General features: G+C 65.3%; 5 protein-coding genes across 9 annotated transcripts in view; 4 read left to right on the top strand and 1 right to left on the bottom strand.

Moving 5' to 3' along the window:
* Positions 1-6,794: 6,794 nt before the first annotated feature.
* SEMA6B (semaphorin 6B) lies at positions 6,795-32,336 on the top strand. Of its 2 annotated transcripts, none has more exons than XM_058282052.2 (17): positions 6,795-7,075; positions 19,833-19,982; positions 20,165-20,288; positions 21,589-21,649; positions 21,799-21,861; positions 22,267-22,368; positions 22,725-22,815; positions 23,075-23,194; positions 23,685-23,773; positions 25,750-25,967; positions 26,702-26,833; positions 27,028-27,177; positions 29,102-29,284; positions 29,354-29,500; positions 30,202-30,279; positions 30,728-30,786; positions 31,307-32,336. In XM_058282052.2, exons 2-17 carry the CDS (start codon positions 19,862-19,864, stop codon positions 32,200-32,202), a joined length of 2,634 nt encoding a protein of 877 aa, XP_058138035.1. In that variant the 5' UTR covers positions 6,795-7,075; positions 19,833-19,861; the 3' UTR covers positions 32,203-32,336. The 2 variants fall into 2 exon arrangements, with proteins under 2 accessions (XP_058138035.1, XP_058138034.1); XM_058282051.2 differs by lacking the exon at positions 6,795-7,075 and adding an exon at positions 18,928-19,234.
* A 5,162-nt stretch (positions 32,337-37,498) lies between these two features.
* LRG1 (leucine rich alpha-2-glycoprotein 1) lies at positions 37,499-40,031 on the top strand. The gene is made up of 2 exons (XM_004464218.4): positions 37,499-37,597; positions 38,441-40,031. Exons 1-2 carry the CDS (start codon positions 37,566-37,568, stop codon positions 39,450-39,452), a joined length of 1,044 nt encoding a protein of 347 aa, XP_004464275.2. The 5' UTR covers positions 37,499-37,565; the 3' UTR covers positions 39,453-40,031.
* A 659-nt stretch (positions 40,032-40,690) lies between these two features.
* PLIN5 (perilipin 5) lies at positions 40,691-48,541 on the top strand. The gene is made up of 9 exons (XM_058282054.2): positions 40,691-40,770; positions 41,118-41,253; positions 41,544-41,616; positions 42,296-42,491; positions 43,375-43,457; positions 43,799-43,979; positions 44,855-45,054; positions 46,523-46,642; positions 47,581-48,541. The coding sequence occupies exons 3-9, from the start codon at positions 41,566-41,568 to the stop codon at positions 48,106-48,108; spliced, it is 1,359 nt and encodes a 452-aa protein (XP_058138037.1). The 5' UTR covers positions 40,691-40,770; positions 41,118-41,253; positions 41,544-41,565; the 3' UTR covers positions 48,109-48,541.
* Positions 48,542-51,778: 3,237 nt separating this feature from the next.
* On the top strand, positions 51,779-63,000 carry PLIN4 (perilipin 4). 3 transcript variants are annotated; one of them, XM_058282057.1, is made up of 8 exons: positions 51,779-51,849; positions 51,954-52,015; positions 52,448-52,550; positions 53,369-53,430; positions 55,663-59,656; positions 59,749-59,936; positions 61,245-61,331; positions 61,402-63,000. In XM_058282057.1, exons 2-8 carry the CDS (start codon positions 51,965-51,967, stop codon positions 61,723-61,725), a joined length of 4,809 nt encoding a protein of 1,602 aa, XP_058138040.1. In that variant the 5' UTR covers positions 51,779-51,849; positions 51,954-51,964; the 3' UTR covers positions 61,726-63,000. The 3 variants fall into 3 exon arrangements, with proteins under 3 accessions (XP_058138040.1, XP_058138041.1, XP_058138039.1); XM_058282058.1 differs by lacking the exon at positions 51,779-51,849 and having other exon boundaries at positions 51,856-52,015; positions 55,663-56,848; positions 56,948-59,656; XM_058282056.1 differs by lacking the exon at positions 51,779-51,849 and having other exon boundaries at positions 51,856-52,015.
* Positions 62,974-65,523, bottom strand: part of HDGFL2 (HDGF like 2) — a 24,259-nt gene continuing 21,709 nt past the window's right edge. The window contains exons 11-16 of one of the 2 annotated variants that reach the window (XM_058282060.2): positions 65,101-65,174; positions 64,876-64,946; positions 64,649-64,750; positions 64,333-64,540; positions 63,698-63,809; positions 62,974-63,259 (exon numbers count right to left, since the gene is read on the bottom strand). In XM_058282060.2, coding sequence (XP_058138043.1) covers positions 63,163-63,259; positions 63,698-63,809; positions 64,333-64,540; positions 64,649-64,750; positions 64,876-64,946; positions 65,101-65,174 — 664 coding nt within the window. In that variant the 3' untranslated portion in view covers positions 62,974-63,162. Of the gene's footprint in view, positions 63,263-63,697; positions 63,810-64,332; positions 64,541-64,648; positions 64,751-64,875; positions 64,947-65,100; positions 65,175-65,523 lie in introns of both variants that reach the window. The other variant, XM_058282059.2, reaches the window with a different exon arrangement.

Consider the following 65,523-nt stretch of genomic DNA (forward strand, 5'->3'; position numbering starts at 1 on the left):
CATTAAAGTGACTCTTGTCCTTTGCCAACCACTTGCCAGGTAATCGATATGCTAACAGATGGAGATTATATGGAAATGACCGCCCCCCCCCCCCCCCCCCGCCCCGACACACACACGGGGGTCATTCCCTCACTGTCCTGCCAGATGAGAAAGCGGGGAAGCAGGCAGCGCTGTTGGGGACCCTCTCTTGGGGACTCTCACATAAGGGGATGAGGCCGGGGGCCACCTGGAGCCTCCTCGCTTCCCCCTCTCCTCCCAAGACCACCCACTCAGCCCAGGAGCCAGAGCCTCTGGATTCTGGGGGCAAGAAGCAGGGTGGGGCAGGCAGGAAGGAGGAGAGGGTGGAGGCGGGATAGAAATCTGGGGAAATGGAGACCCAGGTTTGGGGGGGGCAGACAGGGATCCCCAGCAGCCCCCTGGGCGGTTGAGGTGGGGGCCGCACCCCAATGCCACAGTCGGAATGTTCTGGAAGGGGAAACTGAGTCAAAGGAAGCCACGGCAATGCCAGGGCAGGGCTGGGATGAGAGGGAGGCACGTGCAAAGGCCCTGAGGCAGAGAAGCACTTGGCCCTCTGAGCACTGGCTGTCCTCCCTGTGGCCCCACTGGGCCCCGCATGCCCTGCCCCTCCCGGCCCTCCCCTCCTCCCGCTGTCCCCCTTGCTCCCTCTGCTCCAGCCTCACTGGCCCGCCCGCATGCCAGGCCAGGCTGCCTCAGGGCCTTTGCACAGCCGTGCCCTCTGCCTGGAACACTTTCCCTTCACCTGCCTGCTTTGCTCCCTCACCTGGGGACCTCCGCTCCTCCTGGGACCACCTGTTTACAATCCCCCTCCCCACCCCTGCCCTCCCATCTTCCATCCTCGCTGAACTTTCCTCCTGAGCATTTAACATCCTCTGCCCCGGACGGATTCCACTCAGCAGGTTGTGTCCTGCCATCGCCCCTCTTAGAACAGCACCCGCCTGAGGCCAGAGGTTTTCATCTCTCTCATTTCCCGCTGTGTCCCCCATGACGAGATTAAACCCGGGGTACACAGTAGGCGCTCAATAAATGCTTGTTAAATAAATGAATCCCTTTCTTGTGGTTGTCTGTGAGCTGCCTCTTGGCCACCCAGCTCTGTCTTGGTCCCCGCGGCATCCCCAGCCCTGCGCAGTAAGTCCTGGCATACAAGAGGTGCCCAATAAGTGCTCCTTAAATCAACGAATACTCTCCTGCCCTCGTCTGTGAGCTCTAGCCTGGCCACCTAGTTCTGTCTTGGTCACCGCTGTGTCCCCAGCCCAGCCCAGTAGGTGCTGGCATACAGTAGGTGCTCAATAAAGGTAGCTGAAGAAATAGGCCGGTGAGGGACAAAGCTACAGGGCTCAGCTTCCCTCCCCGGCGAGGTTCTTTCCAGGTGGGACGGGCAGGGTGTGAGTGAGCTCAGCGCTGGCCGAGGGCCGCACGCGCCGACGTCATTGTCACCTGTGTCACCGGCCCAGGTGGCGATGACTGAGCCGCCGCGGCTGAGGTCATTCGCACATCCGCACACCCTCCGTCTAAGACGTTTGTTTTCGCCCTCGGTTGACAGTGGCTCCTTCTCGCAAGTTCCAAGGAAGGGTGCTCTCCGGGAGAGGCGGGCTTTGAACCCAGGTTTGCGGAGCCTCCCAGACAGCGCGTCCGTTCCACCGCCCGCTTGCTTGCTTCTGACGACGGGCAGCTCACCCCTCAATCTCTGGTTCAAAAAAAGGAGTAGCCAAGCAGGGGAGTGGAAAGAGCTGCCTGGGATGGACGGATGGTCGGAGGGGACTCTGGCCAGAGGCGTGAGGGGACAGCTTTCCAGGCAGCCAGGAGAGCAAGCGCAAAGGCCCTGGGGCCGAAAGGAGCTGGCGCACGAGGCTGGGGCGAGCAGCTCGGGGGAGAGTGGGCTTGAACAGGGAGAACGGGCTGCCTTCTACCTCCCACCCCCTCTGTGCCTCAGTTTCCCATCCATTCCCAAGGCCACACCCCAGGGGGCTGACAGGTCCCTGGCTCCCTTCGCGTGAGCAGGAGGCCACTTGCCTCATCCGGGCCTGGGACAGCCCAGGACACCCCGGAGCCCTGCCGGGGGGAGTCCCCTCCTCGGAGCCGGTGGCCGCAGCTGGAATTGCTCCCATTTCCACTCACAAGTCCGCGGCCCGTTCCTCTAGTTCACAGCTTCCTGGGTGGCCGTGGGGGGCTCCCATTTCAGCCACACCCCCGGCTCCGAGGGGCTGGACGAGGGGAGGTCTCAGGCTGGGGAGCCCCCAGCGACTCCCCACTGGCTGCTGGCTGAGAGTGCGCCCAGCGGGGTGCGGGGAGACTCTGGGTGTCCCGGGTTCGAATCCCCGTGCCGGCACTGAGTGCCCACGGTTAAGTCCTGTAGCCCTGGCAGCCTCTGCTACGACCGGGCCGTGTGAGGAGGAGCTACTCAGTGTGTGCCAAGTGCCCAGAGCTCAGCTGCCTACACAGTAGGTGTTTAATAAGTGCTTGGAGTTATTATCTTACTGAGCAGCCCTCCCTCCAGCTCCAACCAGGGGCCTGACCCCAGGCTCGCCCCTGCCCCACTGGGCCTCTCAGGCGCTCCCGCCCATTCGTTCATTCATTCATTAAGAATTTGTTGAGCACCTGCTGTTTACCAGGCCCTGTTCCAGGTGGAGTCCAAGGCCCCGCCCTCCCAGAACTGACAGGGAAGAATCGGAAGAGAGACAAAAGTACGTGGACAGGGAAGCGGATGCGGCTCAAGCAGCTGGGCGCCTGCCTACCACATGGGAGGTCCCGGGTTCGGTTTCCGGTGCCTCCTAAAGAAAATGAGCAAGACAGCAAGCTGACGCAATGGACTTGCACTGGCGAGCAGACGCAACAAGATGATGCAACAAGAGACACAAGGAGGAAAACATACTGAGAGTCACAACAAAGCAGGGAACAGAGGTGGCGCCAGCGATTGGGCGCCTCCCTCCCGCAAGGGCGGTCCCGGGATCGGTTCTCAGTGCCTCCAAAAAGGAAGACAAGCAACAACGAACAGACACAGAGAGCAGACAGTGAGTGCAAACAATGAGGGGGGAAGAGAAATAAAGAAATAAAATAAATTTCTGAAAAAAAATAAACAGATCAAGAAATCTCGATGGTGAAAAGTATATCAAAGCAACAGACTGGGAGGAGTTTTAGGTTGGGGGAGGGTTGGGGGAGGGTTGGGGGAGGGAAAGGAGCCACTCAGAATTCTGGGAGACCGTCAGGCCGAGGGAAGGGGCCAGCCAGTGCAAAGGTCCTGAGGCAGGACCGTGCTTGCCTGTGCTTGCCTCGGAGGCCGAGGGTGGCGGAGCAGAGGGAGTGTGGGGGAGAGCGGGAGGAGGGGGAGGGGAGTGGGTTCTGGGGGGGAGGGGGCTCAGGGAAAGGTCACACAACGACAGGACGCGCATGTGGGCCGCCCGCTTGGCCACCTTCTGCCCCCAACCCCCGCCCTTGCCCCTGCCCCTGAGATTTCTGGATAACAAAATGTTGATCCCGCTGTCCCGGGCACTGGGAGTGCCACAGGGGGACAGAAGTGTCCCGCGGGGGAGAGAAATGCCGATGTCCAGCTGTGAAAAACCAAATGCAGAAACACAAAGCAGGTCAGAGGCCGAAATGGGGCGCAGGAGCGAGCCTGGGGGCCCGGCGGAGGGCACCTGGGCGCCGAGGCTGCAGGAGGTGTGGGGAGATGCGCCCTGCGGCCGGGCAGAGGGAATGCCTGTGCAAAGGCCCTGAGGCAGGTCTCCTCCATACAAAATCACACACAGGCAAAGGCTCCCCGGGGAGACACCGCCTCCAGGAAGCCCCTGCCCCCATCCTCCCGGCTCCCACATGAGAAGGTGGCACCCAGGCCAGGGTGAAGCAAGGAGGTTCCATGCCAGCCCAGGTATGTGTGGGGGGGGCCGCTGAGGAGAACCCCTTGGGAAGGGCCAGCGAGAAGCCTGGGGTTCAAATCCCGCCTCGGCCCCTTCCTGCCTGGGTGATCAGCTCCAGCAGCCCTGGCTCCTCTCGGGATCTGTTTCCCCTCACTGAAAATGGGGCAAAGATAGTAGGGACAGTCTAGGAGTAAACAGTAGGTGCTAAAGCAGGGTGCGCTTATGGCTGTATGCACAGCCTGGGACGGTTCCTGGAGTGCTGTGCGTCCTCAGGGAAGAGCCATGCCTCTCTGGACCATGACCTCTCTGGTCATCAGCTACCCACTCCCATGCTGTCAGGCGCTCCGGGAGGGAACTTGAGCGCCAGGAGGGGACCCCAACCACCCTGCCAAGAGGTCGGGGTGCAAGGGCGGGGATGGGGGGCATCAGGGCCGCGCCCGGGGCTCCCTCTCCTCCCCAGCCCCCCAGCGCTCGGGCTGAGCGGTTAGCTCCGCGGAGGGACCAGCTGGGCGGATTTAGCCGCGCGCATCTGCCGCCGCGAGCAGCTGCCGAGCTGGGGGGGCCGGGGGCCGAGGGGGAAATCTGTGCGAGGAGAATCGCGTCTGCGCCGCCCAGCTGCCAGCCCGGGCTGGGGAGGGGGGGACACCCCGAATCCGCCGGGACCCCGAGCCCCTCCCGGGCCGCGGCCGCCCGCACGTGCCTCTAGGGGAGGGGGCGTCCGGGCGGTCCTGACGTCACTGGCGGCCTCAGCCAATCGGAGCTGCCCCTTCGGAGCCCCCCCCCCGGGGGGATTCCCTGGTCCCAGAGGGGCGCGACCCCCCCCCCCCCCAACCTGGGCGAAAGGAAGGCCCCGCGCTTGGCCGAGGAAACTGAGGCTGGAGCCCGCGGGGGAGGGGCGGGGCCCGGGAGGGTCCAGAGAGGGCCAGCGACGCGCGGGAGTCACACAGCGGCCGGGCGAGGCGAGGGGGGCGCAGGCCGCGGGCCTGGCCTCACCGCCTCCCCAGGGGGCCCCGCAGGCCGCCCGGCCCCCTCCGGAGCCCCCGGACCCCCTCGGACCCGGGGCCGCAGCCTGGGCCGCGCCTGGGAAGAAGGTGTCAGTGGCCGCAGGCGCCCGCAAAACCCGCAACGGAGGCCCGGAGCGGGATTGGAGAGTGTGCGCCGCGCCGGCCGGGGAAACTGAGGCCCGGAGGGGGCGGGGCTTCCCTGGGAGGCCGCTGCGGGCGGCGGGGACCCCAGGCCAGGCCAGACCCCTCCCTGGGCCTCCCGGAATCTCCCGCAGGCAGAGCCGTGAACTTCCTGCCGCCTCCAGGTCAAGGTTCCGACTGTCTGTCGGGAGCCCCCGGGCAGCCCGGCCTGACCTTGACCCGGGTCCAGACCCCGAAATACTCGTTCATGGCCTCGGGTGCCTGGGTGGCCGCGGAGCCTGCTTGCAGGCCTTTTGTCTGCAGAGAAGGCCCTCCCCGCCCCCACGTGCTTTACCAAATCTCTCTCTGGCTGGCCCCTCCTCCGGGAAGTCCTCCCCGACTCCCACCGGGCTCACCAGCTAGTTTCCGGTGACCCCGGTAAGGCCCGTCTCCCTGGCTACGCTGAAGGCAGGTTTGTCTTGTTCACTGCTCAGCCCAGGGGGGGGGTACACCCAGTAGGTGCTCCATAAATGCCCGAGGAACAAATGTGCTGCAGGAGAGCTGAGTCGGGGCCCGGGCCCGGGGTGGGGGCCGGGAGGGCGTGCCAGGGGGTGGGGAGAGGGAGCAGAGCTGGGGCCTAACTGGGGCTCTGGGATCCGACCCCCTCCCTTGTCGGGCCTCAGTTTCCCCTCCAGGGGCCTGCACGCTGACAGGTGCTGATTTGCCTGGGACTCTGGGGCAGCCGGAAAGCTGGCCTGGGCACACTCACAAGCAGGAAGGGCTGGCTGCCCGCGGAGTTTTGTGGTCACCGGGGCAGGTGGCCCACGCCCTTGGCCCTGGGGCTTTTGGGAGCCAGTTGTCTGGACGAGGTGGATAAGGCACACACAGTAGGCGCCCAATAAATGACTCTTTCCCTCGGTCTGTGACCTCAGACAAGCTCCGTGGCGCCTCTGGGCCTCAGTTTCCCCTCTCGTGGGGTTGCTCTGAGGTGGACTCAGCGCCCTATAGGTGTGCTGGAAAAGTCTCTGGATAAGTAGATAACAGTGAAGTGTTTACTGAGCGCCCACTGTATACTGGAGAGGTGGAAGCGGCCCACGGGGTCACATCCCCCATCCCGGGCTGTGGGACAGGCAGCCAAACAGGGACATGGGGGCACAGAGTGGGGACCCTGCTATCTGAAGGTCAGTGAGGTTACAGGGGGGGTCTTCAGAGAGGATCAAAGCCCCCGCCCCCCTGGAACCCCTTTTCTGGACCGGGTCCCCAAAGAGCCTTCTCTGGACCGTGGCTGCTAAAAGAGTTGGGTCTCTGAAGCAAGCTTGCCGGGGTTCAGATCCTGGCTCCACCTGGGTGACCCGTAAACGATATCTTGCTGGGCCTCAGTTTCCCCATGAGGGTTGTTCAACGTAGTGCTTGTTTATTGAATTGAACTCGGAAAGGAAGGGGTCCACCTAGACCGCGGGGTCCCTGAGGGCCCCTGGCCCCTATGGGTCTAATGGAGGATAGAGGTTGGCGGGGGGAGGCTGCGGGTGTGGCCAGAGGGAGCCGGGGCTGGGGTTGCGGGAGTCCAACGAGGCCCGTCCGCGGGCGAAAAGCAGGGCGCGCCCCCCCCATTCCCCGCGCCCCCGCCTCGCGCCTCCGGCCGCCCACCCGGCTCCGCCCTCCGCTCCGCGCCGCCGCCGCTCCGGCCCGGGTTTTGCGCGGCTCCGGCCCGGCTTTGCTGGGGGGGGGGTGGATCGCGGAGCTGGGGGGGGGGCGGAGGTGGCGGAGCCGCGAGTGGCAGCGGCGGCCGCGGCGGGCGGAGGAGATGCGGCCGCGACGCGCCCCGGGTCCGGCCGCCGCGCAGCGTCCCCCCCGCAGCCGACGCCAGCGTGCGGGGGCCCGGGGCTGAGCCCCCTCCCCCAGCGCGGCGGGCCCGGGGGCGGGGAGAGCGAGGCCCCCAGCCCCCCCTCCGCGGCCCGGGATGCCCGGCTGAGCCGGCCCGGCCGGGACAGGTGCGCGCACGGCCCCCCACCCCCCCCAGCCCGCACCTCCCGCCCTCGCGCCTCCCTCCCGCGCACTCGCGGCGCCCGCGGCTCCGAGGTAAGCGCCCCGGGGCGGCGGGGAGAGGGGGCTGGGGGGGGAGCGCTGGAGGAGGGGGTCCGTCGGCTCGCAGCCCGGGGGGGCCCCAATTGTCAGCTGGGCTGCCGGGGTCGGGCGTAATAACGGGGGGCCCCGGCCCTGGGAGGTGGGGAATGTTTGGGGGGGGCGCGCATTGTGGACCGCTGGGCTGATGGATCAGCACGGCAGCTGGGGGGGGATTTTGTGGGGGTGGGTCGCAGTATGGGGAGGTATGGCTGGGCTCCGGCCTGCTGAGGTTTCATAATAGGGGTGCCAGGGCCCGGCAGCTGGGGGGCCCGCGTGTGCAGCCCGAGCGGGGCTGTCTAATGGCACCGCAGCGGGTGGAGATTTGGTCCGGGTGGGGGGGGAGCGCCTGAGGGACAATGTAGGGGCTTGCGGCTGCGCCGCTGGGGAGCTGGATTTGGGCCCAGTTTGGGGGTTCAGGGCCTGCAGGGGGCCTGCCGGCGGAGCCCTGGGGGCCTGGGGGGGAGGCGGGGCGCTGAGAACTGGGGCGAGGGCGAGCCCGCGCGGATGGGGTGGTCCCGGCGCGGGGGAGGCCCCTTCGCCCCACTCCGGGCTCCGGCCGCCCGCACCCCGGGCGCCCCTGTGCCTTCTGCGGTCGCCCGCCGGGCCCCGATCGCGTCCCGGGCCCTGGCGGCTGCGGGGAGGGGAGAGGGGCGGCCGGTGCGGGGTCCCTCGCTGCGGCGGGGCCCCGGGGGTTCGGGCCCCCACCCCCCAAGGGCTGACAAAGGGACAAAGAAAGCCTCTCCCCGAGCGCGCCGGGTGGCGGTGGTGGTGACAGGGGCACACGTTGGTCCCCTCCCCGGGCCGAGGGTCACGTGCACCCCCGGTCCCCCCTCTTCGCCTGTGAGTTTGGGGCGCCTCCCGGAGGGGGGGTAGGTGTTGGAAGTGGGAGTTTGCACAGCCGGGGGCTGATGGGGAGAGGGGGGCGGGCGCTCTGGGACCTCCGCCCCTGATTTTGCCCGTCGCTGCCTGAGGTCTTTGTCATCCGCCGCCTGAGGTCGCCGACTTTGAACCTCCCACTGGAGTGGAACCTGCGGCTTGGAGTTAGCCAGGGGACCCTCAGGCTTGGGAAGTCTGGGTTTGGGTTTAGGGGGGACGGAGCTGATTGTCCCCGCGGCTGAACTGGGCCTGTGCCCCATTTGCAGAAAAATGCATTTTTCCCCCTAATTTTTCGGGGTTCCCTTAACTTCTCAGGGAGTCCGGATGCCCTCTCCAGAAACAAAGTTCAGGCCGTCTGGGGTCCCCCCCTCGCTGACACCCCCAGCCCCTTTCCCACATACTGTAGCAATTTAGGGTTTCTCAAGGGGACAGAGTTTGGGGGGGTATCGGGACAGTCATTTTACATCTATTTCGGAAGAGAACAGGCCGTGGGAAGCTGGCCGAGGGCTGCGGGGAGAGCCAGGGCCCACCTCGAGGGGTCCATCCGCTCCCCGAGAAGTTGTCTGGGGGAGACATCCGACTTTGAGGCAGTGCTGGACAGACTCCGGTTTCGTTAAACTGCAGCGTGTCTGCCCTGGCCCGTCCCCTTCCCAGGGGAAACTGAGGCACCGACAGGGGGCAGAGCAGGTGGGGAGGGGAGGCAGTCCTCCCCAGCCCCGGGAACCCCATCACTGACACCCAAATGCATCCCAGCCCCTAGCCAAATGTGACCCCAGAACCCTCGGTCCATTCTGGGCTGGCGGGGAATGGGGTTTGGGGTCCCCAAATTCACCGAGAGGAGGGGCACAGCTGTGTGACCTCGGGCAGGTCCCTGGCCCTCTCTGGACGGCAATCTCTGGTTGCAGGTCTCGAGCAATGGCAGAGAGAGGTGACACCGCTGTACTGCCGCCTGCCAGAGCTCAGTGCCCAGGGCTCCACGCCTTGGGGACCCTGTCGTGCTGCTCTGGGGCGAGTCATCTCCAAGTGGAGGAGCTGAGGGGCCTGGAGGGGGCCTCGTGCCCCCTCCCCAGCCCGGCCCCCCGGGCCTCACCTCCGTGCAATGGGCTGAGAAGGTGCTGGCAGGGCTGGGCGCCCACCTCGGGGGCTGCAGGCGGGAGGCTGGGGCCTGCGCCGGGAGACAGAAATCAAGCTGTCCCCGCAAAGGTGACCCTGACGTCAGCCGACGGGACAGGGGAGCTGGGTCCCCGGGGGACGGAGGACGCGCGCCAGTGGCCACCCGCCTCCTGGGACGGGGGCATCTCCAGCCGACTCGAGGGCGTGGCCCTGCCTCGTGGACCCAGTCTTTCCCTGAGCAATATTGGGGGCCCGGAGGTTGAGGGGGGCGGGGGGAGATCCTCCCAGCGGTCAAGGCTGGGGTGAAGCCAGGAAGGCTGCCCGGAGGAGAGGGCGCCGGGCTGGAAGTATGGGAAGGATTTTGCCGGGAGGAGAGGGGTCAGGAGGGTGGGGGGAATGGTGAGGGTATCCGCAGCAGGGTGTGTTTTGGGGGGACCCCCCCTTGGGGAGGGGTTGAGCCATTTCAAAGGACCCCGCAATGAGCAGTGGAAGCCCAAGAGGGAGGAGGCGTCCTTGAACGCCCCGCCGAGGAGCCCGGCTTTCTCCCGAGGGCGACGGGGAGCCACAGAGGGCGTTAGAGCAGGGACATTCGTCAAGGCGTCGGACCTTGAGCAGCCGCGAGCGAGGGCAGCTCCCGGGAGACAGGCTTTGGGACCCCAAGTCGGCCGCTGCGAGAGGGGGTGAGCCGCCCGTGCTGGGAGGCAGGCAAGAGGCGTGGGGCGGCCCGGGACCTGGCCGGGGCCGGTTTCTTCCTGAGCCGCTGTGCTGTCGACAGGCCTCCGGGTGCCTTCCTCTTGGCCCCCATGACCCTCTCTAAGCTTTCTGGGCTCAGTTAGCCGCGATCGGGGAAACTGAGGCCCAGGGAAGTCCAGCGGTGGGAGGCCTCGGGGGAAGACCCAAACCCTGTCATTTTCTCTCGTCTCTGGGGACACCAGATGCAATGGCAGGTGCCCAGGAGGCAGCTGGGAGGCTGAGGGCGCCCCTTGGGTGGCTCTGGGCAGGGCCAGGGGGGCCCCACCGGCGGGAGGGCCAGGCCACCCAGGACTACATCTCCCAGCATGCACTTTGGCCCCGGGCCTGGCCTGCCTTCCAAGGGCGGACCTAGGGGAGAACTTCCCTGCAGAGGCCAGAAGAGGAGCGAGGGTTGTTAGTCAATCAACAGACACTCCCAGGGAGCTCCGGGGGGCCCTGGCCCATGCTGGGTGCTGCTCCCGCAGAGGGAGGCTTTAGCCCTGGTACCTCAAGGGGCCTCCAGGCAGCGGGAGGGGACACACGGACGCCCTGAGTTATGTGGGCTAGAGTGGAGGGAGCAGCTGGGACAGGGGAAAAGCTAGGCGGATTAGGGAAGATGTGCCAAAGAGGGGCAATACGGCTAGGGCCATGCGGGAAGTGTAGGAGTTCACCAGGGAGCCCACAGGCTTTCCGACAAAAGAACCTCCTTCCCTTCCCCGGGGGGCCGAGGAGTTAGAGAGCCCCCCATGCCGGGCAGCCGCGACAGCCACTCCGAATTATTGCCCTTGGCTGCCCCTCCAGGCAGGTCATCCATTTCCTCATGCTGTCCTCTCGGAGCCTCAGTTTCCCCATCTGTAAAGTGGCAGCGCTCTTCTTCTCAGTTCAACATTTAAAACAAAAGGATGCAGGTCCCACATGAGGCAGAGTTTTGTTCTTCTCCCAGAAATGGGGATAATTTTGAAAAGCAGAAACGGGGGGCCGCCAGCCCTTCGGAATTTGGGGGGGCGGCTTTGCTCTCATTTGCTGGGGGCACAGGTATTTAAGGAGCCCTTGCTGTAGCCAGGCGTTGGGGACCTGGCAACGACAGAGGCATCGCCGGCCCGCCCTCGCCGGCCGGGTGGGGACCGGGACACTGGCTAGGCAGTGGGCAAGGTAAATGGCGTGGAATCAGCGCCCCAAGACAATACAACTGGGGCGCGGGGCTGAGAAGGGCGGGGCTGCTTTCGCTGGGGGGGGGGCGTCTCGGAGGAGGCGACACCTGAGCGGAGCCTGGAAAGAGGAGAAGGGCCTGGCGGTGGGAGGAGAGAAGCCTGTTCTCCAGGATCGGAGCTCCGGGCGCAGGCGGGGCCGTGCAAAGGCCCTGCGGCAGGGCCGCGGGTGACTGCAGGGGCCCAGGCCAGCCAGGGTGGGGGCTCGCCAGGCAGGCGGCAGGTCTGGGCGAGCTTTTGTTGGCAGGGGGGTTGGATCGTGGGGAGGGGCTGATGGCTCGGGTTCAAATCCGTCCCCGGCGCCATATCCTGGCTGTGCAACATTGGACCCACGCCTGCCCTCTCTGGGCCTCGGGTTCCGCATCTGTAAACCAGTGAGAAGAAAGCCCCCTTCCCCCCACCTACCCCACCAGGTTTAAGTGGGGTGCTTTCCCCGTCGTTGGAACTTGCTGACTGTGGTTGCCCTTTGCAGGTCGGAGCCCCAGGCCTCGGGGAGAAATGAGGCGCAGAAAAGGGGTGGGCCGATTTCCCAAGGTCACCTCGGGGATCAGGGCCGGGCCCCTGCCCCTAATGTTTTCTCCAGTGTTACAGGGTTCTCACGCCCCAGCCCCCAGTGCGACGTCACGCCGCCGGCCTCGCCGCCATTCCTGAGCCCTGACTCACCCGGACTTGTGGTCCACTCTGACCCCAGCGCCTTCCTCCCTGCCCCCCTCGGGGACCTGATTTCCCTCCTTTGTCTTCTTCAAGTTCATTCGCCAGATCTTCCTTTCCCGGCAGCCCTGGGCCCGGCCCGCCCGCCCCCCTCCCACCCTCTGTCCCCAGGTTCCCTCCTCTGGAACTCCCTGCCCTTGAGAATGAAGGGAGGGCTCCCGGCACCCCAAGTGGGAGGGGCAGGGCTCCCCATCTCCTGTCCCCCCACGGAAGAGCCCGAGGGCAGGGCCACTGCTTCTTTGTCGTTCCCCCACTAGAGCAGAAACTTCGTCCACTCTGTCCCCCCAAAACTAGGCCCCAAGATCGGAACCTTCTCTCTTGCGTTTTTTCCAGATTGGTCCCTCTGCCCCCAGATCTGCCCTGAAGCCCCCTCTTGGGAATCTGTGGGGACCGATGCCCCCAGCCCCGCCCGGGTTCCCTAGTCCCCTCAGGCGACCCCCCTCCCGGCCCCCTAATTACCCGCTGGGCATAAATGACGCTTTAATTTCCTCTGAATGGTCCCCGAGCGGTGACAAGTTGCTGCTTCCGATTTGCCTCCTGGCGGCCCAATTTCCAAACAGTGATTAGAATTAATTACCCGGGAGCCCCCCCCAGGCTGGGAGCCCTGGGGACCTGTCCGTGGTGTCCCCCACTTGAAGTCCTGCCTTGCCTCCTGGTGGTGCCCCCCTGGCTCGCTGAGCGGGCTGGCCTCATCCACAGAATATTCCAGAAGGCGCTTGAGCCTTCTAGGTAGGTGGCCCGGAGCTCCCAGTAAGTGCGAGAGGCAGGGAACAGCCCTGCAGCCCGGGTTCCAGTCCCCCTCCCCTGTGTGGCCTTGGTCAAATGGCTTCACCGCTCTGTGCCTCAGTTTCCCCTTCTGCGAAACGGGGGTGAACGGTGCTGGTCTCTGCCCCGCCGGCTGGGCGTGGGTGAGACACGGGGTCTCGGCGGGTTTTATTTCGAAAGCCCCTCCCTCCTGGGCCGCTGGGAGGGCTCCGTGGAAGGGCCGCTCAGCATTGATTGGGCACTTACTGTATGCCTGGCTCTGTGCCCAAGGCTTAGCACAAGGCTCTGGGTGGTGGGAAGTGCCCGGCTATAATTGCCCCCCCCGTAGATGCTCGTGAAAGGGCCAATGGAAACAGCCTCGCCGCCACGTCATCAGGAGGGTGCCTTCGCGGGACATTCGTTCAGGCGTCACCCCGTTCCCCTGTGGTGCCGAAGCCCTCATCCCCTTTTTGCTGAGGAGGAAACGGAGGCCCAGAGAGGGAGAGGATTTAGCCCCAGGGTGCACAGCAGCTGACGGGGTTGTTTAAGCACCCACTACGCACGGCTCATTTCCTCCCGAGAACCCAAGATGACGCTGAGTTTGCCCATGGGGAAACTGAGGCTCAGGGAGCCGAAGACACGGGGAGGGTCAAGAGCAGAGGGTGATTCGCTCACTGGCAGCCGAGAGGGCCCCGGGGTGCGAGGGGGGCCCCGGGGGCTCCCTCTGGCCTTTCCGTCGATTTCCTAGACAGCCCCGGAGGCCAGCTGGGTGGCCACGGGCCACCGAGGCAGCTGGAGGCGGCGGCTGTAAGCGGAGCCGGTAACCAGACCTGCGCGGCCCGGTCACTCGATCCCCCGCCGGGGACGGTGGGCCCCGGAGCTGGAGTCCCGGGGCGGCCGGGCCGGCAGGCAGCACCTTCCGGGGAGCGGGAGGGAGGCCGCCCGCCCCCATCCTCCACGGCAGATGGGGAAACAGAGGCTCTGAAACTGGCCCCGGCGTCCCGAGTCCCCGGCTGTGGAACACAGGGGCCTGGGAAGGAAAAGCTGCTGGCCCCGAGGTCACCCGACAAGGTCATGGAACTTCCAGTGCCTGATCTTACGGACGAGAAAATCGGGGCTCAGCGTCCCGGCTGGGAGAGGCGGAGAAGCTCAGGGGTCCTCTCTGGAATGTGCCAGGCCTTCTCCCACGGAACTTTCTGTTCCATCGGCGGTTCCAGCCTCCACTTGGAGCGCTTCTCCTGGACACTGGCACGGCCACCTCCTCCTCGGCCGTCAGGCCTGCGCTCGCAGGGTTCCCCCGACACCTGCTGACGTAGCTCTCCCCTTTCCAACAGTCTACGCATTTTCGTCGTTGTGCCGGTCATTGTCGCGAGTTACCGAGTTCCATCCTTGGGTAACGTGTGTACCCCTTCGCTCCCCGCTGGCCCAACGAGGGCAGGGCTGTGGGACTGTCTGGGTCACTGCCGTGTCTCCAGTGCCTAGGATGGCGCGTGGCATACAGGTGGCGCTCAGTCATTGCTTGAGTGACTGAATGAATCCTTTTTGGTCTAAGATACAGAGAGCCAGAGCTGGACACGTCATTCCCAGCTCAGTAAACTTGGGGTTGAGCTGCGAATGGGACTATGGCTCAGGGAAATTGACGCTTCCCCGGGGCGGTCAGGGAAAGCTTCCTGGAGGCGGGGACCAGAATGCCGAGGAGGGCCCCCTGGCCGAGCGGGCAGCCTGAGCAATGACCGGGGGCCCTGGGCTGGGAGACGGCCTGGAACATCAAGGCGCAGAATCTGGCTTTTTATTTGTGTGGTGCCAGGGAGCCACAGCAAGTCTTTGAGCAGGGGAGTGGCAAGTCTGTGCTGAGCACAGTAAGGGAGAGGGTTGGGGGCGGGCATCAGAGAGGAGGAGGCAGAAGGACGGGTATCGCCCCCCCAAAGCCACGGCTGGGAACACCCAGGCAGAGGAGCATTCAAAACCCCGGTCTACAGGCCTTTAACTGCCAGTCACCTCTGGAAGCAAGAGGGACTCCAAGTAGACTGAAAGTAGAACTTCCTTCCTAGGGTAGAGAGGGTGCGGGAGTCCTGCCTGACCGGGTTAGAGCACAGTTGGTATTTTCTGAACCCGTGCTGGATTCCAAAGCCTGAGTATGAAAAAAAGAATGTGAACTCTCTCGTGAAAATTTTTCTATTGATCGCTTGTTGAAATACTATTTCAGCTCTGTTGGCTTAATTAAAACGTACGATTACAATGAATTTCACCCCTTTCTCCTGACTGTTTCCTTTTTTTCTGAGGTACCGGGGATTGAACTTGGAACCTTGTACATAGGAAGCAGGTGCTCAACCACTGAGCTACACCCACTGGATCTTTTTTTTTTTTTGAGGTACCAGGGGTGGGGATTGAACCCAGGACGTCGGATGTGGGTAGCCCGCGCTCAGCCACTGAGCCACATCGGCTTCCCTGAGTTGGTGTTCCCTTGTTTTGCTTGTTGTTTTTTTCAGGAGGCGCCAGAAACCGAACCTGGGACCTCCCGTGTGGGAGGCAGGTGCTCAACCACTCGAGCCACATCCGCTCCCTCTTACCTTTTGAACGTCCCTTCTAGAAAGTTTCAGATGACGCACGTGGCGTGCACAGCATTTCTGTCGGATGGTGCCAGTCTAGACTACGTCCTTTATACCTGATAGCACAGCTCTAGGACTGGGCTTCTTATTCCCCGCAGTTTACAGATGGGGAAACTGAGGCCCCAAGAGGCGCAGCGACTGAGGTGGCAGGCTGAGCAGAGGCCGAGCTGGGATTGGAACTTGGGTGGTGACATTCTGGGACCTACTCTCCTAACTCGCAACTCTTCAGCTGGCAGGGTCACCCGCCCCGCCCTCATGCTGGGCCTCGGTTTCCCCAACCGGCCCGCGAGCTTGGGCCAGGCAGGGCAAAGGTGGCCGGACAACGGTGGCCGGCCCAGCGTCCACGGTTAATCGGGGTCTTTGGAAACTGTGCGGTGTCCAGAAGCCGTGCACACAGGGAGTGGCAGGGAGGATGAGGAGCTTGTGTGGGGCGAGCGCGTTCCAGGCGGGGAGCGCATGTGCAAAGGCCCCGGGGCAGCACCGTGCCTGGGTGTTGGAGCAGCCAGGAGGCCTGCGTGGCTGGGGCAGAGGGAGCGAGGGCGAGAGCGGGGGGCCGCGGGGAGGACTTGGGCTTTACCTCTGGGGAAGGTGGGAGCCAGGGAGGGCTGTGGGCAGAGCCTGGTCGGGCCAGGACTCGGGTGCTCCCGGGCGCCCTCTGGTGGTGGCAGGGGGGACAGACAGCGAGGGCTGGAGCAGGGTGGAGGCGACAGCACAGGGCCAGGGCGGAGAGGATGGGGACCCGGCAGGGGTGGGAAATCTGGATGGAATTTGAATCCAGAGCCGGCAGGAAGTGCTGGGAGTGGATGCAGGGGGGAGGTGGCTGGGGGTGGTGGCGTGGCGGCGCTTGGGGCTGACCTGGGCAGGGGGGGACTTCCCTGTCGCTCGCCCGCCGCGTGATGTTCTCGATTCAGCGCTCTTCCAGCCGAAATCCTTCCGGTTCTGGTGTGATCGTTGTCTGTTCTGAGAATTTACAAATTGGCCCTAAAACCTCTCCCGAAGCGGCGTCCCGCTGGCTGGCGGGAGGGGGGCGCCCTTCTCCTGGGGATTTGAAAGCGGCGCTGGCATAGTGTGGTTTGGGGGAAGCGGGGGCCCCCCTACCCCCCCACACACGGATCGTCGAGGGCCACCTGGGCCCCAGGTTCGGAGACGGGACATGGGCGCCACCAGGGCACAGAGGGGTGGAGCGACAGCTCCAGGGTCCGGGCCGAGAGGGTGGCGCGCGGGGGCCTGGACGCGCCTGGCCCCCCCCCGACCCCGGCTGCAGCCCCGGCCCCCACGGGGGGCGACTCGGGTGTCGAGGTGCTCCCGGCAGGTGGTGGGGCCGCTTCCGGGCAGGCGGGCGCCGGGCGGCTGCTGGCAGCGGCGCCTCAAGTTTCACGGAGAGAAGCAGATGGCCTTGGGGGACGGTGGGGGGGGGTTGCGGAGGCCTCCGGGAACCCCCAGGATGGGAGGGGGGTGAGAAGGTAAACTGAGGCCAGGTGCGGGGGTGCGGCCCCCAGAGAGCATCTGGGGGCTGGGTTTGCATTTGCATCGCCATAAACTGCTGTGGAGGGAGCGGGCTCCAGTCACTTCCTGACTTTGGGAGAGGGACTCCAACTTGGTGCCTCAGTTTCCCCATCTGTCTAAGGGGCATATCCACAGCACGCACCTCTCGGGTACGTCGCGAGGGTTAAATGAGTGCGTTTAAGCACTTACCACAATGCCCGGCACATAGCAAGGGCTGTTTGGAAGGCTGTGCTCCTTCTTTTCTGTATTAAGCACCTACTGTGTGCTGGGCGCTGGGGACATGGTGGCCAAGACAGACCTGCCCTGCCCTGTCAGGGCTCACAGTCCCCGGGGCAGGTGATTAAGGCAGCGATGGGGGCCACACCCGTGAAAACCGGCCTGGGAGCTGGTCCGGGAAGGCTCCCTGGAGGAGGTGTCTGAGAGCCAAAGGGTATGTTCACCAAGTAACCGAGAGGAGAGGGACACTATTTCAGGCAGAGGGAACGGCGTGTGCAGACGCCCAGAGCCAGGGGTGGGATGGAAGGTGACGACTGGGATTTCCTCCTGAAGGCACTAGGGAGCCACGGGCGGCTGTAGACCAGCGGTTCTCTCTTGAAGCTGGGAGATGTCTGGAGACATTTTTTGGTTGTCACACCTGGTCGGGGGTTTGCTCCTGGCATCAGGTGGGGGGAGACCAGGGAAGCTGCCCACCACCCTACAGTACTCAGGACGCCCCCCGCCCCAGAGAATGTTCCACCCCCAAATGCCCACAACGCTGAGGGTGGAGAACTCTGGGCTAGAGCAGGGAACGGACAGGTCAGGTTTGCCTTCTAGAAGCTTCCTTTGCTACCCTGAGGAGGATGGGCTGGAGGGACCAGGGCCGGGGGACCTGGCAGGAGGCAGGAGCCTGGCTTCGGGGTGCTCGGAGCAGGGGGGGCACAGATGGGAGGGGTCTCCGGAGGGAGGGCAGGACGCGGGGACCGTGGAGGGGGCAGGAGGCGAGGCTGAAGTGTGACGGGGCCGTCCCGGAGTTGAGGCGCCGGAAAGGGAAGCAGGTTGGGGGGCCCAGGGTGGACCTGGGGGGCAGAGCGGGGCAAGGGGCCCCTGCCCAGCCCCGAGGTGCTGCATCACGCACTATGAAGGAAACCAAGGGGAAGGGCAGCCACGAGACCCTGGCCCGACTTGGGGCCTCAGTCTGCCTATCTGTGAACTGGGCACTTCCTGTCTGGCGGGGGGTGGCGGACACCCCCAAATCTGACCCTCCGTTTCCCTGTCCGCCAAAGGATCTTTTTTTTTTTTTTGAAGTCTTTTAAGATTTATTTATTTATTTGCCCCCGCACCCGGTTGTCTGTTCTCTGTGTCTATTTTGCAGCGTCTTGTTTCTTTGTCCGCTTCTGTCGTTGTCAGCGGCACGGGAATCTGTATTTCTTTTTGTTGCTTCATCTTGCTCTGTCAGCTCTCTGTGTGTGCGGCGCCATTCCTGGGCAGGCTGCACTTTCTTTCGCGCTGGGCGGCTCTCCTTATGGGCGCACTCCTTGCACGTGGGGCTCCCCTACGCGGGGTTAGGGTTAGGGGCACTCCTTGCGCGCATCAGCACTGCGCATGGGCCAGCTCCACACGGGTCAAGGAGGCCCGGGGTTTGAACCGCGGACCTTCCATGTGGTAGACGGACGCCCTAACCACTGGGCCAAGTCCGTTTCCCCAAAGGATCTTAATATCACCCAACACTGCTGGAGCCCTCGAGGGGTTCTGTGAAATAATTTCCAGAAAACACCCAGCCCAGTCCTTGGTAGATAATATGTCAACAACAATGACGACAATGATGATAATAATAACGAACAGATGTTTATTGAGCATCTACTGGGCTCATCTCCACCACTGGCCCATGAGGTCTGTACTGCTGACATGCCCATTTTGCAGGGGAGGAAACGGAGAACCAGAGAGGGGGCGTGACCTATCCAGGGTCCCACAGCATGAAGTGGCGGAGTTGGGATTCGAACGCTGGCAGCCTGGCTCTCCTGCTGCCTTGCCAGCACATGGAGCTGTTGCGTTCACATTTCTCAAGTTAAATATGGTTCCAATAACGCATACGTGCAAAGGCACAGGGTGGACAGGGCGCCCCGAGAGGCTGGGATAGCCCGGGAGACTCAAAGGGGCCAGGGGCCCCGAGGATGGAGGGCACGCAGCATCGGGGACAGCGGGCAAGTTGGAGGCTTTGAGCTTGGCGGAGGCGGGGGCTGGGGCTCAGGGGTCATTGGGAGCCACAGGAGGCTGCGGAGCTGGGGAGGAGCCGGGGAAGGAAGCCCTTGAGGAAGCAGGGCCGACCCGCGCACTCATGAGATCCGAGCATCCGCTGAGTCACAAATCCTGGAAACTCGGGGCCACGGAGCGGATGCCTGTGGGGCCACGCGAGCTTCCTGTTTTCTGGCCCTGCTCGGAGGGCCCGTGTTCCCGTATCCCCTTCGCCTCCCGGGGCTCGGAACCTCGGAGCCACAGGGCCAGGGCACAGCTGGCAGATGTCCTTGCTGCTCAGACGGGGAAACCGAGGCACAGGGCTTGAGCGAGGCTGCCCGGAAGGAGGAGACGGCCGTATTTCTTTTCGGGGGCCTTCGGGACCTGGATTCCAGCCCAGTCTGGTAGGGGGTCCCTGAGCTGGGGCCTTAGGGGGCCAAGGAAGGATGAGTTCATTGAAGGGTTTATACTCCACACACCCGGAAGGTTCTCCAGAGTTTCCTTGAATGGGAGCTAGTGGGCCGCCTGGAGGCCTTCGGGCAGGGGACAAAGAGCTAGGCTGGGGAGGGAAAAGAGACCTCTGGGGGCATCTGAGGCCTCAGGCCTTCTGGAACCTTCTTTCATTCGAAAGTTATGCGATTCCCAGATTGTGGTTTCTGAAAGTCGATTTGTTTTGTGTTTAGCCTTTAAGATTTTTTCATCGTTTTCATTCTAAAATGTTTTAAATATATGTTTCGGGCTTTTGTGTCCCGTTATGATTCCTCATTTTAATGACTCACCTAATGCATTGTCGCTTGAAGCCGGTTCCCGGGCATAACGTTGTTCTGATAATGAAATAAGTGCCGGGTGTTATTATGTTATCTCTGTTGCTCTTTGCACGTTACCCCAACGCGGAAGTTTGCCGGAGAGGGGCGGGGCGGGGCCCGGGCGGCGCGCGCGCGCCCTCTGCCGGCGGAGGCCGGGCATCGCAGGCCGCGCTGCTCACCTCCGCGCCGCCCGCAGGTGTCACCTCCCGCGGCCCTGGCCTCGCCATGCGGACCCCGCGCGCGCCCCCTCCCCGCCCGGCCCTGCTGCTCCTGCTGCTGCTCCTGGGGGGCGCCCACGGCCTCTTCCCAGAGGAGCCGCCGCCGCTCAGCGTGGCCCCCAGGGACTGTGAGTTGGGGGGGGGGGTCCCGGGGAGAGGGGGAGCCCCGAGGGTGGATCTGACTTCGCAGCTGGGGGCTACTGCCCGCGCCCCCCACCCCGGGGCCAGGTCCCAGAAGGGGCGTGGCCTCGGGCCCTCGGCCTCGGCTCACAGCCCTCCCCACCGCGCCCCTCCCACCCGCCCCCCCCAGACGTGAACCACTACCCCGTGTTCGTGGGCAGCGGGCCGGCGCGCCTGGGCCCCGCCGAGGGTGCTGATGACCTCAACATCCAGCGGGTCCTGCTGGTCAACAGGACGCTGTTCATCGGCGACAGGTAGGGGGCCGGGTGGGTGGAAGGGTGGGGGGCGCGGGTGAGGCGTGGGGGGCTGCGGTGGCACATTCCAGCGTGGCCTATTGGTCAACTGGGGCGCAAACATGCGTGTCCCTGAGGTTGGTCTTTCAAGGGTGCTGAAAGCCGGGTGCAGCCGGCACCTCGAGCCTGTTGGGGTGTGTTGACAGGTGGGGGGACAGCGGTGGGGGCAGAGGTCACCGGGTGTCCACGTGTGCCAGCCCCCATTGGTGGGTGTGTGCACTCAGCAGTGGAGTAACCTAGGTAGCCCGGGGGGGCTTCTCTGAGGAGGTGACATTTGAACTAAGGCCTGCGAGAAGCCAGCTAGGGGAAAATCTGGGGCAGGGCATTCTGGGAAGAAGGGTCCGCATGTGCAAAGGCCCTGAGGCTCGGCCGAACTTGGAAGGACTGAGGCACAACGAGGAGGCTGGTGTGACGAAGCAGCTCGAGCGAGGGGAAGAGTAGAAGGAGGCGAGGGCAAGGCCTGGTGAGAGGCAAAGAGGGCGCGGGCTTTTCCCCCCCAGTGATGTGGGAGCCCTGGAGGGCTGCGGACAGAGGAGGGCCCTGACCTGGGTGCTCTCAGGCGCCCTCTGGCGGCTTCAGGGAGAACAGTGCTCAGGCCGAGAACCGGAGTCGGGGGACCCGGGCTCCAGCGGCGGGAGGCTCACGCGTGCCTTGATGGGGTGGACGCGGTGGAGGCAAAGCGGAGGGGAGTAGCGGGCGGATTGGGGGGGGGATTTGAAGGGAGGGCCGCCGGGATTGGCTGCTACGGTGGACATGGGCGGGGAGTCCAGGGCGACTCCCACGTGGGGTCGGAGCTCCCCGAAGGCTAGAGCTTCCATCAGCCGATTTGGGGGGCGGGGGAGAGCGGGGAGGGCAGGTGTGTGGGGAGGTCAGGGCGCTGCGCGCTGGGTGAGAGTGACGCGTCGGGGGGCAGCTGGACCCTGAGTCTGGAGCTGGGGGGGGGGAGGTCTGGAGACAGGGCCTTACCCAGGGCAGTTTCTGTATTGTGGGGCGGGGGTCAGGTGAACCCGCGGGGGGTCGGGGGCTGGGAGGTGCTGGGGGGGGGGTGGGCGCCGAGGCGAAGGCACGGAGCATTGGAACCGGGCGGTGAGGGGTGAGGGGTGAGGGGGGCGCGCTGGGGTGGGAGGGGGCAGGTTGGGGGGGCGGAAGCAGGTTGGGGGGCGCTGCGTGGCGGAGGCGCTCAAGGGCGGAGGCGGAGTGGGGTGGGGAGTGGGAGGGGTGTCGGAGGGCCCCCAGGCACACTGACTGCGCCCCCCGCCAGGGACAGCCTGTACCGTGTGGAGCTGGAGCCCCCCACGTCCACGGAGCTGCGGTACCAGCGGGTGAGGAGGGGGCGCGGGCGGGAGGGGAGGGGAGAGGCGGAGGGGGCTTTGCCTGGGGTTCCCACTAGGGGTCCCCGACACTGCCGGCCGGGGTCCCTGGGGGGGGTGTCGGGGACCCCGCTCCCCTCACCAGCTCCCTCTGCCCCCAGAAGCTGACGTGGCGCTCCAACCCCAGCGACATCGACGTGTGCCGCATGAAAGGCAAGCAGGAGGTGAGCGGGGCTGGCCACGCCCCTGGCCACGCCCACCCGCTGGCCACGCCCAGGGCAGCCACGCCTCCGCCTTCATCACTGGGCAGGCCCCGGGGCGGCCCCACGGCCACGCCCAGAGCCTGGCCCCGCCCCCGAAGTGGTCACCGCCACGCCCACAGTCTGGGCCTGGCCTGGAGCGCCTCCCCAAGCCCCATCTCGGCCCCGCCCCGGAGGCAGGACCACGCCCCCGTCTTCCTTCCCGCCCCGGGGGGCGGGGTCCCAGGCCCCGGCCACGCCCACAGTCCCCCTCCGCTCCCTCCTGGCTCTTCCATCCAAGCCCCTGGTTGGCCTTCGGCGCTGGCCACGCCCCATCGCTGGTCCCGCCCACGCCCCCGCCCACACGCCCCGCACGCCCCTCCCACCCAGGGCGAGTGCCGGAACTTCGTCAAGGTGCTGCTGCTGCGGGACGAGGCCACGCTCTTCGTGTGCGGCTCCAACGCCTTCAACCCCGTGTGCGCCAACTACAGCGTGAGTCTCCCCGAGGCCGTGTCGCCGCCTCCAGGAAGCCCTCCAGGGTGTGCTGGCCCTCGCCCTCCCCCAGGGCAGAGCGGGCAGTGGTCTCCAGGGGCCCCGAGCCCCTGTTGGAATGAGGTCAAAACCTTCCAGTCATGCCAGGAGGTGGCGGCGACTCTGAGGCCCATTTTACAGATGAGGCCACAGAGGCCCAGAGAGGTTTAAGTGGCTGGCCAAGGTCACAGAGCGATTCGCAGTGGAGCCGGGATCCCCACCCCCACGCCGGGAGTCCGGGTTGGGGCTGGGGGCGTTGGGGGGGGCTGCCGGGTGTGGCCAGCAGCCCTGTCACTCAGGCTTCGGCCCCTCTGCAGGTGGACACGCTGCAGCCCATTGGGGACAGCGTCAGTGGCATGGCCCGCTGCCCTTACGACCCCAAACACGCCAACGTCGCCCTTTTCTCCGGTGAGTGTGCCCCGCTGGCAGCTGACCGTCCGGGTGGGGCCCCCGCCCGGGACAAGGCCTGGCATTTCCCGCTCCCGGGGTCTGTGTCACAGGGGTCACGGCATGGGCACAGTCTCTGCTGGGGACCGGGTTTGGACGGGCTGGGGGCTCAGCCCAGGGACAGGGGCTCACCTCGGACAGAGCGCAGTCTGACCCGCCCAGCTCCTGGCCCCCCAGACCTCACCTCTCGCCCGCCTTCTCCCCCCACCGGCACCCCCAGATGGGATGCTTTTTACAGCCACCGTCACCGACTTCCTGGCCATCGACGCCGTCATCTATCGCAGCCTCGGGGACCGGCCCACTCTGCGCACCGTGAAGCACGATTCCAAGTGGTTCAAAGGTGGGGCTGGGAGGGGTAGTGAGGGTGGACTGGCAGGGCTGGCTGGCATCCAATCCCCCCACCAGAATAAGAGTCCCGGAGGAGCCGGGGAGGGGCCTCCCGTGTCATCTTTGGAGCCTACTGGCCTCTTAGAAGATAAAGCTAGAGGAAAGATCTAAATTAGATTGAAAGTAGAACTTGCTGGAAGTGGGTGGATTAGAAGCCCAATATGGGGCTACTGGAGGGGTATAACAAGCTTGAATGAGGGAGGGAGGGAATGAAAAATAGGAGATGGGGCTGTTTGTGGGGGTAGAAAACAGTGATTTTAGGTTTCTGACCCCACCACCACCAAAAAACCCCGCAAAACCCAAAACACTTTGAGTTCACTTCGTTTTGCCTGAATAATCAGCCCAGGTCCCCCCTTCGCCATAAAAGCAGCCACCCGGGCTGATGTGTTCCCGGCCCCAGAAGACTCGCTGTCGTGTCGGTTCTGACCCCCCCTCTCCCGCAGAGCCCTACTTTGTCCACGCGGTGGAGTGGGGCAGCCACGTCTACTTCTTCTTCCGAGAAATCGCGATGGAGTTCAACTACCTGGAGAAGGTAAGGCCATTTCTCCCCCAGCTGGCCCGCGCAGCGAGGCGCAGAGCTGAGCAGGTCACAGAGCCCAGTGGCTCTGACTGTGGAAATGGGGAGCAGAGGTGGGTCCTTGGAACCACCTGGGGCGAGAGGGACCCGCCCTCCACCTCTGGTCCCTCCCTTCCGGCCAGGCCAGGCCCCCAAGGCTGGAGGACCTTAATGGAGCCCCCCTGGGTGGACACGGCGCTGGGTGAGGGATGGTTCTGGAGTCGCCTGCCCCTGGGGTCCAGTCCTGGCACGGTTGCTTTTTGCCACTCCACCTACCCATCTACCATCCATTTATCCATCCTTCATCCATCCTTCCTCCACTGTCCACCCCCTGCCACCCAGCCACCCTCCCACTTACTCATGTCTGTTCCTCCGTCTACCAGACTTCCATTGATTTATTTCTCCTTCTACTTAGCTACCCATCTCTTCTCCCTCTGACCTCTCCCCACTCAACTCATCCTTCCATCCATCCACCTACCATCCATCCTTCCACCATCTAGCCATCTACCACCCATCCATCCATTCCTCCATCCACCATCCATCCACCTTCCATCCATCTGTCCATCTGTCCTACCATCCCTCTATCCATCTGCCCATCTGTCCTACTATCCATCCATCCATTCCTCCATCCTCCTTCCATCCATCCACCATCCATCCACCTTCAATCCATTCACCCATCTATCCATTGATCTATCATTATCTCTTCCCAACTTATTCATTCATCTAACTATTCATTTCTCCATCCAATCCCCTTCTAATCTACTCATTCATCCCTCCCTCTCTCCATCTATCCACCCATCTACTTATCCATTCTTCTTCATCCATTCCATCTATCCATCCATCCATCCACCCACCCCCCATCAACCCATCTATCCATCCATCCACCCATCCATCCATCCCCCCTCCCTCCATCCACCCATCCCCCCTCCCTCCATCCACCCATCCATTCCATTCCATCCATCCATCCACCCATCCATCCATCCATCCATTCATCCCTCTTTCTCCATCCACCCATCCAGTCCATCTATCCATCCATCCACCTGTCCATCTACTCATCCATTCCATCCACCCATCCACCTACCCATCCGTCCATCCATCTACCCATCCATCCATCCACCCACCCATCCATCCATCTTCCTCCATCCACCCATCCAGTCCATCTCTCCATCCATCCACCTGTCCATCCATCTACCCATCCATCCACCCATCCAGTCCATCTCTCCATCCATCCACCTGTCCATCCATCTACCCATCCATCCACCCATCCAGTCCATCTATCCATCCATCCACCTGTCCATCCACTCATCCATTCCATCCACCCATCCACCCACCCATCCATCCATCCCTCTTCCTCCATCTACCCATCCATCCACCTGTCCATCCATCCACCTGTCCATCCACTCATCCATTCCATCCACCCATCCATCCCTCTTCTTCCATCCACCCATCCATTCCATTTCTTCATCCATCCATCCATCCACCATCCATCCATCCATCCACCCACCCATCCAGTCCATCTATCCATCCATCCACCTGTCCATCCACTCATCCATTCCATCCTCCTACCCATCCATCCCTCCCTCCATCCAGGCAGTAGCTAAGAGCACAGAGTGCCATTTACTACCACTGGGCTGGTTACTTCCCTGTCCCCGTGCCTCAGTTTCCCCACCTGTACCACAGGGACACAAGTGGACCCTCCCTCGCAGCGTTTCCTCCTCTGTCGGCCCTCCCTGGTGGAGCTCTGGGGGTAGAGGCACTGGGAGTAGAGGCCCCGGACACAGTCCCCGAGCTGCACGTGCCGGGGGCGCTCACAGCTGTCATCGCCTTTATCCCCGGGGGCATTTCCGCGGGGGAAGCTGAGGACCAGGACCCCACACGAGCCAGGGGACAGCCTGGGTGGCGGGCGGCGCGGCCCCGAGGCTCAGGCCGCCGCCCGCTGCCGCCCCGCGCAGGTGCTGGTGCCCCGCGTGGCCCGGGTGTGCAAGAACGACGTGGGGGGCTCGCCGCGCGTGCTGGAGAAGCAGTGGACATCGTTCCTGAAGGCCCGGCTCAACTGCTCCGTGCCCGGCGACTCCCACTTCTACTTCAACGTGCTGCAGGCCGTCACCGGCGTGGTCAGCCTGGGCGGCCGGCCCGTGGTGCTCGCCGTCTTCTCCACCCCCAGCAACAGGTCAGCGGACGGCGCCGGGGACTGGCGGGCGGGGGCGGGCGCGGCCGCTCAGCAGATGTCCCCTAGGTCTTGGGGTCAAAGCCAGGAGGGGGGGAGGCTTGGCCCTTGGGGGAGGGGAGCTGGAGGGCTTCCTGGAGGAGGCAGGCTTGGCGCTCATCTCTGTGAGACGGAGGAAGAGGGAAGAGCGTGCTAAGCTCGGGGGAAGCGGCATGTGCAAAGGTCCTGAGGCTGGAACGAGCTTGGTGTGTTTAAGTCTTGGCTTGGAGGCCGGTGTGGCTGGAGTGGGAGGCAGCGAGGAGGAAAGTGGGGGGAGAGTTGAGGGAAGGGATTGGACAGGCTGGACCCTGCATGGCGTTGGGGGCTACGATGAGGGGCGTGGACTTTATCCCGAGAGTCCTAGGGAGACATGGCAGACTAAAGAGCAGGCGAGGGACAGGGTCGGGTTTGTGTTTCTAGAAAGTGCCTTGGGGAATGGGGGCAAGAGTGGCACCAGGACGCTGGACAGCCAGGCAGGCCCCGTTGGGGACCCGGACAAGGAGGTGGCCTCAGAGCTGCTGGCCCGTGGCCCCGCTGGAGAGCCGCCCGGGAGGTCTCTAGCGCGAGTGCCTTTGGCAGGTGGGGGGCGAGCGGGAGGCAGGTGTGGTGCAGGGGGCTGAGCGCTCCGGCGGCCCCAGAGGACAGGGCGCACCCTGGGCTCAGCGGCCCCTCTCACCGGCCCCGCCCCCCGCTCCCAGCATCCCCGGCTCGGCCGTCTGCGCTTTTGACATGACGCAGGTGGCCGCCGTGTTCGAGGGCCGCTTCCGCGAGCAGAAGTCCCCCGAGTCCATCTGGACGCCGGTGCCGGAGGATCAGGTGCCACGGCCCCGGTGAGAGCCCCCTCAGGTGCCCGGGCGGGGGTCCTGAGCCCCAGGGCCGAGGGCCACGACCCCGAGGTGGTCGTTGATGCCGTGGCCGAGCCCGGACACCCCCGAGGGACAGACCAGGGCTCCCGAGGCAACCTTGGGCGGGGCGGCGGGTCCCCCTGGGCGGCCCTGCTCACGCCCCCGCCGCCCCCCGCCAGGCCCGGGTGCTGCGCAGCCCCCGGCATGCCGTACAACGCCTCCAGCGCCTTCCCCGACGACATCCTCCACTTCGTCAAGACGCACCCGCTGATGGATGAGGCGGTGCCCTCGCTGGGCGATGGCCCCTGGATCGTGAGGACGCTGATGCGGTCAGCCCCTGCCGCGTGACCGGCGTCCTGGGGGCGGGGAGAGGGGGGCCCGGGGGTGGGGCGGCCGCCGGGGGCGCTGGTTCCTGGGGCCGCCCACAGCAGTGGGGGATGGACACAGAGGGAGAGACGGGAGAGGAGAAGAGACGGGACACAAACCAGCAGAGAGCGAGAGAGCGCTGGAGCGTGTCCACAGCAGTCAAAGGGGCGCCGATGCAAAGTTCCAGAGATCGGTTGGCTTTTGTAAAGGGTACTTATGCGGTATAGAAGCTTCCAGTCACCAGGCCGTAAAGCCTAAGTTACTGCCCTCACCCAAGTCTGTTGCCACGTGTTGGGGCAAGACGGCTGCCGACGGCTGCTGGGGCTCAGGCTTCCTCTACCTCCTGAGGCTCCGTGGTCCCGGCTTCTTCCTCGCAGCTGCAGGCTGGGCTAAGGCTCGTCTCTCTCCCGGGGCTCGTTTCTCTCCGGGCTCAGCTGCTCCGCTCCCTCCACGAGGCCAGCTGTGGACTCCCAGGCCCTCTCTCTTCCCAGGGCCTCTGCCGTGTCTAACAGCCGTCTCTTTACCTCTGTGTTCTTCTCCTGTGTGTTCACTTCCCAGGGCTCCAACTCAAATCTCAAACTCCACTGCCATGTCATTTTCTCTGTGAGTCCCCGCCCACCAAGGGGGCGGGGACTTGACGTCCTACGGCGTGGCCCCATCAAAGCCTCGATCGTTATTTTTTTAAAGATTTATTTATTTTTTATTTATTTCTATCCCCTCCCCCCTCCTGTTGTCTGCTCTCTACATCTATTTGCTGTGTGTTCTTTTGTGTCCACTTGCATTCTCAGTGGCACCGGGAATCTGTATCTCTTTTTGTTGTGTCATCTTGCTACCTCAGCTCTCTGTGTGGGCGGCGCCGTTCCTGGGCAGGCTGCGCTTTTTTCACGTGTGGCAGCTCTCCTTGTGGGGCACACTCCTTGCGTGTGGGGCTCCCCTATGTGGGGACACCCCTGCGTGGCAGGGCACTCCTTGCACACATCAGCACTGCGCGTGGGCCAGCTGCACACGGGTCAAGGAGGCCCGGGGTTTGAACCCTGGACCTCCCACATGGTAGGCGGACGCTCTATCCGTTGAGCCACATCTGCTGCCCTCAATCGTTATTTAATCAAGTAAAAGCAAAACCTCTGAATATAATCTAATATGCCCAGAGGAACAGACTGGTTCACAAACATAATCCAATATCTATTTGGGGAATTCATAAACAACATCAAACTGCAAAAGTAGTCGACAGTAGAAGAGACATAAAGAATGAAGGCAGGGAAGCAGATTTGGCTCACAGATAGGGCGTCTGCCTACCACATGGGAGGTCCGCGGTTCAAACCCCGGGCCTCCTTGACCTGTGTGGGGCTGGCCCACGTGCAGTGCTGATGCCACGCAGGGGTGTCCCCCTATGTAGGGGAGCCCCAGGCGCAAGGAGCGCACCCCGTAAGGAGAGCCGCCCAGCGCGAATGAAAGTGCAGCCTGCCCAGGAGTGGCGCCGCACACAGGGAGAGCTGACGCAGCAAGATGACACAACAAAAAGAGACACAGATTCCCCGTGCCGCTGACAGGAATGCAAGCGGACACAGAAGAACACACAGCGAATGGACACAGAGAGCCAACAACTGGGTGGGGGCGGGGAGGGGAGAGAAATAAATTTTTAAAAATTAATCTTTAAAAAAAAAAAAGAATGAAGGCAAGCAGAGCCACACACCGAAAGAGGCTCTAGAGAGAGAAACACGGCGGGAGGGCAGAGGGACAGGAACAGTCAGGGACAGCCCCCGGCCCGTGGCTCGTCTCTCTCTGGCAAGTGCCCAGAGTCGGCTGGTCCCGCCTGTGCTCGGTGACCCACGGGCCACGTGCCCAGGCGCGGCTCACGGGGGACCCCGCCCTGACCCCCGCCCCCAGGCACCAGCTGACGCGGGTGGCCGTGGACGTGGGCGCCGGGCCCTGGGCCAACCAGACGGTCGTCTTCCTGGGCTCCGAGGCGGGCACCGTCCTCAAATTCCTCGTGCGGCCCAACGCCAGCGCCACCGGGATGGCGCCGCCCGGCCTCTTCCTGGAGGAGTTCGAGACCTACCGGCCGGACAGGTGGGGCGGGCGGCTGGGTGGGCAGGGCGCGCCCCCCAGCGCGAGGCTCAGCGCCCCGCTCGCCCCCAGGTGCGGACGGCCCGGCGGCGGCGAGGCGGGGCGGCGGCTGCTGAGCCTGGAGCTGGACGCGGCCTCGGGCGGCCTGCTGGCGGCCTTCCCGCGCTGCGTGGTCCGCGTGCCCGTGGCCCGCTGCCAGCAGCACTCGGGGTGCATGAGGTGAGGGTCCCCCCCCCCGCGCCCTGGGAGCGGGGGGCCGGCTGGGGTGAGAAGGGAAGAGCTGGGGGAGCGGGCGCGCGGGCTTCGGGGCTGGAGCGCCGCATCCTGTCTTGTTGATGGATTAACCCGGCAGTGGGAGCTGCCCGTGCAAAGGCCCTGGGGCAGCCGGGGGCGGGCATGTTGGAGGCACGGGGAGGAGGCCCGTGCGGCTTGCGGCAGGGGGCGCAGGGGGCGAGCAGGAGGAGGGGATGAGGTAGGGTGTGCGGGGCCTGGTGGGCCGCGGGGAGCACGGGGGCTTTTTCCCCGAGGGAGGTGGGGGCCATGGGGGGCTGCGGGCAGAGGAGGGCTGGGCCCCGATGGGCGTTTGTAAGAGCCCTCGCAGGCCGTTTCCCACCTCTGAAAGGTCACCTGCTCGTCAGGTGCGGGGAGCCCCTCAGCGCCCCTCGCCGTTCCAGGGGCAGCCTGCTCGGGCTCCCAGCCCGGCTCCCCCGCTCGGGCACGCGAGCCTTCCTCGGCCTCGGCGCTCTTGTCTGTAAAATGGGAAGCACCCAGTCCTCCGAGGGGTGTGGCCAGGGCTCGAGGAGAAACGTAAGAGGAAGGAGCTTAGAGCAGGCTGCGGCCCGGGTGCCAGGTGGTGCCAGGTGGTGCCAGGTGGGCGCAGGTGGGGGCCCGGCTCACCTGGCCGCCGGCGTCTGCCCTAGGAACTGCATCGGCAGCCAGGACCCCTACTGCGGGTGGGTCCCCGACGGCGCCTGCGTCTTCCTCAGCCCCGGCACCAGGTAGGGTGGGGAGGGGGTGCCCGGAGGAGGGGAGGGGTGCCCCGAGGGGGGAGGGATGCCTGGAGGAGGGGAAGGGGTGCCCGGAGGAGGGGGGAAGGGGCCTGGAGATGGGGGAGGGGCCTGGAGGAGGGGGGAAGGGGCCTGGAGATGGGGGAGGGGTGCCCGGAGGAGGGGGGCGGGGCCTGGAGATGGGGGAGGGGGCCTAGAAGAGGGGGAGGGGCCCAGAGGAGGGGGGAGGGGGCCTGGAGATGGGGGAGGGGTGCCCGGAGGAGGGGAGGGCCCCAGTGGGGAGGGGTGCCCAGAAGGAGGGTGCCCGGATGAGGGGGAGGGTGCCCAGGGGAGGGGTGCCTGGAGGAGGGGAGGGATGCCTGCCCCCCCCGGGGCACCTCCCCTGGGGCCCTGCCCGCCAGCCCCGTGGGGGGAGCTCAGCTGACTGTCCCCCCCGTAGAGCCACCTTCGAGCAGGACGTCTCTGGGGCCAGCACCTCAGGCTTAGGGGAGTGCACAGGTAAGCGGGGAGGGGCGGCCCCGGGGGGAGGGGGATGGGGGGGTCCCTCCACCCTGGCCTGGGAGGATTCTCGCACCTTCTGCTGCCCACGTGTGGGGGTGGGGGCACCTCCAGGGGACACCCCGGGACCCAGTGAGGCCAAGACAGACAGACAGCCTTCGAAAGGGCCAGAGACACACAGTGAGACGGACAGACGGACAGACTTGGAGAGGCCAGACCCCAGGGGGACAGAGACACCGAGAGAGACCGATGGACAGGCAGACGGGCTTTGAAGGGGGACCGAGAGCCATCATGAGACAGACAGACAAACTGGGAGAGGACAGACAGGCCCCGGGGGGAACAGAGAGGTGCCGAGAGACAGACAGACAGGCTTGGAAAGGGACCGCGACGCACAGACGGACAAGCTGGGCGAGGACAGACGGGGCCCCAGGAGAACCAGAGCGACAGACGGCCGGCGGAGGCGGGAGGGCCGGGCCGCGGGGCGCAGGGCGGCGGCGCTCACGGCCCCCCACCCCGCCAGGCCTGCTGCGGGCCGGGCTGTCGGAGGAGCGCGCCGGGCTGGTGTCGGTGAACCTGCTGGTGACGTCGTCGGTGGCGGCCTTCGTGGTGGGCGCCGTGGTGTCGGGCTTCAGCGTGGGCTGGCTGGTGGGCCTCCGCGAGCGGCGGGAGCTGGCGCGCCGCAGGGACAAGGAGGCGGCCCTGGCGCACGGCGCGGGCGCCGCGGTGCTGAGCGTGAGCCGCCTGGGCGAGCGGCGCGCGGGCGGCGCGGGGGGCCGGGCGGGGGGCGCCGGGGGGCCCCCCGAGGCCCTGCTGGCGCCGCTGATGCACAACGGCTGGGCCGCGGCCACGCTGCTGCAGGGCGGCCCGCACGACCTGGACTCGGGGCTGCTGCCCACGCCCGAGCAGACGCCGCTGCCGCAGAAGCGCCTGCCCGCCACCCCGCACCCGCACGCGCCCGGCGCCCGCGCCTGGGACCACGGCCACCCCCTGCTCTCCGCCTCGTCCTCCCTCCTGCTGCTGGCGCGGGCCCCCGAGCCGCCCCCGGCCGGCGAGCCGGGCCCCGACGCCCGCGTCTTCGTCGCCCCGCGGCCCCGGGCCTCCCACGGCGACTTCCCGCTCACGCCCCGCGCCAGCCCGGACCGCCGGCGCGTGGTGTCGGCGCCCACGGGCCCCTTGGACCCGGCCTCGGTGGCCGACGGCCTGGCCCGGCCCTGGAGCCCCCCGCCCACGGGCAGCCTGCGCAGGCTGGGCCCGCAGCCCCCGCCGCCCGCCGCCCTGCGCCGCACGCACACGTTCAACAGCGGCGAGGCCCGGCCCGGGGACCGCCACCGCGGCCGCCACGGCCGGCCCAGCACGGACCTGACCCACCTCCTCCCCTACGGGGGCCCGGACAGGACTGCGCCCCCGGTGCCCTAGGCCCCCCGGAGATGCCTTGGCCACGCGCACCGGGAGAGACGGCGCCTCCGACGGGGCGCCCGCGACGCCCCAGCGCGCCCGCCGCGCGGAAGCACAACGAGCTGGGCCCCCCACCTCGGGGGCCCGCGGGGACAACGAGCCGGGCCGGGGGGACGGGGCGGGGGCGGCGTGCAGCAGGCCGGATTTGCGCAGGACTCCAGGTGGACCTTAGGCGTAGATTTTTGGGTATTTTTTTTTTCCAGTTTGGGTTTCTTTCGCGTTTTCTAACTAATTGCACAACTCCGGTCTCGGGGCGGCTTTGGGGGGCCGGAACCGGGGGACCCAAGCTCCTCCGCATCCCCGTGCCCCCCCCGCCAGCCTCGAAAGGCCCCTCCTGTACCCGGGCCCCTCGGCGTGTGTGTGTGTGTGTGCGCGCGTGTGTGCATGCCGTGGCCGTGTGCGAGGGGCCCGAGGGGAGGGGCGCGCGTGCCTGTGCCGCGAGGGGCCGCCGCTGGCGTGGGTGCAAGCGGGGCGGCCCCAGTGCCCCGGCATGGGCTGAGCTGGCGCCGGGGCTTCCGTCCATCACGCCGGTCGGCAGTTTGAACCCCGCCTCTGCCGAGGGCAGGGGGCACAACGAGGGGGTCTCAGGCAGGCAGCCGGAGAGGGGCCCCACCCGGGGGTGACACTGGCCTTCGGCTGTCACAAAGGGCTCGGGGGCGGGGGGTCCCGGGGGGCGGCCAAGGCGGACGGGGCCCCCCTGTAAATACAGCCCCGGGGTGGTCAGGGGGGGTCGTGCCTCTTTGTCCACTTGTGACCTCTCCCCTTTGACCTCCGGCCGGCCGTGCATGCCACGTGGTCTGCGGAGTCCCGGACCCGCTCTGGCGTTTGCCTCCCCCAGCCCCCTCCCCATCAATAAAACTCTGTTTACAACCACCGGCCCCCATGCCTCCAGCTCGGCTCTGTCTGCTGGGGGGGGGGGCCTGACCACGTGGGGGGACCTGGGGCGGGTGGGATCATCGGGGAGCCCCGTGGCTGGGTAGGAACAGAAAAGCTTGGGGGGCTGGGGGTGGAAACACCTGGGGGGGGTCATTTCTGACTGTCCCTTTGGCAAATATTTCCGGGTATCTAGTATGTGCCAGGAGCTGCCTGGGGACAAAGAAGCCTGCCCCCCTGGGGGGGCTCTCAGCCTCCGGGGGATTCTCCAAGCCAAATGAAAATGAACTTAAGGTATGATTCGTCTGATGAAGCAAGAACCAGATCATGTGGAGATCAGGGAGGGCTTCCTGAGGAGGTGACAGCTGGGTCAGGACGGGAGAAGGAGCAGCTTGGGGAGAGCTGCAGAGGAAACTGGCCGTGCAAAGGCCCCGAGGCCACAGCCAGCGTGGAGGAAGAGTGGGGGGCAGGGGCTGGCGCAGAGTGGGGGGGAGATGACAGGGGAGAGGAGGACAGGGCGTGGGCAGGCGGCCCTGGGGGAGGAGTGGGAGGTCTCAATGTGAGAGCTGTCAGAGGGTTTGAAGTGCGGGCGTGATCAGAATCCATTTCTTTTTCATTTTTTCTTTATTAGAGAATTGTGGGTTTACAGAACAATCCTGCATAAAATACAGGATTCCCGTGGTTGGAACACCGTGCCCTGACACGATACATTTGTTAAAATTGCCAAGAGCAGGGAAGTGGCTGTGGCTCAACCGATTGGGCTCCCGTCTACCATATAGGGGGGCCCTGGGTTCGCGTCCCGGGGCCTCCTTGTGAAGGGAAGCTGGCCCGCGCCTGCGGAGAGCTGACGGCCCGCGCCTGCGGAGAGCTGGCACAGCAAGATGATGCAACAAAGGGAGACAAATAGACATGGAAGAAAAGGGTATGGACACAGAGAGCAGACAGCAAGCACGTGGGAAGGGGGGGGGGGAATAAATAAAAACCAAAAAAAGAAAAGAAAAAATTGCCAAGAGCACATTTTTATAATCCTACTGTTGACTGTAGTCCCTGGTTTTAACTTAGAGTTCACTGTATAGTGTGATTCCACGTATTTTTTTTTTTTTTTTTTTTTTTTTTTTTTTTTTTTTTAAAGATTTATTTATTTTATTTAATTTCCCCCCCCTCCCCTGGTTGTCTGTTCTTGGTGTCTATTTGCTGCGTCTTGTTTCTTTGTCCGCTTCTGTTGTCGTCAGCGGCACGGGAAGTGTGGGCGGCGCCATTCCTGGGCAGGCTGCTCTTTCTTTTCACGCTGGGCGGCTCTCCTCACGGGCGCACTCCTTGCGCGTGGGGCTCCCCCACGCGGGGGACACCCTTGCGTGGCGCGGCACTCCTTGCGCGCATCAGCACTGCGCATGGCCAGCTCCACACGGGTCAAGGAGGCCCGGGGTTTGAACCGCGGACCTCCCATATGGTAGACGGACGCCCTAACCACTGGGCCAAAGTCCGTTTCCCTCCACGTATTTTTTAATGCGTTCTATCTTATATACAACCTAGTATTTTCCTTCTTAATCACATTCAGATATACCTTCCATCGCTGTTAATTGCGTTCACAAATTGCGCTACCATCACCACCTTCCGTTACCAGAACATTTCCATCATTCCAAACCGGAAGCCTGTACATTTTAAGCCTTAACTTCCCAACCCCCCTCACTACCCCATCCCCTGATAACCTATAGTCCAGCTTCTTAGCCTCTGGGTTTGCTTATTCTAATTGTTTGAAATCAGTGAGTGCATACGATATTTGTCTTTTTGTGTCTGGCTTATTTCAGCCGACAAGATGCCTTCCAGGTTCATGCGTGTTGTCACAGGCGTCAGGACTTCATTCCTGTTCACGGCTGAATAATATTCCGCTGTGTGTGTAGACCACATTTTGTTTATCCTTTCATCAGTCAGTGGGCACTTGGGAATAATGCTGCTGTGAACATCGGTGTGCAAGTATCTGCTTGAGGGAAGCAGATGTGGCTCAAGTGATTGAGCTCCCGCCTACCACCTGGGAGGTCCCGGCTTCGGTTCCCAGTGCCTCCTAAAGAAGACGAGCAAAACAGTGAGCTGACACAACAAGATGGCACAATAAAGAGACACAGGGAGGGAAATGAAACGGACTTTGGCCCAGTGGTTAGGGCGTCCGTCTACCATATAGGAGGTCCGCAGTTCAAACCCCGGGCCTCCTTGACCCGTGTGGAGCTGGCCATGTGCAGCGCTGATGCGCACAAGGAGTGCCGTGCCACGCAGGGGTGTCCCCCGCGTAAGGGAGCCCCACGCACAAGGAGTGCACCCCGTAAGGAGAGCCGCCCAGCGTGAAAAGAAAGAGCAGCCTGCCCAGGAATGGCGCCGCCCACACTTCACGTGCCGCTGACGACAACAGAAGCGGACAAAGAAACAAGACGCAGCAAATAGACACCAAGAACAGACAACCAGGGGAGGGGGGGAAAGTAAATAAATAAATAAATCTTTAAAAAAAAAAAAAAAAGAGACACAGGGAGGAAAACACGAGAGACACAATAAGCAAGTGGCTCAAGCAATTAGGCACCTCCCTCCCACATGGGAGGGCCTGGATTCAGTTCTGGTGTCTCCAAAAAAGAAGATGAGCACACAATGAACAGACACAGCAAGTGCAAACAACAGGGGGTGAAGAGGAGAAAAATAAATATATAAAAAAATCAATAAATCTTAAAACAACAACAAAAAGCAACAGATTTCAGTTCTTGGGGGAATAGACCTAATAGCGGGATTGCCAGGTTCTCTGTAGTTCTCTTTCATTTTCCGAGGCACTGCCAAACTGTCTTCCACAGCACCTGTACCATTTGACATTGCCACCAGCAATGAATGAGTGTTCCTATTTCTCCCCATCCTTACCGACACTTGTTATTTTCTGATTTCATTTTTAAAAGACCGTGTTCACTTCATCACGGAGTTTCTCAACTTGCCTTCCTTCCAGCCTATGTTGATTAAACACCTATTATGAGCTGGCCTCTGGCAACAAAGCAGTGAATCAGACCGACTCAGTCCCTTCCTTGTGGGAAACTGACATTTAAAAAATCACAAAAACACTGTGATAGCATCTAACTGCCCCTCCTGAACCTGTGTGTGTATATCTACTTTTTAATCAATTTTATTGAAACATAGTCACAAACCATACAATTCATCTGAAGTGGACAACAGATGGCATTTGCCGTAACCACAGCCTTGTGCGTTCTTCACGTCAATCTGTATCTACTTTTGTGTGTCCATCGCTGTAGTGGCTCAGTGGGTCTGTTCTCTCCTGTGTCCTCGCCTGTGTCTCTGCTTCCTTCTGTCTATGTGTTGTCGCCCGTCTTTTTGTCAGTATGTGACTGTGTATTCTCGTGTGTGTCTCTTTCATCATCTATCTGTGCTTCTCGCTGTCAGTCTGCACATTTATCTCTGAGTCTGTATGTCCACCAAGACAGAATTCTTAGTCATCCTCACAGCTGAATGAGGACAAAACCCTTCAGAGATTGGGCTGGGAGAAGGGGTCGTGACCAGGCATGACTGAAGCTGTGAGCACAGTTAAACAGAACACCTCACACCTGAGGACCTTAGACCCCAACAAGAAGGAAAGCACTACATAACCAGAGCTGTGGGGTTCGGTCAAAGCTGCTCTCAAAGGGAAATTTCTAGCCTTCAAATGCCTTCATGCAGAAATGAGAAACATCTAATATAGGTAATCATGTCAGCCTCAGATGAGGAAAAGGAAGATCAGAAGGAGCTTTTGGAGATTGAGTTCCACTTCGCAGATGGGGAAACTGAGGCAAAGAAAAGCCACTTGCCCAAGGTCACCAAGAAAAGCAAATTCATGGCAGAGCTGGGACTCAGAACCAGGTTAAGTTTCTCCCAAGCTATTTTTCAAAGATTGTGGGGGCTTTGGGCATCGCTCCGTTTTGAGTTCTTTTTATTTTTTTAAATTAATTCATTAAAAATATATATGCTGGCAATTCAAGATAAGGTTTTTTTTTCCTCTTTTGAATGAGCTTCCTGGTTGTTCAAGTTTATTGCAAATAATACATCTTGCTCAAAGAGCTGTCCCCATCCCCTAGGGATGGGATCTTGCAACTCTGGCCCTTGAATCCTAGGTGGGGGGGATTGGGGACTTGGCCCCAGAGACCTTAGGGTCCGCCCCCCTCCCCTGCCTCTGCCAAAGCAGGAAGCAAAGGAAGGAGGAGCTGGGTGGGAGCGGACTGAGCAGAGTTGCCCTCCCCCAGTTGCCCTCCCCCCCACCAGGAGGAATTTCACAATCGCGACACCTCCCCCTCCTCTCCTTGGCCTGAGCGGGAAGAGGGCAGAGGTGGGATTTCCCCATAGCTGGTTGCCCCACCCCCGGCCCAGGCAGGTATAAAGCCACTTCCCCAGGCCAAAGGAACCAGAAAAAAAAAGAGAGAGAGAGAAAGGTCGCCATGTCCTTCTGGAGCCGAGAGCGAAACCAGAGGTAGGTCCCCGCTGTTCTCTGCCTGACGAGCCAAATCCCGGGGGCAAGTGCGCAGGCTAAAACGTCCGGGGACTCGCGCAGGCCCTGACCAGGGGGACAGGCAGAGTCACTCCCACATGCACACACCTGCGGAAGTCCCCGGGGAGCCCCGGGTGGGCCGGGAGATCCCAGGGACACAGTGACCAAGGCTGAACAGGTGCCCTCTGGTGCTGCTGAACCGAGTGGGCCGCTGCTGGCAGGACCAGCCCTCCAAGGGTTACAGTGCCAACTGCAAACCACCCCATCCCGGCCCCAAGAGAGATGCACTTTTCAGAGTCCTCTGTTTGCCTCTGGAACCCTGGCTGTGTGCGCAGAGATCCTGGGGACCCATTTAGACTCCTCCCTCAAGGAGCTCCAAGGCTTGAGGGGGGAGATGGAGCCAGATGCAGGCACCTGGGCTGGACAGAAAGAGGAGGAGCCCAGAGGGGGCACTGGGGCTGGGGCTTTGCAGCATGAGTAGGAGTTTGGTGGCTCTTCCTTCAAAATGCTGAACCAGCGAGACAAAAAATGACAGAAAATAAGCCAGATGGGAAGAAAGTTTGCTGGGCTGACAAAGGGGGCAAGGGTACCAGAACTCAAGTTTCAGAGAATTAGAGTTCTCTCTGGACCAGGGACCATTTCTGGCAGGAGTTGGGGGCAAAGGTAGAAGCCAGGAGAGGAGGAGGAGAAGGTGACTGCTCTAATCTGGGGGCGGGGTGACAACGAGATGGTACAGACCAGGGTGGTGGCAGATTCTGGGTGTATTTTGACCCCTCCCCCTGTGCCCACTTTGCCTTTCTAAGCACCTTCCGTCCTTTCCTGCAGCCCTGGGGGCTTTGACCCCCTTCCTTCTAGAACCCTTCTCTTGCTGCTGCTGCTGGTGGCCTCGGCCCAGGGCGTCACCCGAAGCCCCGAGGCCTGCCTGGTATACCTGTCGAGCAACGGAAGCTCGGTCGTGTGCCGCCCGCCTGCCGAGGTCCCCCACCCCCTCGCGGCCGACACCGTCCACCTGTCACTAGAGTTCTTCAACCTCAGCCGGCTGCCCGGTGACTTCCTCCAAGGCGCCCCCAACCTCCAGGAGCTGCACCTCTCCAGCAACGGGCTGCGGAACCTCTCGGCCGACTTCCTGCTCCCCGCGCCCCGGCTGCGGGTGCTGGACCTGACCCGCAACGCCCTGGCCCGGCTGCCCCCCGGCCTCTTCCGCGCCTCGGCCGCCCTCGCCACCCTGGTGCTAAAGGAGAACGAGCTGGAGGTCCTGGAGGCCTCCTGGCTGCACGGCCTGAGGGACGTGCGGCACCTGGACCTGTCCGGAAACCGCCTCCGGGCGCTGCCCCCGGGGCTGCTGGCCAACCTCACCGACCTGCGCGTCCTCGACCTCGGCGACAACCGGCTGGAGGCCCTGCCCCCCGGCCTCCTCAGGGGCCCGCTGCAGCTGAAGCGGCTGCATCTGGAGGGCAACCGGCTGCAGGCGCTGGGAGAGGACCTGCTCGGGCCCCAGCGGGACCTGGGCTTCCTCTTCCTGCAAAAGAACAAGCTGGCTACGGTGGCCGCCGGCGCCTTCCGGGGGCTCCGGCAGCTGGACATGCTGGACCTGTCGGACAACTGGCTGAGCGGCGTGCCCGCGGGGCTCTGGGCCCCCCTGGGGCGGCCCGCCCGGGACATGAAGGACGGCTTCGACATCTCTGGGAATCCCTGGATGTGCGATGGGAAGCTGGATGACCTCCTCCGCTGGCTGCTGGCCAACAGGGACAAGATGTTCTCCGTGAACGACACACGCTGCGCTGGGCCGGCGGCGCTGCGGGGTCAGACCCTCCTGGCGGTAGCGGGGTCTCAGTGAAACTCGGGGCCGGGGGGCCGGGGCCTGGCGGAACACCGCACCTCATTTAGCCAACAATCCCAACTCCTAAGTGCGATACTCCAGGTTGCACCCCGAATTCCCAACCCTATTCTGCCCATGCACCCCAAAACAGGGCTCCCGCCACCCGCCTTCTCTCAAGCCGTGCCTTCTCCCTGGAATGCCTTGCCCCTCAATTCTTGGATCTCAGCTTCCCGTGATTGAAACCCTCGTGCCTCTGTCCCAGCCCTGGCCACACTGGAGATGTCCCCCTTACCCAGCATTGCTCAGGCCCGGAGGGTTTAAGAAATCACTGCTGAGCAGAATTGAATTAGTGTCTGTTTTGTTCCTTGCATCTCCCAAGTTGACTTCCTGGGTCTTTCCTTGATGAAGAAGGAGGAAGCAGGTGGGGTTACCCAGGGCAGCAAGCGCTGGGCATGGCCTCCTAAATCAATGCCAAAGCCTCTAGCTCCTCCTTCCCCCCAACCGGGGGCTCAACTGGAAAATAAAACTCTGACCCGGGTGTCATTTTACCGTGGCTTTCTGCCAGACTTGGTGTCCCGGGGGAAGGTTTAAATTAAACCAGCTTGCTTCAGGTCTCCCAACACTTTGGCATGCGGGCCCCTGCGAACCCTACATGCTGGGATGGGCAGAGGTTGGGCATGACAAGGGCCGGCGTCAGATTTAGGGGACCCTGGGATGTCAGGGGCATTGGGTGGCAGAATGGTGATTGCCAGCGTTTCGGCATCCGTGGAAGGAGGATGAGGGGCAGGTGGGTGCTCGTTCTAGGGCATGGCTGGAGTCGTCTGGTCGAACTGGGTTCAAATGGGACCCCACCCCTCGCTGTGGGACCTGGGGCAAGGGGTTGACGCTTTCCGAGCCTCAGTTTGCCCATCTGTGAAATGGGGGTCGGAGGGAACCGGCCAGCCTGGCTCCCCGGCTGTCGAGAAAGACCCGAGACGGAAGGCAGGCCCCGGGGACTTTGCCGAGGTCATCCCGGTGGGCGGCGGGGGCCGTCACGCCCCCTGCGCGGCCACGGCGGGCGGAGGAACAGGTGGCCCAGCGCGCCCCCGGGGCAGCCGGCGTCCTCCCGCTGCTATGGCAACCGCGCGGCGCCGCGCGAGCCCAACCGGAGGGCGGGGGCGGCCCGGAGCCCCGCCCCGAGACACGCCCCCTAGCGGCCGCTCCTCATTGGCCGGCTCCGCGGAGGCCCCGCCCCGCTAGCGGCTATAAGGCGGGCGGGGCGCGCGGGGGGCGGAGACGGGAGCCGGGCTCGGGGGGCCGCGGGCGCGCGCGCGGGGGGCTGCGGCTGCGCGCCCAGGTGAGTGGCGCGCGGGCGGCGCGCCGGGGGCGTCCCGGGCTCGGGGGACCCCGGGGCTGGCGGGCGGGCGAGGGGCCCGCGGCGTGGCCGGGGGGAGGGGCGGCGGGTGGCCGGAGCAGGTGGCCGAGACCCTTGGCCCAGTTGGCTCAGGCCCCTGGGGGGGGGGGCGGGGGCGGGGATCGGGGCTCAGAGGGCGCCGAGTGGGGGCAGGGCGGAGGACCGCAGGCGGAGGGCCCGACGCCCAAGGTCGTGCTCCTCGCCGCTCCGACCTGCCCAGCTGAGTGACCTCCGGCCTTGCGTGGCCCTTCCGCGTGCCTCAGTTTCCCCCGTTTATTGGGATTCCGCAGCTACGGTCTCCACCCCTGCGGGGACGCCTTGGGCAGTTCTGTTGCCGGGTAGGGGGGTGCGCGGCAGGGACGTCCCGCATTTTGCAGACGTTGCAGCCCAGAGAGGTGAGGGCACTTGCCCGAAGTCACACAGCAGGTACCGGCAAAATTCGAACCCAGCTCTGTCTGCCCTGTCCCCAGGCCATTGAACCACATCCATGCCTCACCTTTGCTAGAGGCTCCTTATTGTGCACCTACTGTGTGCCGAGCATTTTCTGTGCCTCACAACCCCCCGGGAGGGAGATCTCATCATGGCCCCGTTTTGCAGATGAGGAAACTGAGGCCCCGAGAGGGAATGAGACACTTGCCTCGGCCACAGAGGTCCTGGGTGGGAGCAGAGAGGGCGGGCATGCAGGGACATCCTCTCCCACCCTCTCCCACCCCCAGGGTGACCCCGTTGGCAGCCGACATGTCTGAAGAGGAGGCGGCCCAGGCCCCCCAGCCCGGCGCAGAGGAGGAGGTGAGGGTCGCAGCTTCAGAGGGGCACCCCTCCCCGCCCCACCCTTGCTGGGAGGACACCGAGGGCATCGGGACCGTGGCGTGGGCTGGTCCTTCCCTGCATCTCTCCCAGAGGGGGCACAGTGAGGTCCCTGGATGGGGGGCATCTCCAGGGACACCCCGCTGGCTTCCCTCTCTGAACCCCTTCCCCATGTCTCTCTGTGCCCCCCACCCTAGCACACCTAACAAACAACAAAAATAACCCTAAAAAGCGGCCTCAGCACTTAAATGCATCAGTCGCCATCTGGAGCGTTTCCTGCACACAGATCCCTGAATCCCCCTGACCACTCGAAAAGCCCGTTTTACACATGGGGAAACTGAGGCACTGAGCCACCCAAGCTCAGCCATCTCGGAAAGGGCTGAGCTATACTGGAGGCTTAGGCACTCAGCTCAAGGGTCTCCCCGCTCCAACAGTCCCGGCCTTGCTGTTTGCACACGCACGCACCCCGGGAGAAGAGGGGACCGCTCACGAGTTGCATCCGGCCCCAATGCCTGGATGCGCTTCCGGGGTCCGTGCATGTCCCCCCCCCCCCCGCCTCGGTCTCTCCCCTCCATCCCCATCCTGGCCGGGGCTGGGGGGGGAACAAAGGCCCAGCCGAGCCCCCGTGGGCAGCCCTGACGCCCGCCCGCCTCCCCCTCAGAACGTGGTGCAGCGCGTGGCGGCGCTGCCGGTGGTCCAGACCACGTGCTCGGCGGTGCTGGAGGCCTACGGCACGGTCAAGGGCAGGCACCCGCTGCTGGGCTCCGCCTGCCGCCTGGCCGAGTACTGCGTCTGCGGCCTGACCACGTGCGCCCTGGACCACGCGCGCCCGCTGCTGGGACACCTGCAGCCGCAGCGTGAGCCGCCGGCCCGGCCGCGCCCCTGCCCCGAGCCCGGCCCCTGCCCCGTCCCTCGGCTTGTTAGACCCCGCGGCCTTGGCCCTGGGTCCCCCAATATACCTCCCCGGGTTCGCTCGGGGGTCCACCTCGGAGGTGGGGCCGAAAGATGCTTGGCCGCGCGTCTGGCCAAGGAGGGGTTCGCCTGGGGTGCCCAGGACCTCCCTCTCCTCCTCCTCCACCAGCCGCTGGCTCTGACCTTGAGCTGCTGGCTTTGACTTTGAGTCTGTTGGCTGTGACCTCTGGGGATGACCTTGGTGTTGGGAACAGCTGGGTGTCAGAGGCAGGGGCTCAGAGGCGGGGGGGGGGGCCGGCCTGATGCCCCTCCCCGGGCCCTGAGGGCTCTTCCTGGGGAGTCGGCCACCTGCAGGGAGGCCCTCCTGCCCTCCACGCCCCCTCCCCACCTCCCTCTCCCATAGGCTCCCCCGAGAACCCCAAGTGCTCGTCCCAGCCTCTGTGTGACTTGGCTGGACGGACACACGGAGGCTTCTTCAAGGCCTCCCCACCCACGAGGACCTTCTGCCTTCCCTCCGAGCGTGGCCTCGGGGTCACCGTGCCCAGCCTCCTCTCCTCTCTGCTCCGTCTCCATCTGTGTGTGTCCGTCTCTCTCCTCCTTTCCTGTCCCCAGATCTCTCTCTGTTCCTGTCTTCTTGTCCCGCTCACTGTTGTCCCTTCCCTCCCTCTCTCCTTTTCCATGCCTGCGTGTCTCTCTCCCTACTTGTGTCTCCTTCTCCCTCCCTCTGTATCCCTCTGTGTGTCCCTCTTTCCCTCTGCGCCCGCCCCTCCCCCGCTGCACCCCTCCCCCGCGGCCCCCCACCCCCATGCCCTGCCTCCATCTCTCCAGTGGCCACCGTGAATCACCTGGCCTGCAAGGGCCTGGACAAGCTGGAGGAGAAGCTGCCCTTTCTCCAGAAACCTTCCGAGACGGTACCCAGGGCCACCAGACGGGGGACCTCCGGGGGGCGGGGGGGCGGCTTCAAGCGGAGCTGGGGGGGGGCAACGGTGCCCCCCCCAGGCCCGGCCTGGGTCCGAGTCCGGCTGCTGCTTATTTGTGGGGTGGAGATTGGCCGCGTTAAAATAACGGGCACCGACGTTGATCGAGCGCTTCATGCGGGCCGGCAAGTTCTAAGCAATCCGGGTGAGCACCGGGCTTCTGTTATGCCTCCTTTTGTAGAGGGGAAACTGAGGCACAGAGTCGGGAAGGGGGGCCAGGGGAACAGAGTGGGAGCCCTGCAGTGGCTGCCTGCAGTGGGGGGCCCTCCCGCCAGGTGGTGACCTCAGCCAAGGACACGGTGAGCAGCGGCGTGACGGGCGTCGTGGACCTGGCGCGGCGCGGCCGGCGCTGGAGCGTGGAGCTGAAGCGGTCCGTCAGTCACGCCGTGGACGTCGTGCTGGGCAAGTCGGAGGAGCTGGTGGACCACTTCCTGCCCATGACGGAGGACGAGCTCAGTGAGCCCCACGGCCCCCCCCCTTCCCCAGCCCCTGAATCCTCCTGCCCGGTCACCGCCCCTGAGTTAGGGATCAGAGAGGTCCAGAACTCGCCCGAGGCCACACAGCGCATGGGCAGGGAACTCTTGACCTTACCTCCCGCTCCACTTGCACGGCTCCCCAACCTGCCTCCCACCCGAAATCAGACCAGCCAGACCCCCGAGCGCGGGGCAGGGGCTTGAGAAGGGTTCCTCAACGAGGTGTCCCTCCAAGCTGTCTTCTCAGTCCCAGGTGATATCTTCAAAAATATTAACTGCATTCCCCTCGTTGAACAGCATTTGCCCCTCAAAACCCGTTTTCTGGCTTCCCCGGAAAAAACTGGATGCTTGGCCGAAGAGCGTCCACCCCTCCAGTGCTTCGCTGGGCTCTCCCGGCCTCCAACGCTGCGTGTCTCGTTTGCTTTGTGTGTTTTCGTTCCCCACACCCGCAGCCAGCGTGATTTTTCAGCCCCCGATCTCTAGCACTGCAAGAACCGGCTCGTCCTCTCCCCGGCAGAAAGGCAGCGAGGCATTTACGCGGCACCTATGGTGTGCCGGGCGCCTGGGAAATGCCCCCTGAGAGGCAGCTTAGTGGGGTGGTTAAGGATAATTGGGAGCTGGGATGTGTGAGTTTGAATCCCGGGTCGTCTCTAACGGGCTCGGTGCACTTAAGTTCTCTTTGCCTCAGTTTCCCTTATCTGAGAAATGGGTTTCTAACGGCGCGGTTTGGGTTTGGGGAAGATTAAACGAGTCAGTATTTGTAAAGGGAAACTACCCGGGTGGGTGCCCCAGGGCTGCTCTCCCCAGAAGAGCGGGGGAGGGTGGCCACGCTGACCCCTCCCCCGCCCTGGCCCCCAGTGGCGCTGGCGGCCGAGGCTGAGGGTCCGGAAGTGGCCTCGGTGGAGGACCAGAGGCGGCAGCAGGGCTACTTCGTGCGCCTCGGCTCCCTGTCGGCTCGGCTCCGCCACCTGGCGTACGAGCACTCGCTGGGGAAACTGAGGCAGAACAAGCACCGCGCCCAGGACACGCTGGCGCAGCTGCAGGAGACGCTGGAGTTGGTGAGAGCCCGCTCCCGCCCCGGGGACGGCGGCCGACGGGTCCGGGTCCTGCGCTAGTGCTAGTCCGAGGGGGGAGGCAGGGCGGGATGCAGGTGGTCCCGAGGGGGTGTGGTCAGGGCTGGTGTGGGGGTGACCTGGGGCTGGGGGAGGCCGAGGGGGTCGGGGATGGGAGGATGTCGGAGCTAAGGGACGTCCCAGGGGAGAGACGGTCCCCCAACCCTCGCCGTCCCCCGTCCTTGTCCACGGAGCTTAATAAATGCAGACACCCGCTCCCTCCCCCGTCTCAGCTGATGGCTGCTCTGTCCCCCCAAAAGGGCCCAAACCTGGGACTCGGCCCCAGCCCCCTCTTCCTCCCCTCCACCCCTTCAAGCGGGTACTGTCAGCTCCGCCTCCAGATTTCACCCCGGGACTCCCACTTGGCCCCTCTCCTCTCCCTCCCCCCTCCTGATCCAGCCCCTTCAGCCCCGCCCCCGGCCTGGCCCCGCCCCCGGCCTGGCCCCGCCCCCGCCCCCACCGGCTGTCCTCCCCGCAGCCACCAGAGGGCGCCTGTGAGCACCCGGGGCAGGGCCCGTCCCTCCGCTGCCCGCAGCCCTCCATGGCTCCCACCTCTCTCGGGGAAAAGCCCACGTCCTCCCCGCGGCCCCCCGGGCCCTGCACGCCCCGTCCCCTCCCCGCCCTCCCCTTCGCTCCCTCCGCTCCTGCCCCACGGGGCCTCCTCGCTGATCCCCCAACATTCCCGCACAGGCCTGCCCCAGGGCCTTTGCATGAGCCATGCCCTCTGCCTGGAGCCTCTCATTTTCCTTCTTAGCATGCCTCCCACTCCAGACTGATAGTCCCAGGAGGGGCCTGCCCTGCCCCAGCGCTCACCAAGTGTATCTTGAGCCCCTCCTGCATGCCAGGCCCTGGCTGTTCTCTTCCCAGGTGCCCCCCAGCACCTGCTAGGGTGCCTGCCACGCGATCGATGCTTGCTCAGGGGACCCACAGGCTGCTCCGCTGATCGCGTGCTGCCCGCGATGTACGCTGTGGCGCCCCGGGTTCTTGCTCCACCGCTGGTTTCTAACAACCGCCCTGTACAATGCAGAAGCGGAGCTCTGGCTTGTTAGCCGTCATGGGGCATCCTCTGGGAGGCCCCCCTGAGGAGGGGGGATCTGGGCCATAAAAGGGGGGCCACACGGGGGACCCAAAGGAATACTCTGCCAGGGAGGCAGGAAGGAAGGCTTCCTGGAGGAGGCAGCCTCTAGACTGAGGCTTGGGTGGGAGTGAGACCAGCAGGGGGCAGGATGGAGGTCGAGTGGGCGCGGTGGAGGGTCCGGCGAGGACAAAGCTAGGTGACCAGGTGGCCCAGGGCGGAGGGGAGAGGACAGGCGAGCCGGCCAGGGCGGGGCCTGCAGGCGGCGCCCACTCCGACCCAGCCTAGGCCAGCCCCGCCCCAGGCCCCAGCCCTGACCATCCCGCTCCGTGCCCGCAGATCGACCGGCTGCAGTGCGGGGTGAGCCCGCCCGCCTCGGCCTGCCCCGGCAAGGCCCACCAGCTGTGGGAGGACTGGAGCCGGCGCCCCCTGGAGAACGGCCGCTGCCACCGCAGCCAGGTGGGACGGCCGCCGGGCCCGCCCGCTGAGGGGCGGGGAAACCGAGGCAGGGCGACGGTCCCGCTCTGGGTCCGGGGGGACGAGGCAAGGTGATGGTCCCCATTGTGGGTCCAGGGGGAAACCGAGGCAAGGTGATGGTCCCCATTGGGTGTCCTGGGGGAATCCGAGGCAGGGCGACAGTCCTGTTGTGGGTCCATGGGGCAAACTGAGGCAGGATGACGGTCCCATTGTGGGTCTGGGGGAAACCGAGGCAAGGCGATGGTCCTGTTGTGGGTCCAGGGGGAAACCGAGGCAAGGCGATGGTCCCATTGTGGGTCCAGGGGGGATACTGAGGCAGGATGGTGGTCCCGTTGGGTGTCTGGGGGAAACTGAGGCAGGACGACAGTCCCGTTGGGTGTCCAGGGGAAACTGAGGCAGGGCGACAGTCCCATTGTGGGTCCATGGGGGATACTGAGGCAGAGCGGTGGTCCCGTTGGTGTTCAGGGGAAACTGAGGCAGGGCGACAATCCCATTGTGGGTCCATGGGGGAAACTGAGGCAGGGCGACAGTCCCATTGAGTGTCCAAGGGAAGTCGAGGAGGATGATGATCTCGTTATGGGTGCAGGGGGGAAACTGAGGCAGGGCGACTGTCTCATTGGGTGTCCAGGGGAACCGAGGAGGGCAATGGTTCTGTTATGGGTCCAGGAGGCAACCAAGGCAAGGTGGTGGTACCATTGGTGTATTGGGGGAAACTGAGGCAGGGCGACCGTCCCCTGGGTGTCTGGGAGAAACTGAGTCAGGGCAACGGTCCCACTGTGGGTCCAGGGGGAAACTGAGGCAAGGTGATGGTCCCGCTGGGTATCCCGGGGGAAATCGAGGCAGGCCGCCCCTCCCACTGGGTGTCTAGGGAAACCCGAGGCCACACACACCCCTGCTACCCTCCCCCCCCCGCCCCGCAGGCGGAGCTGGAGACGCTGGCGCTGTCCCGCAGCCTGACGCGGGAGCTGCGCAGCTCGGTGGACGTCCTGGAGGCCAGCGTGCGGGGGCTGCCGCCCGGCGCCCAGGAGAAGGTGGCCGAGGTGCGGCGCAGCGTGGACGCGCTGCAGGCCGCCTTCGCCGACGCCCGCTGCTTCGGGGACGTGCCGGCCGCCGCGCTGGCCGAGGGCCGGGGCCGCGTGGCGCGGGCGCACGCCTCCGTGGACGAGCTGCTGGAGCTGGTGGTGCAGGCCGTGCCGCTGCCCTGGCTCGTCGGGCCCTTCGCCCCCATCCTGGTGGAGCGCGCCGAGCCCCCGGGCGACCTGGCGGCCCAGGTCGACGAGGTCATTGGGGGCCCCGACCCCCGCTGGGCGCACCTGGACTGGCCGGCGCAGCAGCGGGCCTGGGAGGCCCAGCACGGGGACGGGGCGGGCGTTGCGGGGGACGTGCCCGAGGAGGAGCCCCCCAGCCGCCCCGTCAAGCACACCCTCATGCCCGAGCTCGATTTCTGACCCTGGGTGCGCTGATGGGGTAAACCGAGGCAGAAACGGCCGCCTTCCTAGCCGAGGCTCTTGCTGCGCCCTGGTGGCCACACGCGGGCATTAACAGTAGTCCCCGGGTTGGTGGTATCTTCGCTGGTATCTTTTCCTTGGACATAGGGGGAAACTGAGGCCCAGGGGACTCGAACACAGCTCCAGTTCTGACTTCAGTTTCCCACCTCCTGCCCAAGAAGCTGATCAAAACGCTCCGCAGGGAAACACACCCTTTGCCCTCCTCTTGGGCGCCCAGCTCCCTGGCCGCCAGGGAGAAAAGGGTAAAGAGGGAGGCCCGTCCATCCCGAACCTTGGGGGTCCCCCAGAGATGCCCGGCTGTGCCAGCCTGGCCCCCTCGCTTTGCCGCCGGGGGCTCGCGCTTTCAGAATAAAAGTGTTTTGTGCTCTCGAAAGGACTGCCACGGCCACCGCGTCACCCCACCCAGGAGTCCGCGTTGCCCCCCCTATCTTTGGAGGCGTTTCTTGGGGGCTGCAGGGAGCCGGGGTGGGGAGGGAGTCAGGGCGGCGGGAGCGGGTCTGGCTGGGGTTTCCATGGCCCGAGGCGAGCAGGGCAAGGGCCGTGGGAGGCGCCTGCTCTCTGCCCGCATTCCTTCAGGCCCTCAGTCACCCACTGGCCGGGAAGGGTGTTGGGAAACCCGTCTCAGGGGTGGGCGGGGGGGGGGAGGTCGACGGCCCCTGGCTGCCCCGGGAACCAGCCCAGAATGCCGCCCTGCGATCCCCAGCCACGCCGCTCCGGCCAGCTATACCTCGCTGCTCCTGCTCAAGAACCCCTATAGCTCCCCGTTGCCCCGAACGTCCGAGCGCCCCACCTGGCGTTCAAGGACTGCCAGCCCCCACCTCCAGCCCGTGAGCGCTGCGTATCCCTCCGCCTCCGGACCTTGGCTCGGGCCGGGCCTGCTTCCTGGAATGCCCTCCTCTCCCAGGCCTGTCATCGTCCCGTCGCGCCCATCCTCAAGCCACCTCCTCCAGGAAGCCTTCTCTGCCTCTGGCCCACCATCTTCCACCTTGTCGGGGCCCCGGCCCTTTCTCTCTTGAAGTGTAGCCCCAGGCAGCCTTTCCGTCTAGACAGGGGGGTCTTCACAAGGGGTCCGTGAGCCTGAATCGAGATTCAAAAAAAACAGTACTCCTGGGGAGCAGGTGTGGCTCAAGCAGTTGGGCACCTGCCTCCCACATGGGAGATCCTGGGTTTGGTTCCCAGTGCCTTCTAAAGAAGACAAGCAGATGCAACTAGCAGACACAACGAGCAGAGCGTGGATGTGGCTCAAGGGTTGGGCGCCCGCCCCCCACACAGGAGGTCCCAGTGCCTCCTAAAGAAGATGAGCAGACGCAATGAGCTGATGAGCAAGGAGACACCAAAAAAACAGGCACAACGAGCAGGGAGAGGATGTGGCTGGAGCGGTTGAGCACCCATCTCCCACACGGGAGGTCCCAGGTTTGGTTCCCGGTGCCCCCTAAAGAAGACGAGCAGATGCAACGAGCTGACGAACAAGCAGACACAACGAGCAGAGATGGCGAACGGACAGATGAGGGAGCCCTCTCAGGGCAGGGCACGTTATTCCGGTGGGGACTTATAGGTGTGGGTGTGATCTGTTTATTAAATAGTAACACAGCATGGTGTGGACTTAGGAAGGGGCCCGTGGCTCTCACCTGACTGGAACAGAAACGGTTAAGAGCCCCTGGTGTAGACCCTCGCAGGTGGGGCCAGGCCTGGGGAAGTGGGTGGAATCCGCACGGGGCGGGGTGAGGGAAGGGCATCGCGGCAGAGTGACCCAGTGGGGCGAAGGGAAATCAGTTTCGCTGGAACGGAGGAGAGAGGGCGGCAGTGCGCAGAGGCCTGGGGTTTGGGGAGGGGCGGTGACTCGCTGGCCTTGGCCGCGAGCCGTGAGGGTGGGGGGTGGGGACCTGCCTTCCCTGAACCCCGCTTTTCCCCTCTGTAAAGTGGGCGTGAAAATCCTCGGGCCGACGGTGCTCGGTCCCCGCAAACACTTCACCCACAGAAGCCGTGATCCCCGCGTTCACGTGCACGCACAGTCAGTACTTATTGAGCACCTGCTGTATACCACACAGGGAACAGAACAAAGAGCCTACCGTCTGGGAGTCTGCAGGGTATTAGGGGAAATGAGAAGAAGCAAGAAGAGTAAGCGACTTAGTGTGTTTGAAGACGATGAGATTAAGAGGAGGGGCGTGGGGGGTGGGGGCTACGAGGAGGGGTGTCTCATTTTAAGAGGGGGTGCATCCAGGGGGGCCTCTCTGAGGACATTTGGGCAAAGGCCTTGGAGGAGGTGAGGGATTTGGAAAATGTTCCCAAGGCCCCGGGGCAGGGCCGGGCCTGGCACGTGGGAGGAACAACGAGGAGGCCCGGGGGGCTTCAGCGGAGGGCGTGAGGGAAGGACGGGGCGGGGACGGGCCGTGCGGGGCCTGGTGGGCCACGGGGGGGACTTGGCTGACCCCGAGGAAGGTGGGAGCCACGGAGGGCTGCGGGCAGCAGAGGGGCGGGAAACTGGGCTTACAGTCACTTTTGATGTCTCCCTGCCGGCTCCCGGCCCCCGTCCCGGGCTGTGGCCGTGCCTGGGGGTACGGAGGGCCCCCCTAGAGCCTGAGCCACCACCTTTGGGCCGCGTTGGCCGGGAGCAGGGAGCTCGGGGGCAGCCCCCCCTTTCTGTTTGGCAAACACAGCGCCGGCTCCTAGGAGACGGTGACGGGTCACGGGCCGCGGCTGGAGCCCCCCTGCACCCGCCTCGGCCGCCAGCGCCACCAGCTGGGGCTGCCCCAAACCCCACCCTTGCCCGCCGGCTGGCATCCGTGCCCGGGGGCGGGCAGAGGGGGAAACGGAGGCCGGGGCAGGGCGCAGAGGCCATTTCTGTGCCGGCGGGCAGGGCCCGGGTCTGGCTTCGAATCCCGGCTCTGCCGGCTCGGGCACGGGATGCCTCCTCGAGGAAGCCGCCCAGGCTTGCCCTGGGTCTGCCGGGCCGTCAAGCTTCCGACTCTCGAGGCTCCATCCCGGTCCTTGGCTCCGGAGAAGTCCCTGACGCAGCCCGTTTCTGCCCTCGCAACGCGCGCAACGGCTGAGCGCCAGCTGCGTACTGGGCCCATTCGGCCAAATATTTATTAAGCACCGAGTGTGTGCGGAGCCTGCACACCACAAAACAGACCCTGGAGGAGGCGGGTCGTGGAGGGAAGAGGATTTCCGGCAGCGGGAATGGCATGTGCAAAGGCCCTGGGGCGGGCAGGGCCAGGAGGCCCGTGTGGCCAGAATAGAGTGGGGGGGGGGGAAGTCAGCGAGGACAGAGAGGCTCAAGGGAGGAAACAGGACCTGCGGGCCCCGGCAATGAGTCTGGAAGGGGAAACTGAGGCACAAGGATGGTAAATATCCGGCCAGGACGCCTCAGAACCGCATCTCGTGGACAGAAGGCCTTGGGGACACGGGAGGGGGCAGCCCAGCTGGCCGGGAGTCCCCGGGCCGGGCGGAGGCCGTGGGCAGAGGGCGCGCCCCGCACCCAGAGCAGGCGAAAGGTGCTGGGCCCGGGGCCCGGGCAGGCACGTGACGGCCCAGGGTGTCCCCCCCCCGCCGCCCGCTGGCCGCCTGCCCACGCCGGCCGGGCCAGCACCCGCCCCTGACCCTATAAGGCCTGGGAACTGTGAGCAGCGCCAGCCGCCAGCTGCGCCGGCCCGACGCTCCCAGGAGCCGCCCGCGGTCCAGGTGAGGGGGGCCGCGCCGCCCCGGGCGCCCGGCGAGGTGGGGGGGGCTACTCAGGCTGCCGCGGGCGGCTTCCCACTCACGGCCCCTTCTCTGCCGCCTTCCAGCTGCTTCCGCCATGTCCGCTCGAGACAGAGGGAGCCAGGATGCCCCCAAATCCAAGGGCAAGGTACAGGGAGGGGTGGGAGACCCCCTGGACGTTCAGGAGGGCCACCCCGGAAGCCCCCGGAAAGGCAGCGCCACAGTCAGGGGTCCAGAGAGGGCTTCCCCGGGGGGTCGGGGACTAGGGGCTGAGGCTCACGCAGACCTCAGGTCCTTCCCTACTCTGTGACCTTGGACCACCTGCAGCGTCCCTCCGAGCCTCAGTTTCCCCATCTGTAATATGGGGGTCATGGGAGGAACAAGAGACCCCCGAGGACGATCTTTTCCTCTGTCCACGGGAGGCAGGGCATCGGCCCCTTGCGCAGATGAAGAGACTGAGGGTCAGAGGGGCTCAGGTGCTTTCCCAGGGTCCCCCCCCGGTGTGTGAACCCGGGGCCACCCGATGCCGTCCCCACGTCCCCCCGCTGCTCACGCGGCCCCCCGCCCTCCCCACGCACAGACCCTGAGCAGCTTCCTGGGGTCGCTGCCCGGCTTCAGCTCGGCCCGGAACCTGGTGACCGGCGCTCATGGCTCAGCAAGGGACGCCCAGCCCCGGGCTCAGGGTGAGTGGCTGGCACGATGGCGGGGCAGGGGGCTCCCAGGGTGGGCGCGGGCTGAGGGCGTCCCCTGCTGGGAGGCTCGTCTCGGCGGCCCAGACGAGGCCGGCCCGCTGGGGGAGCGCCAGGTAGGGAAACTGAGGCACGCCCAGGGAGGGGACGGTGAGCCGCCCACCCCCACCTCGCCGGTGTCTGACGCCACACGTCAGCTGATGGCGGGTGCTTTGCAGGTGTGAGCCCACCAAAGGACGGGGATCCTCGATCCCCGGGGGGCATCACACAGCCTGAGGGCGCAGGAGACACCCCAAATTCCTTCCACCTCAGGGGTGGCCCCGCGGAGGGGCTGGCGCGGGGGGACACCGGGCTCGGGGCAGCCACCCCAGGGGCGGCTGAGGCCTGGGCCCCGAGCCCCGGGCAGCTGACGCCTGCTCGCCCAGCTCGCCCGACGGGCAGCTGCCAGGTGCGGCGGGGGCGGGGACTGCGCCGGCCACCCCCGGCCGAGGGGCGGCCCCCGGGCTTGGGGACAGGGCCGGGCTGGCGGGGACAGTCCCTGGCCCCCCTGGGCTCCCCGACTCCCGAAGCGGGGCAGCAGGGCAGGGAAGAGAGGGCCGGGGGCGCGGGGGGGGCGGGCCGGGGGCCGAGCTGGCCCGGCGGCCGTGGCCGTCCCCGCCCGCTGTCCCTGGCGGGGTGGCCGGGACATTCCTGCCCTTGGGGGCGGGGCCCGTCGATTGCACAAGGGCCCGGGGGGGGGGGGGGGTCGGGTGCCCGCTCCCCGCCCCGCGCCGCCCCGCCTCTCCCGGCCTGAGCGGCCCCTGTCCCCGCAGTGGCCGCCGACGCGGAGCAGCCGGCCACGGGGCCGGAGGAGCCGCTGCCGCCTTCGGAGCAGGTGAGAGGGTCCCTGGTCCCCGGGGGGGCGGTCAGAGCCACCCTGGGGGGTCAGCCCCCCCGCCCGTTTCGGGGTCCGCCAGCGGGGCGGCTGGTGGAGGCCGAGGAGATGGCCCCGCCCGGGGCCTGCCGTGGGTTTCCAGCGGGAACCGTTCTCCCTTGGCACCTCTCTTTCCCCACCTGTGAAATGGGGGCGGCGGAAGAATTCCCGCAGGGCGCCCCTGGCTTTGCCTCGCTTTGCGCTCCAAATCCGCCCCCCTGCGGCCGGCGGTGACCAGCGGAGGAAGCACAGAGAGGCCAAGCCACCTGCCCGAGGTCACACAGCAAGAAGGCAGTCGTGCTGGGATTTGAACCTCGGCCTGGCGGATGTTGACTCGCCGCTTACACGACATCCGCCTCGGCAGGGGTGGGGGGTGGCAGGGGTCACGGCATTATCACTGTCCCCAAGCAGAGGAGCTGCTCTTCCTTATACCACTCGGAACACGCCCTCACTCTGGAGTCTGCTGTGGCTCCCCTTTGCTCTTGCCTTCGGCCAGATCAGGGCATCTCGGAGGCCACAGAACTTTCCGGTCCAAATCAACACAACACCCCCCCCAGCAGCCAAGGCGTCCCCTGACCCAGGCCACCCTTCTGGGCCAGCCACATGGCCCTTCTCTCCCTGTGAAGCAATGCTTCCCCTCCTTCCTCCTCCCACTCACGTTTATGGAGCACCCGCTTGTCTAAAACGTGTCCAGACACTTGGGTTCTTTGAAGCCACATGCCTTGAGGCAGGTGCCATTTGTAGCGCCGGTTTTCAGAGGCAGAAATCGTGGGGCTCAGAGAGGGGATGCAGCCTGCCTGAGGTCACACAGCAGGGAAGAGCTGGGATTGGAAGTTGGGTCTCTCCAGCCACGGAACCCTGGATGTCCACGCGGGCCAAACCCGGGGCAGAAGCCAGCGGGGGCGGACAGAATTGCAGCTCAGGACAAGGGGTCGGCAGTGCCAGAAAATTCTCTGAGGCGTGAGCCGTCCCAAGCCCTGCCAGGTTTTTAGTGGCATCCCAGCTCTCCGCATCAGATTCTAAGAGCGTCCTCAGGTCGTGACAACCGAAGGCGTCTCCCGATGTGACCAATGTCCCCTGCAGGGAGGGCGGCACAGGGGCCCCTAGCTGAGGGCCACTGAATTTAAAACAGCCCGATCTCGGGCAAACCTGGGTCGCGGTAACTAAAACGTCCCCTGGGCAGGTCCCGGATGGCGAAACGTGGCCCATTGCCCGCGGCTCGCGCCAAATCCCTGGGCTAGGACTAATTCCTGCTCTTTCCTAAACGGCGAGTCACCTCTCCCGCTGGGGTCCGCTTGCTTCAAGAAGGGATTTTCTCTCCCCACTGAAACTGGGAAACCTGGCTCGTGGGCCGTCCACGGAAACTAGGGGGATGGGGCGAAAGTGTAACCCAGATGCCCTTCTCGACCGGGCTGAACCAGGGCCCCGGGCCCGGGCGTGGGTTCGAGAGGTGCTGGAAACCTGCTAGCACCCAATGTGGAGCCAGGGGCAGGCGCCCTTTTGTATTACGAGGCTCAAAACTTCTTCAGGAGAAAAGCCTGACCCGCAGCTTTTTTTTTCTCTCTCTAAACTATCATTAATTTCCTATTAATTGTATTTGGCTATTTTATTGGCTTCATTTTTTAAGAAGATTTATTTCTCCCCACCTCTTGTTTGTTTTTGCGCTCGCTGTCTGCTCTCTGTGTCCATTTGCCGTGCGTTCTTCTGTGTCGTGTGTCTTCTCTTTAGGCAGCATGGGTTACCGATCCCGGGACCTTCTGGAGCAGGAGAGAGGCGCTCATTCTCTTGCACCACCTCAGCTCCCCGGTCTCCTGCGTCTCTTATCATCTCTCCTCTGTGTCTCTCTTTGTTGCATCATCTTGCTGTGCCAGCTCTCCACACGGGGCAGCACGCCACATGGGCCAGCTCGCCTTCACCGGGAGGCCCCGGGAATTGAACCCAGGACCTCCCATATGGTAGACGGGAGCCCAGTCGCTTGAGCCACATCCGCCTCCCACGGACCATAGCTTGATACAAACTCGAGGGGGATACACAGAGGGAGATGGGGCTAACGAGGAAGCACCTCATTCTGTGGGGAGGTGGGGTCTCGATGGCTGTGGGCCCCTGCCCGAGGCATGCTGGGAGTCGGGAGGAGTGAGTTCTGGGGGGGTGTCCGCCAGCTCCTCTCCTGACCACGGTGTCCTTTCCCACCAGGGGATGCCTGGAGCAAAGGCCCCGCTGAGCTCCAAGATGCCCAGGACCCAGGCGGGGCCCTCCTCTGGAGTGGCCAACGTGGTGGGCGGAGCTAAAGGAATGTTCCAGGGAGGCCTGGACACGGCGAAGTCATTCCTCACGGGCACCAAAGACGCAGTGTCCACGGGAGCCACGGGAGCCATGAACGTGGCCAAAGGGGCCGTCCAGACCGGAATGGACACCACGAAGACGGTTCTCACCGGCACCAAAGACACAGTGTCCACGGGAGCCACGGGAGCCATGAACGTGGCGAAAGGGGCCGTCCAGACCAGTGTGGACACCACGAAGACGATCCTCACTGGCACCAAAGATGCAGTGTCCACGGGAGCCACGGGAGCCATGAACGTGGCCAAAGGGGCCGTCCAGACTGGAATGGACACCACGAAGACGGTCCTCACTGGCACTAAAGACGCAGTGTCCACGGGAGCCATGGGAGCCATGAACGTGGCCAAAGGGGCCATCCAGACCGGCGTGGACACCACGAAGACGGTTCTCACTGGCACCAAAGACGCAGTGTCCACGGGAGCCACGGGAGCCATGAACGTGGCCAAAGGGGCCATCCAGGGAAGCCTGGACACCTCTAAGACTGTACTGACTGGTACCAAGGACACCGTCTGCAGTGGGCTGACTGGTGCAGTGAATGTGGCCAAAGGTGCCGTCCAGACCGGCGTGGACACCACGAAGACAGTTCTTTTGGGCACCAAAGACGCGGTGTCCACGGGAGCCATGGGGGCTGTGACCGTGGCCAAAGGGGCCGTCCAGACCGGAATGGACACCACGAAGACGGTCCTCACTGGCACTAAAGACGCAGTGTCCACGGGAGCCACGGGAGCCATGAATGTGGCCAAAGGGGCCGTCCAGACTGGCGTGGACACCACGAAGACAGTTCTTTTGGGCACTAAAGATGCGGTGTCCACGGGAGCCATGGGGGCCGTGAACGTGGCCAAAGGGGCCATCCAGACCGGCGTGGACACCACGAAGACGGTTCTCACTGGCACCAAAGACGCAGTGTCCACGGGAGCCACGGGAGCCATGAACGTGGCCAAAGGGGCCATCCAGGGAGGCCTGGACACCTCTAAGACTGTACTGACTGGTACCAAGGACACCGTCTGCAGTGGGCTGACTGGTGCAGTGAATGTGGCCAAAGGTGCCGTCCAGACCGGCGTGGACACCACGAAGACAGTTCTTTTGGGCACCAAAGACGCGGTGTCCACGGGAGCCATGGGGGCCGTGAACGTGGCCAAAGGGGCCGTCCAGACCGGAATGGACACCACGAAGACAGTCCTCACTGGCACTAAAAACACAGTGTCCACTGGGGTCACTGGAGCCATGAACGTGGCCAAAGGGGCCATCCAGACCGGCGTGGACACCACGAAGACGGTCCTCACTGGCACTAAAGACGCAGTGTCCACGGGAGCCACGGGAGCCATGAACGTGACCAAAGGGGCCGTCCAGACTGGCGTGGACACCACGAAGACAGTTCTTTTGGGCACTAAAGATGCGGTGTCCACGGGAGCCACGGGAGCCATGAACGTGGCCAAAGGGGCCGTCCAGACTGGCATGGATACCACGAAGACAGTTTTTTTGGGCACCAAAGATGTGGTGTCCACAGGAGCCACGGGCGCCATGACCGTGGCCAAAGGGGCCGTCCAGACTGGCGTGGACACCACAAAGTCAGTTCTTTTGGGCACCAAAGACGTGGTGTCCACAGGAGCCACGGGGGCCGTGACCGTGGCCAAAGGGGCCGTCCAGAGTGGCATGGACACCACGAAGATGGTCCTCACTGGCGCTAAAAACACAGTGTCCACTGGGGTCACTGGAGCCATGAACTTGGCCAAAGGGGCCGTCCAGACCGGCGTGGACACCACGAAGACGGTCCTCACTGGCACTAAAGACGCAGTGTCCACGGGAGCCACGGGAGCCATGAACGTGGCCAAAGGGGCCATCCAGGGAGGCCTGGACACCTCTAAGACTGTACTGACTGGTACCAAGGACACCGTCTGCAGTGGGCTGACTGGTGCAGTGAACGTGGCCAAAGGGGCCGTCCAGACCGGAATGGACACCACAAAGACAGTCCTCACTGGCACTAAAGACGCGGTGTCCACGGGAGCCACAGGAGCCATGAACGTGGCCAAAGGGGCCGTCCAGACCGGCGTGGACACCACGAAGACAGTTCTTTTGGGCACCAAAGACGCGGTGTCCACAGGAGCCATGGGGGCCGTGAACGTGGCCAAAGGGGCCGTCCAGACCGGAATGGACACCACGAAGATGGTCCTCACTGGCACTAAAAACACAGTGTCCACTGGGGTCACTGGAGCCATGAACGTGGCCAAAGGGGCCGTCCAGACTGGAATGGACACCACGAAGACGGTCCTCACTGGCACTAAAGACGCAGTGTCCACGGGAGCCACGGGAGCCATGAACGTGGCCAAAGGGGCCGTCCAGACTGGCGTGGACACCACGAAGACAGTTCTTTTGGGCACTAAAGATGCGGTGTCCACGGGAGCCACGGGAGCCATGACTGTGGCCAAAGGGGCCGTCCAGACTGGCGTGGACACCACAAAGTCAGTTCTTTTGGGCACCAAAGATGCGGTGTCCACAGGAGCCACGGGGGCCGTGACCGTGGCCAAAGGGGCCGTCCAGAGTGGCATGGACACCACGAAGATGGTCCTCACTGGCGCTAAAAACACAGTGTCCACTGGGGTCACTGGAGCCATGAACTTGGCCAAAGGGGCCGTCCAGACCGGCGTGGACACCACGAAGACGGTCCTCACTGGCACTAAAGACGCAGTGTCCACGGGAGCCACGGGAGCCATGAACGTGGCCAAAGGGGCCATCCAGGGAGGCCTGGACACCTCTAAGACTGTACTGACTGGTACCAAGGACACCGTCTGCAGTGGGCTGACTGGTGCAGTGAACGTGGCCAAAGGGGCCGTCCAGACCGGAATGGACACCACAAAGACAGTCCTCACTGGCACTAAAGACGCGGTGTCCACGGGAGCCACAGGAGCCATGAACGTGGCCAAAGGGGCCGTCCAGACCGGCGTGGACACCACGAAGACAGTTCTTTTGGGCACCAAAGATGCGGTGTCCACAGGAGCCATGGGGGCCGTGAACGTGGCCAAAGGGGCCGTCCAGACCGGAATGGACACCACGAAGACGGTCCTCACTGGCACTAAAAACACAGTGTCCACTGGGGTCACTGGAGCCATGAACGTGGCCAAAGGGGCTGTCCAGACTGGAATGGACACCACGAAGACGGTCCTCACTGGCACTAAAGACGCGGTGTCCACGGGAGCCACGGGAGCCATGAACGTGGCCAAAGGGGCCGTCCAGACTGGCGTGGACACCACGAAGACAGTTCTTTCGGGCACCAAAGACGCGGTGTCCACGGGAGCCATGGGGGCCGTGAACGTGGCCAAAGGGGCTGTCCAGACTGGCGTGGACACCACGAAGACAGTCCTCACGGGCACCAAAGATGCAGTGTCCACAGGAGCCATGGGGGCCGTGAATGTGGCCAAAGGGATCATCCAGACCGGCGTGGACACCACGAAACCAATCCTCTCAGGCACCAGGGACGCAGCGTCCACTGGGGCCTCCGTGGCAGGCAGCGCGGCCGTGAGCGCCCTCCACTCCATGCAGAATTTGATCCCCGGCTCCCAGGACTCTTTCTGGGAGAAAGGAAGCGAGCAAACCAGCCTCCAGGGCCCCCGCGAGGCTCCGTCCTGGGGGGCCTCCTGCACCCAAGACCCCCTTGGTGTAGGCTGGGACAGCAGCACCCTGGCGGTCCCGGCTGGCACCCCAGGCCCTGCCACTGACCCAGCAGCGTCCCCCCGAAGTGGGGATCCCAGGGCCACCGCCCTCAGCCCCAGAGCATCCCCAGGCCTGGCCATGCCCCCGAACGAGCTGGAGGAGCTGGGCGAGATCTTCCAGCCCCTGAACGCCCGGGAGCAAGGTGAGCGCGGGGTCTCGAACCGTCCCGCGGGGAGCCGGGGTCCCTGGGCCCCAGGGCTCGTGGGGGCTGACCCGGGCCCCTGTCCTCTGCAGCCCAGCTGGCCGCCTCCCAGCCGGGGCCCAGGGTGCTCTCCGCCGACGGGACGAGCTACTACGTGCGCCTGGGCGACGTGGCCCCCGCCTTGCGCCAGCGGGCCATGGAGCACGCCCTCAGCCACCTGCAGGACAGCCAGTTCCAGGCCAGGCACGCCGTGGCTGGGCTCCGCGACACCGTCAGGCGGGTAAGCCCCCGCGGCCCCCCGCCCCGCAGCAGGAGATGGGGCAGCCGACCCAGTGCCAGGGGTCCCCCGGGGGGATGGGGGTCTGACCTGAGCCGGCCCCATCCCTCGCCGTCCCCGCTCCCTGCCTCCGGCCCTCCATGCCGCCAGCTTCCAGAACATTCTCTGGAGCGCGCCTCCTCTCCCCCTCCCCAGTGTGTGAGTTGAAATGGGGGCAGTCTCCTGGCATGTAGGCGAGTCAGATGCTGGGGCGACAGTGGACCCCCCACAGGGGTGCTCGCTCAGGGGCACGCCTGCTGGCCCTGGGGACGTTTGGGGACGTCGGGGGACATCTGTGGCTGTCCCGAGTGGCGTAGGGGGAGCTGCTGGCATTGAGTGGGGGGAGTCCAGGACAGCGAGGAGGCCCGTGGGGCCACAGTGGAGGGACCCAGGGCATGGGCGTGCGGGGCCTGGTGGGCCGCGGGGGGACGTGGGCTTTTACCCCGGGGAGGTGGGAGCCGCGGAGGGCTGCGGGCAGAGGAGGGGGACCTGGCGCAGGTGCTCGCGGGCGCCCTCTGGCTGCAGCGGGGAGAACGGGTCACAGGAGGACAGAGGCAGGTCAGGGGACGAATGAGATTTCTGCAAAAATCCAGGCCCTCGGGGACAGGGTGGGGGGCCCCGGGCGTGGCCCTGGTGGCGGAGAGGAGCGGCCGGACTCGGCGTTTCGAGAGCGCCGTCGGGGTCAGCAGCGGGAGGACTCGCTTGGGGGCCTGAGCGAACGAGGCGCGGGGGGCCGGCGAGGCCGAGCAGGCTGGGGTGGCCACCAAGAGCTCGGGCCGGCGGGTTACGTCGGAGGCGCCCGCCGGGCACCCAGGTGGAGGCGGCGACTGCGAGGGCAGCTGCCCTGAGCCTCAATGGCAGGGGCGGGAGCCGGGAGGGGAGAGGAGGGCGAGTGGGTGTCAGCGTTCCATCCGGGAGCTGCTCCCCCGCCACGGGATGCTGGGTGTCCCGTGTGCTGGGGCTCCAGGGCCCCAAAAGAGTTCCCGCCCTTGTGGGGAGACAAGCTGGACGGAAGACACGGCCAGGGGAGCTGGGCCCGGAGACCCCACGGCGACAGCTGGCCCCGTGGAGGGCTCAGGGCGGGCGCATGCAAAGGCCCTACATGGGAATGTGCCACACGTGGGCAGGGACCCAGCATGGCCGCCCTGGCCCGGGCAGCCCAGAATTTTACTGGAAGGGGCTGCCGTCTTGAGCGCAGCTGGCGCTGGGATGGCTGGCTGGACGCGACGTCCCGGCCAGGCCGCCCCCTCCCCTGCTGGCTTCTCTTTGCAGATCGAGGATGCCCAGCAGGGCCCAGGAGGGCAGCCGCGGCCCGGCCAGGGTCCCGAGGCCGGAGAGGAGCAAGCCGGTGGCCTAGAGGTACGTGCGCGGGGGTGAGGGTCTCCCCGGCGCCCCGCTGCCCCGCTCACCCGGCCCTCCCCTCCCGCAGGCGGGGGCCCTGTCCGGGCTGCGTGGACTCCTCCGGCAGCTGCACGTGGCCTACAGCGGCCTGGCCGCCGGGCTCCAGGGGCTGCCCGCCGAGCTGCAGCGGCGGGTGGCGGGCGCGCGGCGCAGCCTGTGCGAGCTGTACGCGCTGGCCGCCTCGGCCCGGTCCGTGGCGGAGCTGCCCGCCGGGCGCCTGGCGCAGGGCTGCGAGGCCGCCGGGCGGACGTGGCAGGGGCTGGAGGAGCTGCTGGCCATGGTGCAGCATGGCCGCCCGCCCGGCTGGCTGGTGGGGCCCTTCGCCGGGCCCCCCCATGGCCAGCAGCCGTAGCACCCAGGCTCCCGCGGGCCCCGGCCCAGCTCTGCAGCACCGAGGCCAGGGCCCGCTGGCCGGAGTTGGCCGGGCGAGGACGCGGCACCGGGGACGCGCTTTCCGATGCGGAGCCTGCTCAGCACCTGCTGCGTCCGAGCCCTGCCGGCCCTTCTCTGCCCCGGCGCGGGGGGGCTCGGAGCGGAAGCGGCCTCTCTGTTCCGCCCCCAGCCCCTCGGCGCCTCTCTAGCTTTAAGAGGGTCTTCCAGCGCCCCCCACTTCAGGCCCCTTTGCCGCTAAGCTCACGGGCGGCTCGACGTGGGCTCCAGGAAGCTCAGGCCACGCTGAGGACCCGTGGCTCCAAGTCCACGCCTCAAGAACCGCGATCCCTTGTGCCTGGAATGTCACCCCAGCCCCAGCTCTTGCCGCCTCCTTGAACTCCAAGAAGGGGACTCGGGCGGGGGGAAAGCGGCCAGCGGGGCGAGGGCCACCCGGGGGGGCGGGGCAGCGAGGCTGGCGGGGAATGGGGGGCCCCCGGGCTGCCACCCTGCTTCCCCCCGCCGCCCCGAGCTATGGCTCCACTCACCACCGTGCAGCAGGGCGCCTGTCCCCGCCTCGACGCCGGCACCCGATGACCCCACATCCTCGCCGACTCCTGAGGAGGGAGACGGCTGCCCTGCACGGCGTCCCCACCCCTGGGCTGTTGTGAGGCTGGGGGGCGCGGGGGGGCAGGCAGCACATCCCACGAGGCCACTGGCTCAGCAGGGGGCATCAGCTGGGGCCTGAAGGCGGGGAGCCGTGGGAGTCCCCGGAAGTCAGGCCCCTGGGGCCTTTGACGGTCCATCAGGGGGGCGCGAGGCTGGCAACGTGGCTGCTGGTGAGAGCCGGGCACAGCAGCCAGACCTCGCGTGAGGGGCTCGGACAGCCCTGGCCCCGTGGCACGGCTTCTCAGCCAAGACGTGGCTAACGTGGACGTGGCAGACAGGGGGCGTCATGGCCACGGCGCCCCTCACCTGGACTCAGGTGCCACACGCGGCAAAGGCCAGGCCATGGCAGCCATGTGGGCCGAGGGAGCAGGGGCTCTTGCTCCCAGCAGCCCTCTTCTGCCACCCGTGCCGCACGGGGAGGCCTGTACGGGCAGAATTCCCATCCGCCGCCACCAGCGCCCCGCGGTGTGTCCCCTCGCCCCCACGCGGGCCCCAGGGAGGCTACGGGCTGCTCCCTGGCTCTGGCCCCCAACGCTCCACGCCGCTAGAAAGCCAAGCCAATTAAAGTGCATTTTTTTTCATTAAAAAACCCTTTATATTCATTTCATGTCGGTCAGAAATCACAGAAATTAGGCAGAAAAAAACCCTGGGGGACGGATACAAAGGAGCAGCACAGCGTCTCCCCCAAAGTTCGCTGCTCTCCCGGAGGCCTGGGGCGGAGGCGGGCGCCGTGGGCGCCGGGCGGGCGGGCTCAGCTCTCCTCGTCCAGCGACTCCGAGTCCAGCCGGACCCTCTCGCGCTCCGGCCGGTCGCTGCCGGGCCTGTCGGCGTCGGGGCCCCCCCGCGGGCTGCTGGCGGGAGCACAGTGGGGGGCGGGTGAGGGGCCGAGGGAGGCGGGGGTGCGGGCCAGGAGCCCAGGAGCGCAGCCGCCGCCTGCCGCACCTGAGCACGCTCCCCGGAAGCGACTGAGGGCGGCCTGCCCCCGCCCCCTGCGCCCGAGCGCCCCCACCGCCCCCGCCCTGGTACGAGGCACACGTGGGGACTGAAGGGCCGTGCCTCCACGCAGCCACGTGCCGGGGCCACCAGTGCGGGGGGGGGGCCGGCCTGGGCGACCCGTGGCCTTGGGAGGCACAACTTCCTGGGGGGCCAAGCCCTGGTGCTGGCAGCCCAGGAGCCACGCCGGAAGTGGGGCCCTGGGGGCGGCCAGGCTGGAACCCCAACCCTGGGAGTGGCCCTCCGTGGCGCCCGCTGACCCCTCCTCCAGGGCCACCCCCCAGGCCACTTACTCGTGGGGGGGCTCTTCGGGGGACTCGCACTGCGGCCCCTCCTCCCGCTCCTTGTCGTCCCGGCCCTCGTCCTTCTGGGAGGCGGCCTCGCCGTTCACGGGGGCTGCGCCATCTGCGGGAGCAGGGGATGCTAGGGCCGCCTTGGGGGCAGGGGTCCCAGAGGCACGTGGCACCCGCCCCTCCCTCCACACCAAGCCCCAGGACCCTTTTGGGCACCTGCTGCCCTCCCAGCCCGGGGACCCCATGTGGAGGGGGTGGGGATCTGTTTTGGGAGCTGGCCCCGAGCCCTGCTGAGCCTGAGGCATGGGGCAGGAGTGGACACGGCCTGGGGGCCGAGTCCCGCTGAGGACGGGAGCCGCGAGGGGACGCCCCCCGGGGCCACTGGTGCTGTGGCTGTGCACATGATGCCGACCCCAGCGGCCGGGCCTGGGACCCCACACACCGGCTGCCGGCCCTGCCGGGGACCCCCGCCCCCTCTCCACCCGCCCCGGCACACGGGCGCGGTCCGAGGCCTCGGCCCTGGGCGCCTGTGTCACCCTCGGGGACGGAGCAGGGCCCTGCCGCCCCCGAGACGCTCGCCCAGCCCGGCCCCTGCCGCTGACGGTGCCCCCCGCGCCCCCCGCCCGGCCCCTCACCGGCGCGCGGCTCCTGGCCGGCCTTGTCCCCGGGGGCAGCGGCGGCCCGCGGCTCCTCGCCCGGCTCCTCGCGCGGCTCCTCGCCCGCCCCCGCCGCGCTGGCCTTGGGCGCGGCCGCGCTCTTCGGGCCCAGCACCCGCGACTTGAGGCGCGCGTAGACCTCGGCCGCCTTCTCCATCACCTCCTGGTTGGCTTTGTAGCGGCGGATCTGCCCGCACGGAGCCCGGCTCAGGGAGGGCGACCTGGCCCCCGCCCGCGCCGCCCCCCCGCGCCCCCGCGGCCCCGCCCCTGGCCGGCAGCCCCGCGCGCAGCGCACCTTCTTCAGCGTGGCCACCACGTCCGTGTTCTTCTGCAGGATGTGGGACGTCACCTGCAGGGTCCCCAGCTCCTCCAGCGCGCTCAGGCACCGCTTCACGTCCTGGGGGCGGGCGGGCTGCCTGAGGGCCAAGGCCCGGCGAAGCGGGACCCCCACCCGTGGAGCCAGCTGCACCGCGGCCCAGCCGGGCTCGGGGGACATGGCCGTGCCCCCGCCGAGGGTCTTACCGGGTTGTCCACTTTCAGGGCGAACTTGATCTCGCTGTGCAGCTTCTGCAGCTTCTCCTCCACCGAGGGCTCTGCGGGCGGGGCGGGGGCGTGAGTGCGGGGCCGCCCGCTCGGGGCGTCTGTGCGGGGCCCCAGGGCCGCACGCCCACTCGGCCCAGCCCAGCCACCGCGCGCAGGCCCCCAGCCCCCCCGGCCACCCCACGGCCAGGGCCGCGCGGCCCCCACCTTTCTTCCTCTCGGCCCTCCTGTCGGGCGCGAGCGCTTCAGACCTCTTCCGGGTCCGCTCCACCTTCGCGGGCCTGTGGAGAGTCGCCCCCTCAGACGCGCCCCACTCCTGACGCCCCCTGTCCTGCCCGCTGCGGGGCCAGGCGCCCCGAGGGGGAGGGCCCTGTTTCTAGAAGGAAGCCGTTGGGAGGCCCGGGGAGCTGAGGCCGCGGGGGGGTCGAGGCCCAGGGAGCTAAGGCCAGGGGTGGGGGGCGTCCAGGCCTGGGCAGTAGCTGGGCAAGGCCTGGCTGAAGCCCCCGGCAGTGCTGGGTGCGGGGCTGTGGCCAGGGGCCCCTTCCCCGCTGTGATGACCACAGATGTCCCCAGACCGCTCAGCGCCCGCCCCTGGGAGGCAGCAGCTCCAAGCCCAAGGCTGGTCCCCAG

The sequence above is a fragment of the Dasypus novemcinctus genome, chromosome 19, assembly GCF_030445035.2.
Source record: "Dasypus novemcinctus isolate mDasNov1 chromosome 19, mDasNov1.1.hap2, whole genome shotgun sequence".
NCBI lineage: Eukaryota > Metazoa > Chordata > Mammalia > Cingulata > Dasypodidae > Dasypus > Dasypus novemcinctus.

What these genes read in the sequence shown, in the direction of transcription:
- SEMA6B (XM_058282052.2), top strand. Translation starts at nt 19,862, where the DNA reads ATGCGGACCCCGCGCGCGCCCCCTCCCCGCCCGGCCCTGCTGCTCCTG. An exon ending in CAGCGTGGCCCCCAGGGACT is followed by an intron (nt 19,983 to 20,164) that starts GTGAGTTGGGGG and finishes CGCCCCCCCCAG; the next exon opens with ACGTGAACCACTACCCCGTG. An exon ending in CGATTCCAAGTGGTTCAAAG is followed by an intron (nt 23,195 to 23,684) that starts GTGGGGCTGGGA and finishes CCTCTCCCGCAG; the next exon opens with AGCCCTACTTTGTCCACGCG.
- LRG1 (XM_004464218.4), top strand. Translation starts at nt 37,566, where the DNA reads ATGTCCTTCTGGAGCCGAGAGCGAAACCAGAG. An exon ending in AGCCGAGAGCGAAACCAGAG is followed by an intron (nt 37,598 to 38,440) that starts GTAGGTCCCCGC and finishes CCTTTCCTGCAG; the next exon opens with CCCTGGGGGCTTTGACCCCC.
- PLIN5 (XM_058282054.2), top strand. Translation starts at nt 41,566, where the DNA reads ATGTCTGAAGAGGAGGCGGCCCAGGCCCCCCAGCCCGGCGCAGAGGAG. An exon ending in TCCAGAAACCTTCCGAGACG is followed by an intron (nt 43,458 to 43,798) that starts GTACCCAGGGCC and finishes CCCTCCCGCCAG; the next exon opens with GTGGTGACCTCAGCCAAGGA. An exon ending in GCCGCTGCCACCGCAGCCAG is followed by an intron (nt 46,643 to 47,580) that starts GTGGGACGGCCG and finishes CCCGCCCCGCAG; the next exon opens with GCGGAGCTGGAGACGCTGGC.
- PLIN4 (XM_058282057.1), top strand. Translation starts at nt 51,965, where the DNA reads ATGTCCGCTCGAGACAGAGGGAGCCAGGATGCCCCCAAATCCAAGGGC. An exon ending in CGCCCAGCCCCGGGCTCAGG is followed by an intron (nt 52,551 to 53,368) that starts GTGAGTGGCTGG and finishes CTGTCCCCGCAG; the next exon opens with TGGCCGCCGACGCGGAGCAG. An exon ending in TCCGCGACACCGTCAGGCGG is followed by an intron (nt 59,937 to 61,244) that starts GTAAGCCCCCGC and finishes TTCTCTTTGCAG; the next exon opens with ATCGAGGATGCCCAGCAGGG.